At 33.4% G+C, this 72089-nt stretch overlaps 2 protein-coding genes and 1 long non-coding RNA gene across 3 annotated transcripts; 2 read left to right on the forward strand and 1 right to left on the reverse strand.

Annotated features, from left to right (window-relative positions):
* Positions 1-6272: 6272 nt before the first annotated feature.
* LOC139495099 (collagen alpha-1(XXV) chain-like) lies at positions 6273-28138 on the forward strand. Its single transcript, XM_071283251.1, has 16 exons — positions 6273-6490; positions 8647-8715; positions 16003-16054; positions 16574-16645; positions 16896-17111; positions 17280-17421; positions 18312-18699; positions 19634-19787; positions 20212-20291; positions 21207-21363; positions 22203-22469; positions 23414-23668; positions 25030-25102; positions 25593-25656; positions 26891-26976; positions 28001-28138. The coding sequence occupies exons 1-16, from the start codon at positions 6296-6298 to the stop codon at positions 28041-28043; spliced, it is 2313 nt and encodes a 770-aa protein (XP_071139352.1). The 5' UTR covers positions 6273-6295; the 3' UTR covers positions 28044-28138.
* Positions 28139-41010: 12872 nt separating this feature from the next.
* On the reverse strand, positions 41011-42413 carry LOC139495310 (myb/SANT-like DNA-binding domain-containing protein 4). Its single transcript, XM_071283617.1, has 3 exons — positions 42294-42413; positions 41960-42173; positions 41011-41372 (listed from the first exon to the last, which is right to left on the reverse strand). Exons 1-3 carry the CDS (start codon positions 42411-42413, stop codon positions 41011-41013), a joined length of 696 nt encoding a protein of 231 aa, XP_071139718.1.
* Positions 42414-55610: 13197 nt separating this feature from the next.
* Positions 55611-65727, forward strand: LOC139495117 (uncharacterized). The gene is made up of 3 exons (XR_011657258.1): positions 55611-55632; positions 58542-58629; positions 61879-65727. It is a non-coding gene; the product is annotated as an uncharacterized lncRNA (long non-coding RNA).
* The last annotated feature ends 6362 nt before the right edge of the window (positions 65728-72089 follow it).

Genomic DNA, 72089 nt, shown 5'->3' on the forward strand with positions numbered 1-72089 from the left:
AGCTCAGTATTAACAATCATACCACATCTCCTGGTGGTCTCAATGTTTCCATATGCTTTGTAATTCTTTTGTCTGTTTCGAATTCCCTCTAGTAAGTGTTTCATACTCCTTCCCAATGGCCATGATGACATTAACTTAAGTGTTATAGTTTCGCAAAGGAACACAGTGCAAATATTAAAATTAAAGCGTATTTGAATTATCATTGATATGGTCATATTTATGAATTTACTGTTTACAAAACTTTTGAAGTTTAAATACTAAGGGTTTTTTTTTACCTCAGAAATAGACAAGCTGAACTGAATCTGGCAAAACTATTCGAAACTTCGGTCCTCAATGCTGTTAAACATCATAATTTATTCGGTCTTTTTAACTTAGATTCGAGCGTCACTGATGATAGTTATCAAAGGTACCAGGATTACTAACTTAGTCCGCCAGACGCGCGTTTCGTCTACATTAGACTCATCGGTGGCGCTCATATCAAAATAATAATAAAGCCAAACAAGTAAAAAGTTGAAGAGCATTGAGGATCCAAAACTCCAAAAAGTTGTGCCAAATACGACTAAGGTAATCTATGCCTGGGATAAGAAAATCCGTAGTTTTTCGACAAAAATCTAAATTTTGTTAACAGGAAATTTGTAAATGACCACATTATTGATATTCATGTCAACACCGAAATGTTGACTACTGGGCTGCTGATACCCTCGGGGACGAAACGTCCACCAGCAGTGGCATCGACCCAGTGGTGTAAATAGTTAACAAAGGTATCAGGATTATAATTTAGTCCGCCAGACGCGCGTTTCGTCTACATAAGACTCATCAGTGACGCTCATATCAAAATATTTATAAAGCCAAACAAGTAAAAAGTTGAAGAGCATTGAGGATCCAAAACTCCAAAAAGTTGTGCCAAATACAGCTAAGGTAATCTATACCTGGATGAGTCTTTTGTAGACGAAGTGTTCGTATGGCATAAATACAAAATCTAATCCTGGTATCTATGTTGATAGAGTATGAGTGCCAATGAGACAACTCTCCATCCAAGTAATAGTTTATAAAAGTAAACTATCACAGGTCAAGGCATGGCCTTCAACGCGGACCCAAGACTCGAACCGAACAGCAACCTATGAAGGACCCCAAAAAATACTAGTGTTAAATCATTCAAACAGGAAAACCAACGGTCAAATCTATATAAAATCTATTATTTTATTTAGTCCCCTTTGAATACATTTTTTTTATACAGATGGATTGTGGATATTTTTTTGTAAAATACCCTTGTATACATCCTGATCACACAGATTTTCCCTTTGTTTACAAAGTTTTTATCTGTATGTCTGAAGAATTTTAATCAATGGCACTTTCAGTTTGTAATTTGACCAGTTCTGAGTGAAGAAAAACACAAATGTATAGAACGCTGATAAGACTTGCTTCAAATGTGTATTCTGGAACAAACACCACTAATGCATAGCATTCTGTGTTAAGATGGTATTGGAGAATGAATAAACATGATAAAGAATGTTCATAATTTGCCCAAAGCTGACATTGTAGTATACATTGTATTTCATGTTCAAAAATATAGTAACAATAATAGGTCACCGAGCATTTTTCAAGTTACAGTTTGTGACAAAGTGACACATTTCATGATTTGGTATGGATTAAACAGGAAAAACAACATTATGTGATCAAAACTTAAATGATAAAATTGTAAAATAGAATACGAATACATAGCTTTCAGCTGGAAACGTGTTGATAAAATAAAAAGAAATGATAGTCTCATCGTATTTTTTTTCCGGTTAATATCAAAAATAGCAAAAGATCATGCAGATTCCTTTAGAAACATTTACTTTTTCAGAGTTACCCCCCTCCTTGAAATGATAATTTAAAAACATTAAAAACACAGGCAAATACAAACTAACTTGCCTGGTAAAATATTAATATTGATATGTTAAAGTCTTATAAATTCGTTCTTTTAAATAAGAATGCACATTAGTTATCTGCTTTCCTCGTCAAATTTTGCTAACTTGATTGAAAATCTGCAAGATGGCAAAAGACACTCTTATCACCTTAAATTATGAAATGTTGACATGTAAAGCTATGTTTTCTACAGTTATAAAAAATATAGCTGTTTAGTAATGATGGCATATTTGTTAGAACAGTTATTACATTCAAACAAGATCAAGATTGGCATTATTTATTTTGTATACATATACCGACTTGACAGAGCTGAAAAATTTAACAAATCTTAATTTGCATTTTATAACAGAGCATTAGGTCCTGAAAGTTTGGCCGTACTATAATAACCAGGTACTTGTGTCCTGAATAGCAGGGCAAATATATATGACCCTTATCGAAGTTGTATATATTTATCTTTTATACAAGAGAATCTCGGTCTATTTCTGAAATTTATTCTTACATACTTTTGATTTTTTAACCCTATATGCTAACATTGCCTATGTAAATTTTAAAATTGTTTATATGCACATTGAATGACAAATCTATTGGAGGTATACAATTTTCTGACACACAAATCAAAGAATGGTTTTTGTGTTCTGTTAAATTGTTCCTTTTAAAATTGTTATACTATGATGAAAGAGGGACGAAAGATACCAAAGGGACAGTCAAACTCATAAATCTAAAACAAACTGACAACGCCATGGCTAAAAATGAAAAGGACAAACAAACAACAGCACACACGACACAACATAAAAAACTAAAGAATAAACAACACGAACCCCACCAAAAAACTAGGGGTGATCTCAGGTGTTCCGGAAGGGTAAGCAGATCCTGCTCCACATGTGGCACCCATCGTGTTGCTTATGTGATAACAAATCCGGTAAATAGTCTAATTCGGTAGGTCACATTCATGAAAAGGAAGGGGTTTGTAGTTACGACGTAAGGAACATATCCGATATCATTTGTGAAACGGTTATTCCATAACGGTCAACCAACTCGTGATGGCGTCCGTAAAATTTACGAAGGGATAATTTCAACTTCACCATTTGGAACTCTTGGTTTAATAGCTTCCTTGTGAGCAGTAACCCTCTATCAAGAAAATCATGATAGGAAATACAAGCACGGGAATATCGTATCAATTGGGAGATATATACCCCGTATGTAGGTGCTGCTGGAATGTTGCTACTTAGAAATGGAAAGTTCACAATTGGAAAGCTGAAATCATCTTTTTTGTCGTAAAGTTTTGTTTTCAACCGACCCTCATTGTCAATTTCTAGATGTAAGTCAAGATATGAGGCCGATGACTGATGTGCCCATATTTTGTCTACTTTATTTATTGTGTCTGTTTAGTTAACGCATCAATATAAATATAACGGAATTTGATGAGACTGTCATTAAAGTGAGAGGGTTAGCGCTATAAAACCAGGTTTTATCCACCATTTTCTACATTCGAAAATGCCTGTACCAAGTCAGGAATATGACAGTTCGTGTCCATTCTTTTTTGATGCGTTTTGTTATTTGATTTTGCCATGTTATTATGGACTTTCCGAATTGATTTTCCTCTAAGTTCAGTATTTTTGTGATTTTACTTTTTCATCAATGATCTTTCATTCAACACAAAAATATCCTTTTTTTTCTTTACTTTTTGACAAAGTTAGTGGTATGCGTAGGACTCATTTTGTTTAACATGTGTAGCACTTTCTTTGTAATGTTCTATGTGACAGGGCCGAAATTTTGCTTCAAGCAAAAAATAAAAAGAATTGACATAAACTCTATTTTGGGTAATAAGCGGAGACGTAAATTCACCCTTTACGTGAGTGTCTTATTAATTTTCTGGAGTAAACCTTACATACGCGAAATTTAAAGAAAAGACTAAAGGGAAAACAATCTCAATTCTTACGTAGGTATGTATTGTATCATTCAACGAAATTATAATCTTTTTGAAATGATATAGGAACTCTAAAAAAAAGCCGATTTCAATATGCTTTAACAATAATATTAGTAGTAGAAAACATCATTAAAATTCACCTCCTTGCACGTAAAACGTGATGTATATTTAGACTGAAAAAAAAACAACAAAAAACTTCCTGTCGTTCTGTTTGTGTTGCTTGTTGCTATTAACAAATAACGTGCATCTTCTTTTTTCATATTTTATGTTCATGTATCAAAAAGTTGTAATTTATTTACTAAAACATTGAATCTCTTGAAATAACATTCTGGCAACTCTTTACAAGAGACAGGGATAGATTCAGCCATTTTAAAAAGGGGTGTTCCTAACCCAGGATAAAAGGGGGGCTCCAACTAAACGTCTCCATTCAAACGCATTGATAGTCAAAAAAGGGGGCGTTCTAGGGGTTACCCCCCTCCCATGACCCGCCACTGAGATACCAATTGACTCGAAAATTGATAACAAAGCTTGCGCCTGTCGTTTCATAGAAAAATGCGAAGAAAATATCAAACATGTAAAGCAACATCCGCTCACTAGTATGTTTCACATTTTATTTCTAATTACCGGCTGCTTAGAGGAAAAGTAGCAATACAAATGGAAGTTTTTAACGACCTTGACTGGCTATACAGCCCTTGCACGGTCGGTAAAGTAGCAATATATATGTGTGGTGGTGTTTAACGACCTTGACTGGCTATACAGCCCTCGCACGGTCGGCTCGGTGCCCGAAGGCGATTGGTGAGCGTTTGAATAATTTCTGCCGTGGGTCAGGAACAAGTAGTAAGGACGCCGAATGGAGGCCGCCATCTTGGTTTTGGTGAGTTGATTTTGGTTTGTTTACTATTTTGGATTTTACTTCTTCACAACGGCTGCTTTCAGGGCCAGTTTGGTCAGCTTGGCAGCCCGCTAGCCTCGATGATGGAGTACTGTTAGATGATCTCGGACGTAGTTCTAAAGATGACAGGAAGCGTTATCAGGACCAAAGCCGTGAGGCAGTGAAATGAAGGTCGTATCACCCAACAGCCTAGGATACAGCCTTCGGACGTTAATCGGCATAACACTCCCCATAATACAATGGTTTTGGAGTGCATGTTAACGCAGGTACGCCAACTACTACGTCTATCTGTACGGCATGGATTGGTTTCTGTCATCTTAAGTAGTAAGTCGTTGATATCTAACTGTAAACCCTCATCGAAGATAGCGGGTAAAGGAGAGCTGGCCCAGCACGTCCGTTCAGCTGTAATGACTAAGACGTGACTGAAATGAATGGATTGAAAAAAATAAGTAGCAATAGATTAATTAGATTCATGGTATACCGCCATCTTGGATTGTACAAAATCGGTCTAGTTATTTGCCCAAATCAGCAAATTTGGAAACAGATTTGCAATTTAATGGTTAGACTGTTTATTTATATAAAGAAAACTTGCTAATGTATTGTATTATTAAAAATATTTTAACAAATATCAACCTTTTTGGTTTTTAAAATCATTTTTTTCAAATGAGCCATTTAAGGGGAGATAACTCTTTTAACACAAAATTTATACTGGGCTAATAGGGAAATTTTTTATTTTTACTTATGGCAAGAAAACAAGTTCGGTGACACCATGTTTTCTTTTTTTTTCTTAAAACATTTTATGAAACCTATCTTCTCACAATTTATTTCAAAATTCTATCTCATAGAATTTTTTTTATGCATTATTATGTGTTTTTTCATGAACAAACTAACCAAATTTAGGCAATTTTCAACGACTCATAGCTTGAAAAATAGCACGGTGACCCATACTTTTTATTATATTTTTGAAAAAAAACATAGGAAAATCTTCATTTTGTCAAATTATAAGAAAATTCTGTCTCAAAAAACATTTACTTATGATCTACCTTGATGTCAGCAACTAGTTTTTAGTCTTTACCTCTTGTATGAGGTCTGATGGGGTTTACTGAATATGAATAGATAATATTGGCAAAATAATATAATGAATATAGAAAAATGGCAAAAGTAAATGAATAAGATAATAATGGGATGGAGATTCAAAAGGAATAACTGTGGGCAATAAAAGAATTAAGCAACACAATACTGATCACACAAATGAACGATATACAGAATACAGAAATTATTTAATTGCAGAAAAATAATAATAAAACCATTTTCATGAAAATTTTACAGAGTATGCGTTATTTTATAAGATAAAGAAAAATGTCCTTAAAATATAAAGACAACAAAAATTAAGGACCCTCTTACAGACCCTCTTTTATGGAGTCGATGCCCTATATTGTAGTTACTAATCCGATTCCATCAATTGTCACACGTTTAATTACGAAACGAAATTAAAGATAAGAATATGAAACCTCTTATCTATGTCACTTGTATTCTTGACCAATATTCTCCTATAGTCCAACCGAAAAATGAAAGATGAAAGATCACTGGACGCGAGCTCGAAAAGCTCCGGTCCAAAATTGCCGATATTTGGTTTATGTTTTATGATTTTGTGCATAGGCGGACTATCAATGTACGAGCTATACGAGATTATAGAATTGAAAGGAGAAGTGCAAATGCTTAAATTGGAGTCTAGTCTCAACCTTGTTATCGAAGAACCAAAGGTATTTATAAAACAACACTTTCATTATCATGCAATTTATGTTGTGTTTTGTGTACTACTATTTGTCTGTTTGTCATTTTTTTTATCCCCCCTTTTTTTTAGCCATGGCGTTGTCAGTTTATTTTCGATTAATGAGTTTGACTTTGGTATTCTTTACCCCTCTCTAATGGTTGATCAATGATTTGATATCAACATGACTTTGCATTATTTTGCATGTTTGTGGGTAGGAGGGCATTGCCGTGCATGGTTGCTTAGCACAATACTGTTTTGTCAGGGAGGAATTGAATGGGCAAACCTATAAAAAGTCAGGAATCTCGAAAGTATTTGTCTTTGTTTTTGTTGTTGTTCTTGTTGTCTAGGCAATTATTGTGTTATAATGGATAATCCAGAAGAAAACACAAAGGATAGTGTCTGCTTATTTCAATTAAACCTTTTTAGGTTTGCAACGATTTAGAGCTTGGCATTCTTATCTATTTATAGAAATGGTTCTATAATTAATTGAAAAGCTCTCCGGATGCTTCAAGTTTATAAAGTGTAATTTTTATATTAAAAAGCTAGTATTGGTAGTTAGTTGTTCTTTATTCGTTGGGCTGCTGTATACCATTGACGAACACCCCGCATCTCCTTATATTTATAGGACATTTATGTTAAGTTATGTAGCTATCAATTTGTCTTATTTTAAAGTACAAGTGTGGACACATATCAGTGTGGATTGTAATAGTTTGGTTTATTTCACGTAAGCTTTCGATTTTCGCACTGACGTTTGCACAATATAATACATAAGACAAATAGTATACAATGAAAAAAGTCCTTTTTTTTTTAAATATAATAGACATATAATAGAAGATGTGGCATAATCGCCAATTAGACAACTCTCTATCTAAATGACAATTTATAAAAGTAAGCCATGAAAAAAAAATACCTTTCAATAAAATCCCAATGTTCTGAATGACATGTGACCTTACTAATAGTGTTTCACGTTATCAGAACAGTTCAATGTGTGTGAATATAATTATACTTTTATAGTGATTATCAATACTGACGCCGTCTATAAATAGTTGACCAGATTAGGAATGATAGGTCAAGTTTGAAGAACTGAGAACTTTTGTTCTAAACCATTAAGAGAGATTTGTTCAGCAATGTGATGGGGCTATTTATTGACATTCAACGGTTTATTTTTAGTATTCTCATTTAGTATGAGATGTTTCTGAATCATTAATTTAAAAATAAATTCATCTTGTGTGTAAATCTGTTGGCCTGGAAATTTCTTTTTCAGATCAATTGGTTTTTTTTGTTTCGACCCTACGTTATGCTTTTATTGTTAAAATGGTACTTTAAAAAAAATTGTGCAAAATTTATATTTTTTTTCAAATAAAGAAATACTTGGCAGGAGAAAAGTTTTTTCCTGTCCAGTACTATTAACATTTCATTGCATATAAGAAAATTACCATCACTGGAAGTTCACCGATCAAATTTCCACCTTTTTTTAACCGTGTATAAGCTTCAGTAACCATGTAACCTCAAGTTTCCGAAATATTTTATACAAACCCCCCAAAATGGTGCTTTGAGATACCCCAAAAATATGTGTGTGATCCAGTCTAGAAATGTTTTACTGCAATGAAATGTAGGATTAATTATCTACAACTGTCAAATTCAGGGGAATATTTTTTTTCGATCTATTTGCAACCGGATGTGACGTGCTATGATTTGTGGGTATTACACCTACATATAGTATTCATTTATCTACCATTCTATAAAGTTTTAGCATACAAAGATCACAATTCGAGAAAGGCTATGTTATCTGAGCAATACTATAGTATATCGTATGCATTCATACGAAATATTGCATAGTTCAAATAGTAGATATTTTACACTTGGTGATATGAGAAAGTCTCGATCATGACCTTAACAAGAAAAAAAACGTATTAAATATAAAAAAGAAGATGTGGTATGATTGCCAATGAGCCAACTATCCACAAAAGACAAAAATGACAAAGACATTAACAACTATAGGTCACCATACGGCCTTCAGCAATGAGCAAAGCCCATACCGCATAGTTAGCTATAAAAGGCCCCGATAAGATAATGTAAAACAATTCAAACGAGAAAACTAACGGCCTCATTTATGTGAAAAAAAGTTGTGTTTTTACATTTCAGGATAGAAGTAAACGACAAGCTGGGCCAACATTAAGTCCTACAGAGATTGGTCAAATATCTGTCATTGCGGTAAGCTTTTTAACATTTCTAGGAAAATCATTGGTTAAACGCGAACGCATGGAGACCGTGTATATGTAATATTTGGTCAGTGGGCGTGTTTTGTTTTGATAGACGCTTAGCTGTAGTGACAAGTACCTTTATAAAGACAACAATACATCGAAGAAAGGTCTGAACGTTTCACTGACTACAGTAAAATTAATGAAGCAATGGATGATTTATAATTGATAGTAAATGCAGAAAACACACTACGGCCAACATTTGGAAGTAGGTTCATAATATTGATGACATGATCACTTTGATATCCAATTAGTCTAAAAGCCATATGTGAAGAAAGTCGGTATGACAAATTCGTTACAGTGAGCTCTGACTTACCGAATATAGAATTTTCTGACTCAATATATATCGTATTATATAACTAGCATTGTTATTTATTATACTTCACATTAAATATGCCATACTTTGATTGGCTAATACGAGGGTGTTAATTTACTCTATCACATGGCTGAGCGGTGACAATTTTTTGAATGTTACCTTCTCTCAGCTATGTGTTATTTATATAATGTTTTACCTTTGCTGGGCTACATTTTATATGTTAAACCTTCACCAAACTACATTTTATATGTTAAACCTTCACCAAACTACATTTTATATGTTAAACCTTCGCCAAACTACATTGTATATGTTAAACCTTCGCCGAACTACATTTTATATGTTAAACCTTCGCCGGACTACATTGTATATGTTAAACCTTCACCGGACTACATTTTATATGTTAAACCTTCACCAAACTACATTTTATATGTTAAACCTTCGCCAAACTACATTGTATATGTTAAACCTTCGCCGGACTACATTGTATATGTTAAACCTTCGCCGGACTACATTTTATATGTTAAACCTTCACCGAACTACATTTTATATGTTAAACCTTCACCGGACTACATTTTATATGTTAAACCTTCACCAAACTACATTGTATATGTTAAACCTTCGCCGGACTACATTGTATATGTTACACCTTCGCCGGACTACATTTTATATGTTAAACCTTCACCAAACTACATTTTATATGTTAAACCTTCGCCGGACTACATTTTATATGTTAAACATTCGCCGGACTACATTTTATATGTTAAACCTTCACCAAACTACATTTTATATGTTAAACCTTCGCCGGACTACATTTTATATGTTAAACCTTCGCCGGACTACATTTTATATGTTAAACCTTCGCCGGACTACATTTTATATGTTAAACCTTCGCCGGACTACATTTTATATGTTAAACCTTCACCAAACTACATTTTATATGTTAAACCTTCGCCGGACTACATTGTATATGTTAAACCTTCGCCGGACTACATTTTATATGTTAAACCTTCACCGAACTACATTTTATATGTTAAACCTTCACCGAACTACATTTTATATGTTAAACCTTCGCCGGACTACATTGTATATGTTAAACCTTCGCCGGACTACATTTTATATGTTAAACCTTCACCGGACTACATTGTATATGTTAAACCTTCGCCGGACTACATTTTATATGTTAAACCTTCACCGGACTACATTTTATATGCTAAACCTTCGCCGGACTACATTGTATATGTTAAACCTTCGCCGGACTACATTTTATATGTTAAACCTTCGCCGGACTACATTGTATATGTTAAACCTTCGCCGGACTACATTTTATATGTTAAACCTTCACCGAACTACATTTTATATGTTAAACCTTCACCGAACTACATTTTATATGTTATACCTTCGCCGGACTACATTTTATATGTTAAACCTTCGCCGGACTACATTTTATATGTTAAACCTTCGCCGGACTACATTTTATATGTTAAACCTTCGCCGGACTACATTTTATATGTTAAACCTTCACCAAACTACATTTTATATGTTAAACCTTCACCAAACTACATTTTATATGTCAAACCTTCACCGGACTACATTTTATATGTTAAACCTTCGCCGGACTACATTTTATATGTTAAACCTTCACCAAACTACATTTTATATGTTAAACCTTCACCAAACTACATTTTATATGTTAAACCTTCACCGGACTACATTGTATATGTTAAACCTTCACCAAACTACATTTTATATGTTAAACCTTCACCGGACTACATTTTATATGTTAAACCTTCGCCAGACTACATTTTATATGTTAAACCTTCGCCGGACTACATTTTATATGTTAAACCTTCGCCGGACTACATTTTATATGTTAAACCTTCGCCGGACTACATTTTATATGTTAAACCTTCCCGAACTACATTTTATATGTTAAACCTTCGCCGGACTACATTTTATATGTTAAACCTTCACCGAACTACATTTTATATGTTAAACCTTCGCCGGACTACATTTTATATGTTAAACCTTCGCCGGACTACATTTTATATGTTAAACCTTCGCCGGACTACATTGTATATGTTAAACCTTCGCCGGACTACATTGTATATGTTAAACCTTCACCGAACTACATTTTATATGTTAAACCTTCACCGAACTACATTTTATATGTTAAACCTTCGCCGGACTACATTGTATATGTTAAACCTTCGCCGGACTACATTTTATATGTTAAACCTTCACCGGACTACATTGTATATGTTAAACCTTCGCCGGACTACATTTTATATGTTAAACCTTCACCGGACTACATTTTATATGTTAAACCTTCGCCGGACTACATTGTATATGTTAAACCTTCGCCGGACTACATTTTATATGTTAAACCTTCGCCGGACTACATTGTATATGTTAAACCTTCGCCGGACTACATTGTATATGTTAAACCTTCGCCGGACTACATTTTATATGTTAAACCTTCGCCGGACTACATTTTATATGTTAAACCTTCACCAAACTACATTTTATATGTTAAACCTTCACCAAACTACATTTTATATGTCAAACCTTCACCGGACTACATTTTATATGTTAAACCTTCGCCGGACTACATTTTATATGTTAAACCTTCACCAAACTACATTTTATATGTTAAACCTTCACCAAACTACATTTTATATGTTAAACCTTCACCAAACTACATTTTATATGTTAAACCTTCACCAAACTACATTTTATATGTTAAACCTTCACCAAACTACATTTTATATGTTAAACCTTCACCAAACTACATTTTATATGTTAAACCTTCGCCGGACTACATTTTATATGTTAAACCTTCGCCGGACTACATTGTATATGTTAAACCTTCGCCGGACTACATTGTATATGTTAAACCTTCGCCGGACTACATTGTATATGTTAAACCTTCGCCGGACTACATTTTATATGTTAAACCTTCGCCGGACTACATTGTATATGTTAAACCTTCACCAAACTACATTTTATATGTTAAACCTTCGCCGGACTACATTTTATATGTTAAACCTTCACCAAACCACATTTGATATGTTAAACCTTCACCGAACTACATTTTATATGTTAAACCTTCGCCGGACTACATTGTATATGTTAAACCTTCACCGAACTACATTTTATATGTTAAACCTTCACCAAACTACATTTTATATGTTAAACCTTCGCCGGACTACATTTTATATGTTAAACCTTCACCAAACTACATTTTATATGTTAAACCTTCGCCGGACTACATTGTATATGTTAAACCTTCGCCGGACTACATTTTATATGTTAAACCTTCGCCGGACTACATTTTATATGTTAAACCTTCGCCGGACTACATTTTATATGTTAAACCTTCACCAAACTACATTTTATATGTTAAACCTTCGCCGGACTACATTGTATATGTTAAACCTTCGCCGGACTACATTTTATATGTTAAACCTTCACCGAACTACATTTTATATGTTAAACCTTCACCGAACTACATTTTATATGTTAAACCTTCGCCGGACTACATTTTATATGTTAAACCTTCGCGGACTACATTTTATATGTTAAACCTTCGCCGGACTACATTTTATATGTTAAACCTTCGCCGGACTACATTTTATATGTTAAACCTTCACCGAACTACATTTTATATGTTAAACCTTCACCAAACTACATTGTATATGTTAAACCTTCGCCGGACTACATTTTATATGTTAAACCTTCACCAAACTACATTTTATATGTTAAACCTTCGCCGGACTACATTGTATATGTTAAACCTTCGCCGGACTACATTGTATATGTTAAACCTTCGCCGGACTACATTTTATATGTTAAACCTTCGCCGGACTACATTTTATATGTTAAACCTTCACCAAACTACATTTTATATGTTAAACCTTCGCCGGACTACATTGTATATGTTAAACCTTCGCCGGACTACATTGTATATGTTAAACCTTCACCAAACCACATTTGATATGTTAAACCTTCACCGAACTACATTTTATATGTTAAACCTTCGCCGGACTACATTGTATATGTTAAACCTTCGCCGGACTACATTTTATATGTTAAACCTTCACCAAACTACATTATATATGTTAAACCTTCGCCGGACTACATTTTATATGTTAAACCTTCGCCGGACTACATTGTATATGTTAAACCTTCGCCGGACTACATTTTATATGTTAAACCTTCACCAAACTACATTTTATATGTTAAACCTTCGCCGGACTACATTGTATATGTTAAACCTTCGCCGGACTACATTGTATATGTTAAACCTTCGCCGGACTACATTGTATATGTTAAACCTTCGCCGGACTACATTGTATATGTTAAACCTTCGCCGGACTACATTTTATATGTTAAACCTTCGCCGGACTACATTTTATATGTTAAACCTTCACCAAACTACATTTTATATGTTAAACCTTCGCCGGACTACATTGTATATGTTAAACCTTCGCCGGACTACATTGTATATGTTAAACCTTCGCCGGACTACATTGTATATGTTAAACCTTCGCCGGACTACATTTTATATGTTAAACCTTCGCCGGACTACATTGTATATGTTAAACCTTCGCCGGACTACATTTTATGTGTTAAACCTTCGCCGGACTACATTTTATATGTTAAACCTTCGCCGGACTACATTTTATATGTTAAACCTTCGCCGGACTACATTTTATATGTTAAACCTTCGCCGGACTACATTGTATATGTTAAACCTTCGCCGGACTACATTGTATATGTTAAACCTTCGCCGGACTACATTTTATATGTTAAACCTTCACCAAACTACATTTTATATGTTAAACCTTCGCCGGACTACATTGTATATGTTAAACCTTCGCCGGACTACATTGTATATGTTAAACCTTCACCAAACCACATTTGATATGTTAAACCTTCACCGAACTACATTTTATATGTTAAACCTTCGCCGGACTACATTTTATATGTTAAACCTTCGCCGGACTACATTGTATATGTTAAACCTTCGCCGGACTACATTGTATATGTTAAACCTTCGCCGGACTACATTTTATATGTTAAACCTTCACCAAACTACATTTTATATGTTAAACCTTCACCAAACTACATTGTATATGTTAAACCTTCGCCGGACTACATTTTATATGTTAAACCTTCGCCGGACTACATTGTATATGTTAAACCTTCGCCAAACTACATTTTATATGTTAAACCTTCGCCGGACTACATTTTATATGTTAAACCTTCGCCGGACTACATTTTATATGTTAAACCTTCACCGAACTACATTTTATATGTTAAACCTTCGCCGGACTACATTGTATATGTTAAACCTTCGCCGGACTACATTGTATATGTTAAACCTTCGCCGGACTACATTGTATATGTTAAACCTTCGCCGGACTACATTGTATATGTTAAACCTTCGCCGGACTACATTGTATATGTTAAACCTTCACCAAACTACATTTTATATGTTAAACCTTCGCCGGACTACATTTTATATGTTAAACCTTCACCAAACTACATTTTATATGTTAAACCTTCACCGAACTACATTTTATATGTTAAACCTACGCCGGACTACATTGTATATGTTAAACCTTCGCCGGACTACATTTTATATGTTAAACCTTCACCAAACTACATTCTATATGTTAAACCTTCACCGAACTACATTTTATATGTTAAACCTTCACCAAACTACATTGTATATGTTAAACCTTCGCCGGACTACATTTTATATGTTAAACCTTCGCCGGACTACATTTTATATGTTAAACCTTCACCAAACTACATTTTATATGTTAAACCTTCACCAAACTACATTTTATATGTTAAACCTTCACCAAACTACATTGTATATGTTAAACCTTCGCCGGACTACATTTTATATGTTAAACCTTCGCCGGACTACATTTTATATGTTAAACCTTCGCCGGACTACATTTTATATGTTAAACCTTCGCCGGACTACATTTTATATGTTAAACCTTCACCGAACTACATTGTATATGTTAAACCTTCGCCGGACTACATTTTATATGTTAAACCTTCACCAAACTACATTTTATATGTTAAACCTTCGCCGGACTACATTTTATATGTTAAACCTTCACCGGACTACATTTTATATGTTAAACCTTCACCGAACTACATTGTATATGTTAAACCTTCGCCGGACTACATTTTATATGTTAAACCTTCACCGAACTACATTTTATATGTTAAACCTTCACCGGACTACATTTTATATGTTAAACCTTCACCAAACTACATTGTATACCAAACTACATTTTATATGTTAAACCTTCGCCGGACTACATTTTATATGTTAAACCTTCGCCGGACTACATTTTATATGTTAAACCTTCGCCGGACTACATTTTATATGTTAAACCTTCGCCGGACTACATTTTATATGTTAAACCTTCACCAAACTACATTTTATATGTTAAACCTTCGCCGGACTACATTTTATATGTTAAACCTTCACCAAACTACATTTTATATGTTAAACCTTCACCGAACTACATTTTATATGTTAAACCTTCACCGAACTACATTTTATATGTTAAACCTTCGCCGGACTACATTTTATATGTTAAACCTTCGCCGGGCTACATTGTATATGTTAAACCTTCGCCGGACTACATTGTATATGTTAAACCTTCGCCGGACTACATTGTATATGTTAAACCTTCGCCGGACTACATTTTTTTCGCTATATCTCTGCTTTACTACATTTTATATGATATACTTTCGCTGGGCTACATTGTAAATTCTTCGAGGTGCCACATGTTATACTTTAGAGTGGCTACATTTATTTGTGATTCTTTCGCGCGAGGCTACATTTTATATGCTGCTACATTCAAAACATTACGATGTATATTGTTTTTCCAGAGTCAACTTATATCTCAGCGGTGTACATCAAATACTACTGTATGCCAGACAGGTATTTATTCTAATCTTATTGAATGACGTTAAACAGAATGGGATAAATGAGTCATTATAATTAATGGCAAGTAACCCACTGTCAACACTAGGGACTATATTTGTACGACAATGGTGGTCTCGGACCAAATTAATAATCCATGACTGCTTTTGTATGGCAATACTCATCACTGTGCTAAATTGTCTTTTTTCTGGTTTAATTGCTAAAATCTGAATTTTTGTTGATAAAATGATAAAACTTCTATGTAAGTTTTCCGATATGTTTAGAAAAATTTCCTTTGATCCTACTGACTACAATGTCCTTACCCAGCACAATAGAGTGATATGAAAACAAATTACTAAGGGCGCACGTGCCCGTTGTCCATGAAAATAACATTGTCGTAATAGGTAAAATAGCGATAATCTATTATAATGATAATATAATATATTATCTCAATTGTATTGCGATAATCCTAATTTGGTTCTATTTATTAAATCATGGTCTTTTGTTATCATTGCATATTTTTCTTGTTTTTACTAGGACCAAAAGGAGATAAGGGTGACCTCGGACAAAAAGGAGATCTCGGAAGTTCTGGTACACCTGGATTGAAGGGTAAATATATTGTAGACCAATCTCTCACAATCGTCTATTTAGTCTCCTTTTTATTTCTAAATCTTTATGCTCAGTTTACCTGATAGAAAATTCTGGTTTTTGGTATGGTATTTTGTTTTCTCTGATGTGTTTGTAAACTGTAACAGTCTAAAATCATTACTTTTATATTATTTGCTCGTTTTCTTTTTGATCTTCGTATGACTATGACTAAACTTTTTATCTCATCGTAAATACTTCAAATTTATTACAGGTGAATTAGGCTCTAAAGGGGACACTGGTCGTCCGGGACTAAAGGGAGAATTCGGACCGTTAGGTTATACAGGACAAAAGGGCGAACCCGGACAGAATGGACTTCAAGGTCTGAAAGGGGACCAAGGTACACAGGGCATACAAGGGCTTCAAGGATTGACAGGGTTCAAAGGTGAAGCAGGGACCAATGGTTCAGTTGGACCTTCCGGGCCTAAAGGTATCTGTTATCATCTTACCTGCTGTACAGTTCTAAAAATGTCACGTGGTTGTTAAAAGAGAATGCGTTGAGTCTCTGTATCTTTAATAATTGTTTAGTGAGCGTGTTTTATTTTGAAACAACTAAATGGTCCTAACAATAAGTTATGTTTACACATTTTTTTTATAGGAGAAGTTGGAGCAACTGGAAGTCAAGGATTACCTGGACTAAAAGGAGATCAGGGACCTCAAGGAAATATTGGCAGCAAAGGGGAATCTGGTCCGTTCGGACCTTTTGGACCACAGGGAGAAAAGGGTGTACAAGGCCCAATGTAAGTACCGGCAAACAATAACAAGCACCTTGACAATCGTAAGTAGCGAGAATTGTCGAGTAGTTACGATTGGAACATCATCAGACAGACCATTGAAACATTCAAAAACAATTTCTTTAAATTGCTTTTATTAAGGGAAGCATGTGTTTTCGAAAACTTGTGACTTTTGTTAACAACTGAAATTGTTCTTTTGAAATAAAGGTACAGTGAAACCTGATAAAACCGAACCCTGAATAAACCGAAAACCTGTCTAATCCAAACTTGTTCTGAAGACCAATCATATCACATTTTATGCATTGTGAACCTGATCAAACCGAATACCTGCCAAAACCGAACAAAATCTCAAGTCCCGAAAGGGTTCGGTTTAGTCAGGTTTCACTGTACTAACACTGAAAGGAAACATACGGAAATATGTCCTCCACCAAAGATGGATATGTTCGTGTTTATGTTGATTACATCAATCAAATCTGATTCAATGATGTGCTTGAAAAAAAATAAAGTATCCTTGCAAGTACCTAGTAAACAATTCAATTCTTATGAATCAATAAAATCCAATTATTGCAAAAAAACTAAATTCAATACTTACACTCATTAACTGAGTCAAATATATAGAAGTTGATTTAGACAGTAAATTGGTAGGGTGGTTTATATTTAGTTCAGATCTATAAAGTCTTTACATTAGTAAAACGTTTGTAAAGGCACTTTTAACCAAATCTTTAAAAAAATATCCTGTGAAATAGACTGAATAGGATTCTGTGTTACTAAGAAGCTAGGAGTATATATTTATTAAAATGGTTCACAAAAGCGAACCAGTATTTTGGGGAGTTTATTTCCCTTCATCAGCTGGGTCTACTGTCCTTATGAGTTTAAACTGATAATTGGTTTTACAGAGGTCTGACAGGTAGTAAAGGCGACCAAGGAATTCAGGGATTATCAGGAAATCAAGGACAAAAAGGGGAATCTGGAGACAAAGGATTACCGGGTCTGACGGGAGGCAATGGACGGGATGGACTTCCGGGTAAAAAAGGTGAAACCGGACAAACAGGAAGTGCTGGAACTGCCGGAAGCAATGGTAGAGACGGACCTCAGGGACTAAAGGGTGAATTGGGAGAAAAGGGAACACCAGGTTTGACAGGAAGTAACGGTTTGACTGGACTTCCGGGTCAACGAGGTCAATCTGGAGAAAAGGGATCTTCTGGCACAACAGGAAGTACCGGAAGAGATGGACTTCCGGGACAAAAGGGTGAAAGGGGCGAACGAGGAATTCAAGGAATAAAGGTACTTCTATTTTTTTAAAGAAATCTCATAAAAAGGAGGCGTAAAACGTATAGCCAAAACTTGCACAACAATAACATACCGATAATCGGTTTCACTGACTGAACAAACGTGCCACAATTCTAGCTATTGTATGATTATTTTAAACCAGCAACTGCAACATGCTTGATTGTTGGAGAGTTGAAAAAATTGAGACATTTATCTCCTGTTTCAGCTCAAGAAGGATAACTCCACACGTAACCGCGGGAAATTACATAAGTTCCGGGGTCGAAAAAGTACGAGATTTTCGAAAATGTATACATTCGAAATTCTCGTATGTTTACTTTCCCTGCATATACCCCGGAACTCATCTAATTTCCCGCGGTTACATGTGGAGTTATCCTTCTTGGGCTGAAGACCACACAGATGTCGTTGTATTGTAACTTCCGTTGATCGAAGTTGAATGGAGAAAAAAATGCAACATCACTTGCGGAAAAAATGAAATAAAAGTGTTAAAACGGTATCATATTACATCGGGATATCGAAATTCAATAAGGAAAATCATTTGAAAAGAGCATGGACTCGTTGATTTAACCGGTAAGTGAAATTTAATTACATTTTAAAACAATTTTTCCTGACCGTTGCCCCAATTTCACGAAACGAAGTTGGCAACCTTTCGCTTCGCTCTATAGTCGAGATTCACGTTGATAGTAAACATGCACATTTAGAATAAAAATATGGTATATTAGTATATATATGGTACAAATAAGTGATATATATTTAAAAATCTGAGATTTATGATAATAAGGGGGAGGGACTATGGGGGGCTCATAACAGGATCCTGTCCTCAAGCACCTATGGTTTCAAAGTTTGGTAAATATAAAATTAATGTAATGTGGTATAATTTGAATTTTCATTGGAGTTCGTTTTCAATTTTCTATTTTACTTTTTCAAACAGGGAAGCGATGGAGAACCTGGTCCATTTGGTCCTCAAGGCCCTAAAGGGGGTCAAGGCCCATTTGGTCAACAGGGGCTTCAGGGACTACAGGGAGCTAAAGGTGACGTTGGACAACAAGGTGGTACTGGACTACCAGGTCTCAATGGAATGCAAGGTAGATATATTTGAAAAGTTAACAATTTACCCTCTTACCACTTCGATGATCTTGTTGTAGCCTCAATGGCAAAATAAAATAAAAAAATACTTAGTATCGACTTTGCGGAGGAATAAATCTGACTCATAACCACCCGTTTGAATTTAAAACTGTACAAAGTTTTTGTTTATTGCCGAAGCCGACGTAATTTAAACATGATAGCAAATTAAATAAAGAATGATTGAATCTTCTGCAAAGTTTATAAATAAGGTAGAGGAGGGTCATATAAGATTGCAAAATAGCAGAATCGATATTTTTTTCTTTTAATCTTGATATTTGTTCTCTTAGCGATACTCTATGGATATTTCAAAAACAGGTCAAAGTCGATAAACATGATAGTTGGATAATGAGAAGTAGGTTAAGATATATTTTAATCTTTTTCTAGGTCCGAAGGGTGAAACTGGTATTCAGGGTCCACAGGGACCAAGTGGAGGTCAAGGTCGATCTGGAGGACCAGGACCAAAGGTAATAGATTTTAAACCAGTCCATGTATTGGAGAGACGCTTTAGTTGTTCTGGCGTCAGAATAGTAGTTATTATTAGTTACATAGTGTGCTAGTGAAAAAGTCTTCAATACAGTTTACATTCATAAAGAAACTATACTGCCGTTGATCTTTCATAAACAAGTGCAAACAATAACAACTTGTTAGCTTTGAATGTGTTTTGTGATTTTTTTTATCAATCTTTATTCATCTGTTGAAACCTTTAAGATTTGTTTCTCAGTAAAGTTTTGTTTTTAAAAAGGGACGTACGTGACACCAATTCTGACCGTGTATTGAAATAAGCCTACATTCTAACCTGATATGGAATCTACACGGTCTCCACGCGGTTGCTTTTAACCAATCATATTCCTAGAAATGTATAGGAGGTAAGATAAATAATAAGTATTGGTCTACCATGTCTATGAGTGTAATCAACATAAAGTGATTGCTAATGAAACTACTCTCCACCAGAGTTTAGCGTCTAATACATTCGTGATCATTCGTCACAACTCGGCCGATTCCGTACCTTTATCTGGCTGATTCATCCGAAGATTGCATAAGATTGCCGATTGCGACCAGTAGTCTCCTTAATTTGGTTTTAATAACTCTGTTACATTCTTAGGGACGACATCAAAAGTTCAATGTATGATGAAAAAGACTTCATTCATATAGTTTTTTCACTGACCCCCCTCCTTAACTTAATTTGGGGGAAAATTGATTGACCTATAAGGATATATATAAAATCGATGTCAATAAACAAAACTTGTAGCAATTTCGACCCCACCTCCAAATTATTTGAATTAAGTTTTCCTTCCTTGATTTTGATTGATGTCGTCCCTTACCTTTGAATGTAACATATATGTTTACCAAAATGTCAAATGTGTCACGGTATATTTTAGGGAGAGATTGGAACAATTGGACTACAGGGTACAGCTGGACCTCAAGGTTTACAAGGCCTACAAGGACCAAAAGGTGTAGTCGGGCCGTCAGGTCAACCGGGATTAAAGGGCGAAAGAGGAAATGATGGTAGCTCTATGAGTTGTTGTAATAACTTAGGTACGTAATTTTATATATGAGGGTCTGGATTAGGATCCTTCATTTTTGTATTTTTATTTGAAATAATATTAATCTTATAACATAACACATTCGGGCCATCATTTAACTTCAGGTGGAGGGTATGGTAAATTCTGACTCAGAAAAAATTGTTCGCGCTTCATGCTAATATATTTTTATTTTGTTTTATACCGCATTTATTCAAATTATTTTCTATATTTAAAATGAGGGCTTCAGAATACTTGTTTTCATCAAATTGGGAATCAGAATTTTTTCCAGAAAAAAACCCTAAAAAAACCCGCCCCCTTTTGAAGTTAAATTATTAAATTATCGTACTTTTATTCTGTAAAATTCTTATACAATTTGTTTTAGTTTTATGTGTTTCTGTAATTATATGATTTCTTTATTATATTCATCGTTCATTTCTGTTTTATATTTATCTACTTCATTCTTTTATTTTCAACATCTATTCTACCCAATTATTCAGTATCTTTAAAGTCTTTTGGGAGGATCAGTCTGATTTCGGTTTGTTATGATTTTTCTGTTGAGGTTCGTGTTGCTCGGGTTTTAGCTTTCTATGCAGTGCATTACAGACTGTTGATAGTGTGTTTTTTTTTGTGTGTCCAGGTTTTGATATTTTTTTTCGATATATGATTAGGCTTTCAGTGTCTGTCGCCTTTTTTATCCCTTGCAAGTGTTCCCTTTATCAACGGTGTGAAAAAACCTATAATTATTCTATTTTTTTTTAAATCCATTTTCAAAATGAATTAAAAATTTAAGAATACATGATATCAATCAGTCTTATAATTATATAATAATATTAAATACTATTCTTTTTCTAGTGAAACCATATATAGACGGTGACGAAACATTTTACGTAAAAGCTAAATTAGGTTCGACCATTTTCTTACCATGCCATGGTCACGGTTCCCCAACCCCAGAAAAGAAATGGACGAAGAATAAAGCGACCACAGAAGTTTCCAGAGGAGCACAAACAATAGACGGCCTCATCATACCTAACGCACAGATAAGCGACAACGGGGTCTATCATTGTAAGATCGAGAGTGGTCTAGGGATGGCAGAAAAATTGGTAACAGTTGATATTTATGGTACGTGGAAAACTACAGAAGATGGAAATAGTGCTAGAGGTCTCTCAAAAAATTATAAACCCCGCCGCATTGTAGCGCCTGTCCTAAGTTAGCAGCATCTGGCCTATGCATGCTTTTAAATTTAATTCATTTATATTTTTGGAGGTTAGAATGACGTAGTGAACTAGTACACAATTTTAATTTGGGGCCAGCTGAGGATCATCTCCGGTTACGGGACTTTCTTGCTGCGTTGAAGATCCATTGATGGCCTTAATTCGGCTGTTGTCTGCTCTTTGGTCCCGTTGTTGTCTCTTTGACATTTTCCCCATTTCCATTCTCAATTTTATAATGATAATTCTAATGTTTTGATGGTATAGAGTAGCCTTTGTTATCAACGTAATATTATAGATTTTATATAGTACGTCAATCAAAGTTTACATAACCTCCCCATTCAACTTTCCACAATCTACTGCATTCTTGAATCTTTTTTCAAAGGCGTACACCAACACGTTGAGATTGAATACCAATGGTATAAAGGCTAATTACTTCTTATGTGTGGGTATTAAGGAGATTCAAGATTTATTTTGACCTGTTTACAAAAATATGAAAATTTCTAGAAATTTGAACTGCTCGATTTACAAGAATAATTTGGTTAGTTATATAACACTTTGACAAACACTAATTTGATCGTAGAAAAACTTGATATCTCCAAACTAGCAGTATATGATTAAAACACTCTGCTAATTTTTCATAGTTAACTCCCTTAGTCGTTCTGTACCCCTTAATTAGATTTTTTTTTATCAACGTAATACTATTTGAATAGTACGTCAATCTGTATGCGAATTTTACCGAACGTCCCCCAATTTAGTGATCACAAGGTTTATTTGGCCTCAACTAATAGAAAAACTCAACGAGAAATCTGACTAAAAACCTTAACCCGTTTCTGTTTTGCCTTTTGATTGCAGATAACCGTTTACATATTGAACCAATGCAGAAGTATTACGAGGTTGCACGTGGTAATACAGTCAGTGCTATTTGTAATGTTACAAGCGCCGACAGGTATACTGTCCAGTACAATAAGGTCGTTGGAGGCATGCCTTCTAATTCACAAGTTCTACAAAATGGCGCCCTAGTTTTCCGACTTTCATCGTCTGCTGGTTCAGGAGAATACACATGTGCAGCCACCTCAAGTACCGGAACACATTCAGCCTCGTTTTTTGGTAAGATTTTTAAAATTATCAACAGTATTTTTAACTGTAAAATGCATCTTCATCTATACATCTAAAAATATCGTTATAAATTTTTACGGGCTTTGATTTTTCTTTTGTATTCTCAGCTTTAATAAGTTGTTTATATTTATCAAACATTTGTTGATTTGTAAATTTTGATTTATTAAGCAATAAAAAAGACTTTCGAAAGGTTCATGCCACATTTCTTAATTGCATATATTACACAACATGAGTGACGGAAGGATACAACATGAGTGACGGAAGGATACAACATGAGTGACGGAAGGATACAACATGAGTGACGGAAGGATACAACAGGTATAGTCAGTCTCAAACGTAAAACTGACAATGGCAAGTCAAAAAAGAAAGACTAAAAGAAAAACAATAGTATACAAATACAGCCGATTCCAATGAGTACATGTATGTAGCTAAAGGTAATATCTTAGGATAGCTTGCTTGCTAGCTGAACCGTGAAGTCATTGGTAGGTAAGGTAAACTACCCTCCTTTCGAAGTAGCCTAGTCCTACAAACAGATAGATTGGTTACCTGTCGGACTAGTCTACTCTTAAAGGAGGATAGTTTACCTGAATGTAGGACAGAAAGTCACAGGACAAAAAGTCACAGACAAAAAGTCACGGACAAAAAGTCACAGGACAAAAAGTCACAATTCATTTTTTCTGATTATTTTCTTTGAATAAAAAATGCTTATTTTTACAAAAATATTTTTGTGTTTTTCTTGATGTATTGTATATTAACCAACTTTGTAAGCAAAATTTATCAAAAAAATATCAAAGATGATCAAATAATTGTTAAGAAAACAAAATGTCAAAGTAGATTGGCACTCAAATGGCTTCATGGTGCTAAGAAATATGTCCTTTGCATGATTAGAATAAAATAAATCTTCATTTTTCAAGTAGAATGATAAATTCCATTAACTTTAATATGAACATATGTATTAAAAAGTAAATATTTTCAAGATATTTCTCTTATATATTCCAACAATTGTCAAAAAATTATTTGTGACTTTTTGTGCTGTGACTTTTTGTCCTATCAAATTTGTGACTTTATGTCCTGTGACTTTTTGTCCTGTGACTTTCTGTCCGTTTACCTAAACAATGACTTCACGGTTCAGCTAGCAAGCAAGCTAACCTAAGATATTACCTTAAGCTATCTTTTCAATGAAATCGACTGTAACAACATTGAAAACTAAAGATTAAGCAACACGAACACCACCAAAAACCTGTAGGTATCTAGGGTGCTCCGGACGGGTATGCAGATTTTGTTGCACATGTGACACAAACTTCAGAACTTTTAAAACTTTGTTTAATGATGACGTCACATATTGATTTTAGTTGTAGAGACAATAACTTTGACATGTTCCACTAAATTCTCCGACTGTGGCGTAGAGGACAAAGCAATGTGCAGGTAACCTATTATATATAGTTTAAAAAGCCGTATTTAAAAATCCTATAAAATCTCTGTTATTTTTTCATAATTTTTGAAAGAAAAAGGATGCCAATGTTTAAAGAGAGATTTTTTTCCAGCCAAATTTTCTATGGCTTATTTCTCAGAAACAAGCAAATGGACACTTAGTATTCTTTCTGCTTTTTCAGTTCCTTCATTTATATACTACTCATCTATAACAGTCTTCTAAAAAGCTTTCATTTTGTGACTTTAAGGTAAAGATAGAAAGCTTTACGTTAACATTTTCATAAGTCATACATAACACACACTTTTTTCCGACTAGTTCTCGACTGACAACTCCACTCTGTTTGAATGTGCCGAAGCAGAGTGCAGCGTAAATAAAAGCGGAACCCAGTTTAGCAAATACAGGAAGCACTGTTTGGTACTGGGGAATGTAACAGCTGTAACAACTGTAGCTAGTATTATATATTGATTCCGTCTTTTTTTCCAGCGGTGACTGTCCTGCAGGTTGTACAGATCTGAATCCTAACTATCATGCACATAGATTTTCATTGGTATGTTATTTTCAAATGAGACAAAATCGTCTGGTACTGCTAACTTACATTTTGCTATTGGATTTTACATATTTTGGCCTCGAGCATCACTGAAGAGACATGTATTGTCGAAATGCGCATCTGGTGCAGAAAAATTGGTACCGTTAATGTAAATACATTTTGCTATTCAATGACCCTTTCGTTTTTCCTAACAGTCCTTTACTATTATCCGTTTACTATCGTGGGAAAATGGAAGATTACTTATCAATGGTGTTATTTCTACAAGAAATTCTTAGCAAAACAAAGGTTAAGCTCTCGCCTTGTTGTCAATATAATAGAATTTATGCGACTGTCATACAAGTGAGAGGTTGAGGTAGCTATTAAACTAGGTTTAATTAAGAAATAATTGATGCAAGCTATACTTTATTGTAGTATTAACCTTGGAAGACATTATATTCGTGATTAGTTTTGCCCGAGCGATAGTGAGGGCTAAGATAACACGAATATGATGCCTATCCATGTTAAAACTACATTAAAGTATAGCTTGCATCAATTATTTCGATTCTGATTTGGACAATAAAGGTGATTTCTATGTCCGATGTGTCTAAGTGTAGAATGTGTGTGTAGGCTCTTCCATGAACCCTTTTTTTTTGTAAACAAATAAACGACTGGCAATGTGATTTTTAAATTGGAGGAGTGTTTGAACAGCTAGCTTGAACGGTTGTCGTATCTAGGTCAAATATGTCAATTTCGGAATGCAACACACTACAGTCATTAGAATGAATTAGTAACAACATGTGCACCATTAAAGAGTTTGAAACTGTTTTAAGTTAATGAAATGTATTAAATGCATCCAATTTGATAAAATTCATTATTCTGCAGTAGTCAATATACGCATGTGCAAAAAAAATATTGAATTTAGAGCATGGGTTTATTCATAAAGCGAAAGAAGCACGTCATATTTGAATCCACCATTTTCTACAGCTAAACTGAATAATAGAATTGTAAAATAAAATACAAGAAGATAGCTTTTCGAAAAGGCTTTCAGAATATTAAAAGATAGCTAGGGTCACCGTCAGTTGTTTTTTTTTCTGGCTAAAATACAAAGCAACAAAATTGTATGTAAATTCCTTCAGAAAATGCAGAATATATAGAATATTTGTACTTAAAATTCAAAATTATACACATATTGACCATATATACAACATTACTACGGTACTGTGTAAGTCTTTATGACATTTCTTATTACTTTTAGAATTTACCAGTATGTAGATCAGCAATAAATAGCGGCGATATAACAACAAATGGCGGCCATATTGTTTGGAAAAATGAACACGTGGGGTATGTATTTCTACAGAGAAAAATATCCAAGATAACAAACAAAAGGAAATTGGGCAATGTCGTTTTAAATTAAATACGCATACACGGTAAGATAAAATTCACTCATAAAAGCCAATGTCATACATGTTAAGCATGATATGCAGATACATTTAGGATGAAATTTCAACTTGTTTTAAAACCACTGACATTACCCAGAAGATGATTGAAACACTATTTAGGCGGATGTCTTCGACTTCTACAATTCGGTCACTGCTTAAGTTTTAAACTCTCTAGACTAGATAATTAGGTCAATATTTTGGCCCTCAGTGGTGGACATAGCAATGAACATGTCCAGAAGTATCAAATTAACTGCGAAGAACACCTTTTCTGCAATTTTAAGACGAGAAAGTATATAAAAAAATCTTTAATCAGCTTATGTAAATATAAAAAAGAAGATGTGATATGATTGTCAATGAGAAAACTCTCAACAAGAGACCAAATGATACAGAAATGAACAACAATAGGTCACCGCACGGCCTTCAACAATGAGTAAGGCCCATACCGCATAGTCAACTATAAAAGGCCCCGAAATGACAGTTGTAAAACAATTCAAACGAGAAAACTAACGTCCTAATCTATGTACAAAAATTGAACGAAAAGCAATTATGTAAACTCATTCAAATGTATAACAAATTGTCACTGAACACTCGCTTCTCAATACTGTGGATTCATTTCTTTCGTGGGAACCAATTTTCGTGGTTTGAGGAAAAAATCGTATTTTCGTGGTTTTCCAAAAGACTGCATAAAATCCCTTAAAAGTTTTGTACTTCGTTGAACATTTAAATTCGTGGTTCACATGTTACAACGAAATCCACGAAAATTGGTATCCCACGAATATTTATGAGTCCACAGTAGCTTTCATATTCTTCGATAAATTGAAAATTCGATACTTCTTACTCTGTCTAGTGAAGAAAACACGATAAGCTAAATTATATTAAGATTGTAAAAGTTTGCGGAGTTGTAAGATTAATTTTATTTTTTTCAGCGGTGGTGGTGAAGCAGCACAGTTTACTACGCTGAAAATATAACTACGTTCAAAAGATAATAAACTATTCATGTTGTCTAGTCGTCGTGCTTGCATACAACGAATTGTAATAGACAAAATATTAAAATATAATTCTTATATGATTTGCATATCTATAAATACTTGAAGTGGATTGGTCAATTAGGATTTTTCTTTTAGTTTCCACTTCGGTAAACCATGTTTCCGAAACTACTTTCGAAATCTATTCATGCGAGATACACATTTTGCTGGGATACTGGGATTTTCGGCAAATTGAGATTTTAAAAAATAAATGCATAACAGTTGTTTCCATTCTAATGCATATATAACAAAGCATATGCACTAAAGCTTCAAAAATGTATAAAAATAAAAATGAAAATAAAATTCCGCGAAACTTCATGAAGGATTTGGCGAATTTACGTCATGGCAAAAAACGACGTCATATATGAATGAAAGCTTTCAAGGGAATGCTTATTTCGTTACGTGTACGTTTCAAATTCGTATAATATGTCATTAAAATGACGTTAAGGAGGTAGGTGCTATTTTATTTTAGATTTCGTTGCATTTATCGAACATTTATGGATTTTAGAAAGTCAATATGGCGGGAAACTCCTTAGTTACGACCTGTCAGTTGTGAGGCATGTGATGGTGATTACAGTAGCCTTTTACACAACAAATGTTAATAAATATCGAGAATATTTGTCTTCAGAATTATAAGGATTAACAGTTGGAAAGCAGGTCACGGTTTGACCCCAAGTTTATCAGCAACAATAGAGTCACGTGACCGTGAAAATTCAGTAAAAAACGGATGAGACAAACCTCATTTTAACTCACTGAATACTATTGTCGTAATAAAAACTTATTGACCTAACTAATCTTGAGTATCCATAGTTTATTCTTGTCAAAGCTCACACATCAAATCAAAGTCCTTTATTCTTTATTTTATCTGCAAACTTGGAGTTTGGGTGAAAATTGTCAAGTCTCCTGAACAAAAAATCTAAATATTTACGAGGAAACTAAAAATGATGGGCTGAATTTAAATTTAATAAAGCATCTCATTAAGACAAACACTCGATATGAATATCTCGGCAATAGAATGTTGGATACGCAAACGTCAAATTGATTTCAAACCGAAGCGGTGGTTTTTATGCCGATTTGTGCAAGTGGTTATCTCCCCTCAATATCACCAGTCAAAAATAAAAACCCAGCAAAATGCATAAAAATTAAAAAAGGAGCCTAACTTTACAAAAATTAGAAAGAAAATAAACGAAACTCGATTAATAACTATGTTATGATAATATAAAGAAGAGATACTTTCCCCTATTTTTCAGAGAAGGACTAATTAAATGTAAAATTTATATTAAAAGACAAAATATTACTGCAGAAAAAAAATAACAATATTATTCAGAAAGGTGGATAATGACACCTACATGTAAAATTAAAAACCTAGCTATATTGAAAGAAATTATTGAGATCTGGCGGATGAAAATATATACTACATGCAGAATTTTTTTAAACACTTCTTATTATATTTAATGCAATAAAACATAGTTTATACAATTTCAATAATCTTTGTGAAAATTGATATAATTATTAAATAAATAGTACTGATCATATATATTTTATATTCTATAAAGTGTGACCAAGAGTCTCAACAAATTTCTTCAAATTAAGAGAGCCTTTAAACTCAAGCCTATGTTTCTTAGTTGAACAGTAAAATACAAAAAAGGGATTTATAAGTTTTATACCAAAAATATTGAAATAAATTCTGTAAAAAAAATATATGCTTTAAATTATAAGTGAAAGTGACACAATTTTGAATTTCAGAATCATTATTATTGTAAAATTAAACTATTAGATTAGCTTGCACAGTAGCCCTTTGTCTTATTTTTCAGGGTATTTTATAGATTATGAAAGTAAACTTTTTGGAAAAAATGGGGCTTCTTCTCTTGAACAAGCTTCTAAAAATAATTACATATTTATAAACAAAGTATTGTATATATACTTTACCTGAATACTAGTAATAGGAAATGAAATGAAACTGGGGGGACAAATTTTGTGCATGATCAAAGATGCTTAAATTTGACAAGAATTTGCCATTTGAATAAATTCAATTTTGTAAGAACACATCTCTATGAATAAACTTCTTGTTTGGCTGACTTGGCTTGATCAGCTAGTTTTTGCTCTTATTACTATAAAATTGAGAATGGAAATATAGCTTACTAAGTAAAGAAATAATAATATAAGCAAGATTTTATTAACTGACCTTCATTTTCTTTTTTCATATGTTTTTTTCCTACAGAATTTTCTTTGCAATGCATTTTCTATTGCTATTTTTGTGCTTTTGTCCATCCATACAGTAGGCTATCAATAGTTTGTCAGATCTGTCAGAATTTTCCAAGACGTTTAGCTTTAAACGCAATAAAGAAGATCTTTGTTTGTTGTTTCACTTTTCCAATGTGTAAATTTTTACTATGCACATGACCCTGACACATATTTTGTTATAAACGTTACATGACGTATGTTGAAAAAAGAAAACAATGTCACCGTCAATTTGTGTAGGGGATCAAAAGGGGATCAAAACGGGTTTAAGTTACTTTAAAATACAAGTATCGTATGGAATTGTGAAAATCCACAACTTTTAATCAAAATTTCATTCATGTCTTTAATAAAATCAATATTTTAGAGCACTTTAAAACAGGTACAATGAAAAGAAGCTAAACTTTACTGTTTTGAAGTAGAAACGTAGCTAAAACCAGATAAAAATTGACATGGCTGGTGGTCACTAAAATTGATGTATAAAAGTAAAAAATGATGGCTTCAAAACAGTGTATAGATTTGAAATAGGTTTCCCGGTTTCATTTAAGATTATAACCGTTCTTTTCTGTATTTGGATACGCAAACGTCAAATTAGGAAAAAATCGATTTTTTTTGGCGAACAAAAAAGATGGCTATTTTTTTTTAGAACTGACAGGATAAAGGAATAGCAATAACAAGCTATTTTTTGTAATGTTTGTATGTCGTAAAGAAATTATATTGGTCACAAAACCTACAAATTTTAAAATTTAATTGTAATAAAAGCATGACAAGTTGCAAAAAATACTTTAAACGTCAATCTTTTAGCCGATTGATTTGGCGGACTTTTTGACGTTACGGACGACTGTAGCGCCACCTAATTAATTCCCCCTGCTATTGTTGCTGATAAAGCTTGACGACAACGGACGTTTCCAAGGACTTGCTTTCCAACTGTAAACACATTTTTTCTAGAGGTTATTGATGTGTAAACAGGGTCTCTTACTCACAAACTTTACATAAAAGTCTATCTAGAAAAAATGTGTTTAATCCTATAGTATTGCCAAATGCTATGAAAATATATTGCCAAATACTAAGGTTTCATGTTGAAGGCCATACTCTATCCAATACGTGTTTACTTTTTACATATTGCGACTTGGGTGTTGAGTTTCCTTATTGGCACTGATACCACATCTTCTTCGAGGGCGGATCCAGCCATTTTAAAAAGTGGGGTTCCCAACCCTAGATAAGGGGGGGGGGGGGTGTGCTCCAACCATGATAGGTCCCAATTCAAATGCATTGATCGTTCAAAAACTTAAATGTAAATGCATTGAACCCCCCTGGGTCCGCCATTTTTCTTCTTTCTAAATACTAGTACGTTTAATCTTTTCATGAACTATATATCTCGCCAAAGCGACATTCATTGGTTAACAAAAACTTGACTAACATGAAAATCTTCTAAAATTAGACATTGGAATAAACATCTTCGTATACCAAACAATGACAACTTTCGAGTTCGTTGCATTAATGTCAAAAACATTGGTTTTAACCTCCTTTCTGCCATAGGGCCGATTTGGCCGATGCAGAAACAGTACCCTTGACTGCCAAGGATCGGCCCAAACATTATTCATGCGTTTAGGCGCGTCGTCACTTCCGTTTCTATTATGTTGTGCGATTGGTTGAAAACATTATAATGCAATATTGCAAAAATTATTCGGCAACTCTAATTCTTTTCATTGATATTCAGAACTTCTTTTATTTGGGAATTGTTATTAAGTACTTACGGAACAAATATTATTTCTGGTTTATCCTGCATAATTGCAATCATAGAGACACTTGAACAACTTTGATAGAGCAGGGATACAGGTAATCCCCTCTATCTTTTTAATGACGTCACAAAGGCGCACACAATTGACATTTTTTTCCGGTGAAAGACATAACCCAAAACGTGGTCTTTTATTTGAAATGCAAAATAAGGCTATCAGTATTTATCAAGAGTTAGAAAAAATGTCTCCTAAATATAAACGCTGGTTACCATTGTTACGACACGATGTTTAGAGAGTTATAAGCTGTTTTATGCAATGTCACGTTAGAAATTCTAAATCAATCAAATATTTATTTAAAAATCAATAGAGGAATGAAATACTTTATTGTCATTCAATAGAAATTATGAAACTAGAGACAAAGTATTATAACGTAATATTTGATGTCTCTAGTGACACTAACATGGATGTGAAATATGTATTATAAATATATCGATGAAAGCATAATGGTTAGATAGGAGCAAACATTTGAAAGTCATTACTTATGACACTTCTTGTAAAGGATCTCTATTCGAGTGATCATCAACAACTGCATCAGGAGAACACTTTTTAATTAATAAAATTACCTGGTTGGGATACAAAATATAAGTTTGCACTGATCATTTGCACATTATGTCTGCGCATGCTTTGAATCAATCGTTTCATTTAAGCTGTTTAAGTATGCCACTTCAAGGTTTATGCAGATATATCAATTGAAAAGGGGCATATATTTTTTATTGAGGTAGAAATATATAAAGTACGACAAAACCTGTGCATGTTTACAAGCAGCTGTTCTGTTTCAATGAATGTTTACTCTTGTTTTTAACATTTTCACCTCCATTAAGAAAACGATACTTCGAGTTGGGCATCCGTGAACTATGGACACATTCTTGTTTTCATATAATTTGTTGGTTATTATGACGTTTGAATAATTCACCAATATTTGCTTAACAGGCTGAGTTTCGTCGAGCCAAACAGTTAGCAACACATTCATACCTTTACTTAACTAAACCAAAAACAACAATTAAACCTTTCAGGGACTTTCTTGGTTTTTAAGCATTTTTACCTCCATTACGAAAATCTGTACCCTATTCAATATGTCTGCAGTAAAAGGGCTTATCAGGGATGGATTCATCAATTTTAAATGGTATTCCCAACCAAGAATAAAGAGATGTGGTTCAAACCATATGTCCTAATTCAAATTCATTGATCGTAAAAAAGGCGGTCCAAAGCCCTGAATCCCCTATTGGATCCGACAATGCTTATTGATATCATCTATGAGTAACCAAAAGTTTTAATCAGTATCAAGAGTACAGAAACAAAATCTTCGTTCGACTTGCAGCAAGAACTCGTATTATTACTAGTAGCAGAATGTTGACATGCATATCAATAATGTGGTCATTTTTATAAATTTCCTGTTTCCCAAACATTAAATTTTTGAAAAAACTAAGGATTTTCTTATTCCAGGCATAGATTACCTTAGCCGTATTTGGCACAACTTTTTGGAATTTTGGATCCTCAATTCTCTTTAACTTTGTACTTGTTTGGCTTTATAAATATTTTGATATGAGCGTCACTGATGAGTCTTGTGTAGACGAAACGCGCGTCTGGCGTACAAAATTATAATCCTGGTACCTTTGATAACTAATTAGCTCTCTGCTTTTTTGGTCCAAATATGGACGATAACTCATGGTGTTAGGTTGGAGTAGTTTTATCTCATACTCAACGATGATTTAAATCTACAGTATGACAACCGGCACAACATAACTCGATGCGTAATAATAATCAATGCAGTGAAATCTGTCTAAACACAATTTTGATTTAAAAAAAACTGATTTTACGAAAATACATAATGGTATTGTTTTTTTTTATTGGATTCATTAAAAGAAAATTCAAATGTATGGTATGTGTCAATAAGACAGTAAAAAAACAACCGGAAACATGTGGAAATTAATAATCGGTTACAATACGATACTTATAATTAAAAGACATCGGAAAATTATTTTAGATCCTGCTGTTTCTATAGAAAAGTAAAACAATACCTAAAAAATACTAAAACGAGGAATGACAGATCATGTCTGTGGCGAATAAAACCATACATTTCATCAAAGCGGATCGCCAGGCAACTAGAAAAAAATATAAACAGCTCATTGTTTTATGCCAGTAATTGTTCTTATCGTGTGATTATGAACATATATATCATGTTAAGGAGGGGTATTTGCGAAAAATACAAGTCGAGAGAATGTTGAATTTCGCGAGCCGTAAGAAAATAGTGAGTGTGTAAAGTAACAATTCCGTGTAGAGTGAAACTAGTCTCAACTGAATCTCTTTGAGACTTCATATTTTGTTCCGTTTTGGTGGATGCTCGTTTTAATCAGGTTCACGTTTGATTTGATTGGACTTGCATGTACGAACAACATGTTTTGTTCAGACAGATTTTCGGTTTAGAAACATAAATTTATTGCTATCTAGCATTTGAAATATCTGTTTTTATGCCCCAGCTATGGTTATTATGTTTTTCTATCTGCACGGCTGTTCGTCCGTCCGTTCATTAGTCTGTAACGCTTTAGGCTAAAGTTTGTGTTCAAGGTACTTTGATGAAATTGAATTCCAATTAACTCGACAAATATACAAATGTTCCAATTTTGTGCTAAATTAGAGCTTTTACTCAAATTTGGCAGAAATAATACTTCGAGTGGGGCATCCGTGTACTATGGACACAGTCTTGTTGCCATATAAGTTGTGGTTATTATGACGTTTGCATAATTCATCAATATTTGTTTAACAGGCTGAGTCTTGTCGAGCCAAACAGTTTGCAACAAATTAATACCTTCACTTAAGACAAGATCGAATACGAGTCTCGCAAAACACAGTTTATATGAAAACACATGATCACTTTATCAGAATAATCTAGTCCCTTCTCGTACAAGTTTACCGAAGACGAGTCTCGTAAATTACGGTTGATATCATCACATAATTCGAATAATTCAGTCCCTTCTTGTATTTGCGAGGTTAATTGTCCAAGGACACAGTTATCGACCCTTATATACATTCATATACACATTCCGGATCGTAATTTCAATGTATTGATAAACTTACATTAATTTTGATAAACATACGATATTTGCTAAACTAAAACCAAAACAAACAAATAAATCTTTCAGGAAATTTTTTGATTAGTTAAATCGACCTGACCCGCCGGACATCAGTAAACGGATCTTAATTAACATTCTAAATTTTATGGCACTTCCGAGTTTGTATTGTTAATACGAAAATAATTACACTATATTTATGTTTCCTTAGAATCCGTAATTTTGATTGGCTTACAACAATTGTAATAATTCAATAGCATATCTTGCTTAAGAATTGAATGCTACTTTATATAATTTTATTGGAGTTTAAAAAGATGAAAACAACGTGTAATAAATTTCAAGTTCCTCGTTAAGATAGTGGAGAGGTCAGGCATTTGCCGCAATTAAAAATTTTCTCTATTCTTTATATTGTTTGCCATTTATTCTGCACATGTAATCCATTAAAATCTATTCTTTAAATCCAAGTCACTCAATTAACCTTTTTTTTAAACAATGTGTATAATTGAAAAAGTATCTATCTGAAGGAACTCTGTTTCATGACGCATCACATTTTAAACTTGTTGACACCTCCCCCCCCCCAAAAAAAAAGCTCAAACAAACAAAACAAACAAAACAAATAAAAAAAGAAAAAGAAAAAAAAAAAAGAAAGTAAATTTTAATTAAAATCTATTTTGTGAAAAAAAATAACTGACATTACTTGCAGCGTAGAATAACAGACAATAGAATTTAAAACTGAATCCATAATTCGAGAATATAAATTAGATAATATTTACTGAAACAAACATTATGCTTTTACAAATAAATATATATTAGAGTTGGTGATTGGTTTCCAATAATAAAAGTACGTGATCAATATAAAACCATCATACAGATATTGGACTGCAATCTCTGTACTTTAATTGAAGTTAAAAGCGTATTTTTACAGTTTTGCTCTCTTTACTGATACACACACACTTGAAACAAAAATCAGCTGGCCCCTAAATAAATATATATATATACTAGTTCAGTGACAATGAACGCCATACTAAACTCCAAATTGTACACAAGAGACTAAAGTTAAAAATAATACAAGACTAACAAAGGCCAAATGCTCCTGACTTGGGACAGGCGCAAAATTGCGGCGGGGTGAAACATGTTTATGAGATCTCAACCCTCCCCCTATACATCTAGCCAATGCAGAAAAGTAAACGCATAACAATACGCGCATTAAAATGCAGTTCAAGAGAAGTCCGAGTCTGATGTCAGAAGATGTAACCAAAGTTACTAAGGTACATGTTTACAAGCAGCTGTTCTGTTTCAATGATGTTTACTCTTGTTTTTAATATTTTCACCTCCATTAAGAAAACGATACTTCGAGTGGGGCATCCGTGAACTATGGACACATTCTTGTCTCATATAATTTGTTGGTTATTATGACGTTTGCATAATTCACCAATATTTGCTTAACAGGCTGAGTTTCGTCGAGCCAAACAGTTAGCAACACATTCATACCTTTAATTAACTAAACCAAAAACAACAATTAAACCTTTCAGGGACTTTCTTAATTTAATAAATTGACTTGACCTGCCGGACATCGGTTAAAAGAGCTTAATAAAACTTTTAAATTGTATGACACTGCCGATTTTCTAATATTAATACGTTAATAATTACACTATATGTATGTTTCATTTGAATCCATAATTTTGATTAGCTGACCACAATTGTGAAGCACTCCATTATCATATTTTCATTAAGAATTGAATGCTACTTTAGATAATTTTATTGGAGTGTAAAAAGATGAAAACAACGTGTAATAAATTTCAAATTCCTCGTTAAGCCCCGGATAGTGGAGAGGTCAGGTATTTTCCGCCATTACAATTCTGCACATTTTATCCTTTAGAATCTATTCTGTAAACCCAAGTCACTCCAATAACCTTCAATTTAACAATGAGTATAATTGAAAAAAGTATCTATCGGAAGGAACTCTGTTTCATGACGCATCACATTTTAAACTTGTTGACACCTCACCCCCCTTCCCCCCCCCAAAAAAAAACCCCAACCAAACAAACAAACAAACAAACAAACAAACAAACAAACAAACAAACAAACAAACAAACAAACAAAACAAAACAAACAACAAATAAAACAAACAACAAATAAAGCAAACAACCCCCCCCCAAAAGAACATTAGAAAACAACAGAAAAAGAAAAAAAGGGGGAGTTAATTTTTAATTTAAATTTATTTTGTGAAAAAAAACCAGACAATTCTTGCAGCGAAGAATAGCAGACAATAGAATTTCAAACTGAATCCATAATTAAAGATTTTAAATTAGATATATATTGTTTACTGAAACAATAACTATGCAATTACAAATAAATATAATATAAGAGTTGGTGATTGGTTTCCAGTAATACGAGTACGTGATCAATATAAAACCATCATACAGATATTGATCTGCAATCTCTATACTTTAATTGAAGTTAAAAGCGTATTTTTACAGTTTTGCTCCTCTTATTAATTGTATTAGTGCAAATACGGAAATCTTCAAATTCTAGTGAAAACATTTCTTATTGTTTACTAATTGCATGGTTTTGAAGGAATTTAAAACTAGAGTAATATTAGGATCATCCAAATAAACATAATATATAGCGGTAAGTAAATTTTTTCCTTTAAATTGACCGAGCGGATTTCAGAATTTACTTTCATTAATCCACATTTATACTTAGTTTTCATACCTTCCAAAAATATAATTTGAAATAATGAAATTAAATCGTTTCCTAAATACGCTTCGAACCTGTACCGAATCATGCAGCTGAGTGGTCCACAGTCCCCCCCCCACGTTTCAATGTCTTGGTATAATGATTCATACATAAAAAAGAAGATGTGGCATGTTTGTCGTCAATATTTTGTTTCTTAGATATCGAATTAGTGAATTATTTCAGTTTGTATATGTATTTTACCAGACAAACAATATGAAAATTTTTTAGATTCATTTTTGTTTTTTATTTAAACATTTTATATATTCTATGATGTAGTCTGCTTTTTAGGAAACGATTCAGTTATGTATTACGAGATTCTAATATTTGTATTTTCTTTCAGTTTGTATCGCAGTTAATCTTGTGATCTAACAAACGCTACTTTTTTTTTTAAATTAAGCACTATTTTTAGGCATTTTGATCAACACACAGCTCTATTTGCGGTATAGTAGAATAGTTTAAATCATATTTATTAATAGTGGAATGGGAAACGATTTATTGCAACTTGTATTAATTCCTTTCCACTTTGCGGGTGCGAGTACTGCCTTGTACTAGATGTAGGGACGTTAGCATACTCTTTTACGAAATCTACAAAGGTGTCTTTTACGTGCAAAATATATGGCTCTCTCTTAACACGGATTATGCCATGCCCTTCCAACGGACTATCAACTTGTACATGTATCTATAAAATAAAAAAATTTCAGTTATCGACATAATATAATTTTCTAATCTGAGTGTTAATTCCGCAATATTTGGCAAAATTTTATCGCATATATATATATGTGACAGGCATTTTCTTAATTTAGGCATCTTGTAAAATGACTGAAATTTTTAGGCATTTTATAAAATGCCTGCATGATTTAGGCATTTTACAAATTGACTATTGGACTCAAACTGAATGCACTGTACTCAAAATTTAACGACTTGAAATATTAAATAGATAATTTTATTCTATCATTAATTATAGCATGCAATTTAAACAGTTACAGTTTTATAATTGTAATTAAATCATTTACATTAACACTGAGGATGACAATTATTTGTTGCTACATTGTACATGTAATGTTTGGATGACAGCGACTGTAACACATTGTCCTTACATTTTGCAAAGACAACGTTTAGTGTTACATCTAGTCTTACCACTAGCACTACAAGTTTTAATTGAACCAACTACTTCTAAATATTTTTAGAGAAGTAGTTTAAAAAAGAAAGTTAAGGTAAAGAGAAATAAATTTCACTGTTAATACAATTTTTGCTCTTTTTGCATTATATATTCTACCTTCGAATTTCAAATATTTTCTATTTTCTATATAGAGATACATGTAAGACAAGTTTCCCTGACCTCAAGATTTGCGTATGAAAACGAACAGTTATTTTCTAAAGAGTCTCATTGAAAAGTATTTTTCATTTACTGATATTTCATGCAGTTGTTAAATGGAATATATAGTTACCAAAGGTACCAGGGGCCTGTTTATCGAAGCTCTCTTAGGATTAGGACGTGTCCTAAGACCAACTTAGGAGACATCTTAGTCCAAAGTGGGTTTATCAAACATGTCGCAACTTAGGAAAATTCTAGGAATTGTCCTAACTTTAGGATACCAATTTAAGTGTCTTAAGATGGACTTAGGATGGTCCTAACTTTAAGATAGATTTAGGACGGTCAATTTATAAACAAACATGGCTGCCGCATATATACGTCTAAGAAGAAGAGCATATAATATTCGTCGGAATAGACTTATTAGGGACTATGATAATCCGCTGGACTATCTTGATGACTATGACATTGTCCGCAAGTATAGATTGTCCCGTCCATTGATAATAGACCTTTGTAGAATGTTTGACAATGATTTGAAACGGCCTACAATGAGATCATGAGCATTCCCAGTATCATTGCAGATAATGCTGGCGTTGCGATTTTATGCAACTGGAAGTTTTCAACTCGTGAATGCAGATGTCAACAATATATCTAAGTCAAGCGTCTCAAACATTACCCGGGATGTAACCCAATGCGTAGTAAGAGTATGTCAACAGTATGTTGTAATGCCTACAGACCCAGTAGAGTTGCAAAGTGTAATGCAAGGATTCTATAATGTTGCAAATTTCCCTAATGTTGTAGAGGCAATAGACGGCACACATATTAGAATTAGAGCCCCGTCGGTAGATGAACATATCTATGTGAACAGAAAGAATTACCATTCCGTTAATGTTCAAGGTGTGTGTGATTCGGATATGAAGTTCATGAATATAGTTGCCAAGTGGCCAGGTGCAACCCATGATGCGTTTATCTGGGCTAACTCTAACATTAGTGAAATGTTCGAAAACCGAACAATAGGACACGGGGGGCTGTTAGGTGACAGTGGATATCCATTGAGGCCTTGGCTTCTCACACCTGTTCTTAATCCAGGGACAACAACAAAGATACAACGAAGCACACATGCAGACAAGAAGCATTGTTGAGAGAAGCTTTGGTTTGCTGAAATCGCGTTTCCGGTGCATAGACACAAGTGGTGGCACACTACTGTATACCCCAAAGAGATGTTGTGACATTGTTATCGCTGTTGTTGTATTGTACAACATGTGTATAATACATAGAATTCCATTACCAGCAGAAATTTTGAAGACCTTTGACGTCTGGGCAGACAACACTACAATGGTAATTTGAACGACGGAGCTGCTGTGCGGCAGATTTTGACGCAAAATAAAAAAAAATATAAAACTGTTTTCAATTCTCATTGTAAAAAAGGGGGAGGTTATTAGCATTCCCATATTTATGTGCATGTTCCAAGTCAGAAAACTTGTAATTAAGTGCATATACATTTGGTCTTTCCAATTCAGTATATTGTAGAGATATTTTCTGCAAACACATTTAATGTACAACAGAACGTGAATATAACATTTATTCATATATCTGTTTTTGTGTTTATTTGATTACTAAATACAGATGTAAAATTAAAACTTTGATTTACAACAGGAATTTACCAGAAGCTTAAATAAATCAAATAACTAAATACATAAGTATGACATTAACATGATGTATTTATATGCAAAACATTTTTACAACACAAGAGTTTTAGCTTGACGGATTGTCTTTTTCTACACTGGTTGATGGTGTATCTGCTACACCCATTTGTGTCATGCTAATATTGAGCTTTGCCATATAAAGCTGATGCTTTTGTTGTTCAGTTACTAGCCTTTGTTTGTCGATTTCTAGTCTAAGCTGTTCAATGTGTAGTCGTTGTTTTTCAACATGGAGACGTTCCTTTTCTACTTTCAGTCGTTCACCTTCTATTTCTACCAACTTACAATCCTCTGGTGATGGTTCGCTATATTTCCCCTTCGAGGATTTGGAAGATGAAGCACCAGAAGAAAACGAATTGCCACACAAATTTTGTCTGGTACACCTTGCTTCATTAAATGAAGAGTAGGACATGTCTGAAATGATTAACAAAACGTCAAAATAATGAATAATAAATGCATAGTTTCTGTATTTGTAAGGTCGAAATGCAGATGGTAACTGCTCAAAAAGGGGGGGTGGCAAGATCAATCGGTGTGTTTTATTAAACGAAATACTGAAAAAACCCATACATTTGTCATATACAACAAAATCAAAATTAAATTATAAGAGAACAAGGTATAATATATGAACTTGCAGTCTCTATAAGACATGCAATCAGAACTACCAAAACAAAGACCTACATAGGAGTGACAGATTGATGAATGTTTCAGTAATACCTCTTAAAGGCCAAATCGAATCAACACAAATAACGCACGGTGGTTTAATTATAGATTGACTGCTGTTTGTTTTACATCCAGTGGCAAACATTTCATGAACGATCAGGACAACTGATAAGAAGACTTGTGAAATGTTTGCTGTTGAATTGTTATAAAGAAGCGGGTATGCAATTTGTATCTTAAATGTGTTTTCCTGCAATTAACAGACAGAATATGTAATATATACTACACAAAAGTATGTATGTATATTTTTTACTTTCAAATAAAATAAAATAAAAAAAGCTTACCATTTTCATTTGAAGAGTCCGAATCTCTTGTCTGTGTAAGTTCTTCAGCGGGCACTCCATCAAATTCCTTTCCAGGACAGGTGTCAATACCTCCGTCTATTCCATCTATGGGGGTGTTGCCTATTATTGCTACAACTTTATCCTGTAATGGAGTTAGCTCTTCAGGAGGTGGTCCACCACCAGTTTTCCTGGATTCTCTGCGTATTCGAGAGGCCTGCTTTTTAGCAATACTCGTGTACGTGCTCCATTTCTTTCTAATTTCATCTACCGTTCTTTTGTGGTCGGTGTTGGTTGCATATACTTTACTGCAGATGGAATCCCAAGCCCTTTTCTAAGCACTATTAGTTGCAACATTTGAACGCTTACTAAATAGCAAAGTCTTGTCCTTTTCAATTTCGTCTAGGAGAGTCTGTAGTTCAGCATCTGTAAAATTCGAATTTCGTCTCTTGCTCATTTTCACACGTTTTTTTTTACAGTAATGAAAAAGTTCAAGTACTCCGTATTTATATGAAAGATACACGATATTTCACTTTGAACTTTTAAAAGTATGAACCCGTGACACTTAGAATTCAACTCAGTGATATAGATACAATGGATAAGCGTTGATTCTTGAAAAAGAAACCATGAGCCCGGAGGGCGAATGATTTGTTTTTCATGAATCAACGCTTATCCATTGTATCTATAACTTAAATTATTGTGTTAATGCCTTTTAAAAATTAACGCCTATTCTTAATTAGAAGGTATTGTAAGTGAGTTTAAATAACCATGTAATCGTGTCAAAGGATTCTTTCAAATAAATTAAACATCACAATCAAATGGTTAAAAAATACAAATATATTAAAACACATCACGTCTACATAAAGATCTTCATACTATAAGGCGTCTGAATGTTATATGTTTTTATAAAATAAAATATATAATTTCTGTTAAAATTGAATGGAAATGGAGAAATTGTCAAAGGGAAAACAACCCGACAAAGAACATATATATAGTGCAAATAATAAGCATGTTTCCGAAATTTCTAACAAAAAGCCTAATTTTGGGAACATCACGATTATCTAGCATAGTAATTTGCGAATTAACAGTTGTAAAATTATGTAGCAAAACAGATGAAATCATATTATATTAATTTATAAAACAAAAATTGACAAATAGAATCTAGTCATTTTTGTGTCAAACATGTGGAATAGCCAACAATAATTCGATAATAAACGACCAAATTCGCTTTTAATACACAACGTATCCACAATAACATACAAAACAAGAACAAAAACTGGAAAACGAGAGAAAAGGGACAGCAAAGAGAATTCAGGGATTCGAACCTAAAAATACAATTCCGTACCTTAAACTCAACCATCACAACCATGAAACCTCGTGGCTACCAATTCATACTATACGGTTGCCTATTATGTATATATAAAGGTACAAGCCCTGTGTGTCTGTTGTACCGATGTATATCCAAGGGGTACAATCAAAATCACGTGATGGGTATACACACACCGGAAGTTACAGTCGAACTCGTCGCTGAAAGGTTAGTAGTTGCATTTTCTTGTTTATATCAATTAAATTTTGATTAATAAGTTGGCACACCGAATGTCGGATAGTATGTAGTTTTAAAATACACAATTGTTTTTGCTAGAAAGCGTGCAGTTATTGCAAACACTTCGACGGTGAAATTTTGGAACTGTGTCGAAGTGTTCGCATTAACTGCACGCTTTCCAGCAAGGATAATTGTGTATTTCAAAACTAGATAGTATCCTACATTCGGTGCACTACCTTATTTATTAAATTTTATTGATATAAACAAGTAAATACGACTACTTACCTTTCAAGCGGTCTGCTCGACTGTTACTTCCGGTGTGTGTATATCCATCACGTGATTTTGATTGTACCCCTTGATATCATATACTCATTTATATGTTTAAATTAGACATTCAAATCGTAACCGATTGGTAGCCCAGAGGTTTCGTCGATATGTTGATCTGATTAACACGTTACAGAATCCATGGACTGGTTCGATTCCCAGAGAAGGCATATAATGAATTACAAAAAATAAAGGTAAGTTTTTAAAACGATTCCATTAGTGAACACAAATCAGTAAATTATTCAATTCAAACTTAATGAAATTAGACACAAAAAGGAAACAAAAGAATATGAAATGGTGAGTTCATTTCAGCGACAGATTTAGGAAGCGTTGATTCTAGAAAAAGAATCCACGGTAAATGAATAGGCTGACGTCACCACAATGGTTTAACTTAAAAGCATATAATGATTTTTACCGATTATATCTAGTAAATACAATTAGTTTGCTAAATTTTTATATAAAACTAAGTTATTATTTTTGTCTTTAATATATTTTGTTTCATACATTTTAAATGTACAATTATTATATAAAAAAAATATTTATTACCTTTTATTTACAACTAATAATGAGTTGCTGATTAACCATATTTTAAAAATTGTAATTATTAGTTGAATTTGATATCAAATTTTATTTTTAAATGAAATTTTTTTTTCATTTTCTTTTACGCCAATACTTAGGACATCAGTTAGGACATCTCTAGCTAAGATAATCCTAAGATAGCTTCGATGTGCATTCTGAGACGTGTCGTAAGTCGGTCCTAACTTTATCCTAACTTCTGTCCTAAGAAATTCTTAGGACCGATCTTAGGACAGTTTCGATAAACAGGCCCCAGGATTATAGTTTAATACGCCAGACGCGCATTTTGGAGAAGTCTGGCCATTGTAGCGAATGATGGATATCTGATATCTGATCGTGTTATGTTTCGCACAGATTTTCAACCCTGCATTTATACACAGATCGTATCAAGCACAGATCAAGCCCTTTGGAATAAAATGAAAGGGGCGTATTATAACCCTCGAAACAAGAATGATGCCCCACTCGCACTATCATTTTCCATGTCAATAAACCGTAAAATTGGGTAAAAAATCTAATTTTTCATTAAAATTAGAAAGATCATACCATAGGGAACATGTTTCAAGTTGATTGGACTTCAACTTCATCAAAAACTACCTTGACCAAACACTTTAACGGATGAACGAACGAACGGACGTACCAGAAAACATAATGCCCCTCTTCTATCGTAGGTGGGGCATAAAAAGAGGGTTCATCCTCTAGATCCGCCAGTGCTTATATCAGTTATATATCCTTAATATTTATTATTTAATACTTAATATATTTAATCCTTACATTGAGTTCGATTACTTTAGCAGTATTTTTTGGCATAACCTTTTGGAATTACGGGTCCTCATTGCTCTTTAACTTTAAGATATTTGTTTGGCTTTCTAACTGTTTTCATCTGCGCGTCACTGATAAGTCTTATAAAGACGAAACGCGATTGTGACGTATCAAATTATACATTAAGTCTGGAACCTTTGGTACATGTATAAAAAAAAAGATGTGATATGATTGCCATTCATGATCATTCATGCAATGAGACAACTCTCCACAATGTACATATTTACAATGAGTTCTGAAATTAAAAAAAGATAAATTTATTAAAAATTAAGTTAATTTAAAAATAAAAATATTAACTAATTGCTGTTGGTATGATAACACCACGTAAAATTGATATGATAGAACAAATTGCGTTTTTGATTGACGAAAATTTTAACTTCTACAATGGAAACTGAACAGTTGTGTTGAAACTAATTTGTAACTCAATACGGAATATCGATTTTCGAATTTAAAAATGATCTACTCAAACAAGCTAAAATGATAAAGTATTGACTACTCTAGTCTTTTCGATTTAAAATTTCATTCAGTTTAATTACGAGAAAACACATTAACCTTGATCAAAGTTATCACCGGAAGTTCAAAAAGTCATTTCCGGTTTGTTCACCTTGAAAGAATGGTAAAGTTCAAGTTTTAAAGTACCTTTTTTTAAATGTATTTGTTATTTATTTGACAGAGTCGATAGCTCTTTTGTGGGATTTACATATTTTCATATAGAACAATTTAGTTATAATAGATAAACAATATAAATTGCTCAATGAGATATCGGAAAGACACTTCCTTAGTCAAAATTTGGTAAAAACGATACATGATTGCTCCATTTAATGGTCAGCAGTATTCATTATTCATTTCATCCAAGTCATATTGAATCGAGTTTCGTTAAAGTTTAATGCTTATATCGAAATTATTAAAGTAATACAAATATATATAGGCCTTTTATAGCTTGCTGTTCGGTTTGAGCTAATGATCTGTGTTGAAGACCGTACTTGGACCTATAATCATGATAATGGTTTACTTTTACAAATTGTGACTTGGATGGAGAGTTGTCTCATTGACACTCATACCATATCTTCTTATATCTATGTATACTATACTAGGTTTTGCATGCTCGTTTTTTTATATGTATTATAAAAAAAGAGGATGTGGTATGATTACCATGTTGAGACAACTCTCCACACGAGACCAAAATGACACAGAAATTAACAACTATAGGTCACCGTACGACCTTCAATAACGAGAAAAGCCCATACCGCATACTCAACTTTAAAAGGCCCCGAACTGACAATGTAAAACAATTCAAACCAGAAAACTAGCGGCCTTATTTATGTACAAAAAATGAACGAAAAACAAATATGTAACACATCAACAAACGACAACCACTGAATTACAGGCCCCTTACTTAAATGATCATAACATACTAAATGTATAATGTTCATATTGAAATTGATAGAAAACCAAAAATTGGGAATTTTGGAAATAAAGGAGGAAGGATAAAAAAACATTTTCCTGTCCCCAATAACCTATGACTTAAGATACTTTTGTTGAAATTTTCCAGTCATTCAATATTTTACAAAATTCTTTCAACAACACTTTACATACTTTAAACTACGCTCTGAATGCCCGCGATTTCGCGGGTGTGTTCTAGTAAATATAAAAAAAGAGCTTGCAAACCACTTGTATTTTTGTCCGTCTTATGAGTTAAGCCTTTCCAGGTGTTTTTATTGTTCGTTCTTATGATGTACTGTTTTACCACTGTACCAGGTAAGGGGAGGGTAGGGATCCGGCCGCTGACATGTTTAACCCAGCCACATTCTGTATGTATGATTGTGCCTTTCCCAAGTCAGGAGCCTGTAATTCAGTGGTTGTCGTTTGTTTGTTATGTGTTACATAATTGTTTTTCGTTTTTTTTTCGGGTACATAAATGAGGCCGTTAGATTTCTCATTTGAATTGTTTTACATTGTCATTTCGGGGCCCTTTATAGCTGACTATGTGGTATGGGCTTTGCTCGTTGTTGAAGGCTACGCGTCGCCAGTAAAACTGCATTTGCGACCGTCAAATGTACATTCTAATGCAACAACGTTTGTAACGTTCATTTTAATTGGACAACGTCACTTTCTTACATGGCATCAATTGACAATTGATGCTATGGGACGTACGCGCAAGCGCTAACGCGTCGCCAGTAAACTTAATTTGCGACCATAAAATCCCCAATTGATGCCGTTGGAGATTAAAATACAATACAGTTATCTCCTAAATTGACGGTGGCAACTCTTCAACTACAGTACTGTTATTCCTTAAATACAATTGCCATTTCACGATGAACGAACAATTAAAAATGCCCTGCACGTTGATATTTTTAATGATTTCACGAAACATGGTGAATAGCGAAACTTTTTCACGGCTGCTCATGAAATAAGAAATTGCAAAACACGTTGCACCAAAATAACCCTTCACCACCCTCTGCAAAGATTTGATTGGCTTGCCTTCACAGTTACACATAATTGATGCATTAATGTTCTCTGAGGGGCCTTCTCTGTATAACAAAGTAGGACTATTACATTTTATTAATAATAGTTTTGTTAACTCTCTAAGCAAAATGTACGACATGCATGAATTTATGCAAACAATTAACATTTTAAAAGCAATGAAAATGAAAATACATAAAATAAAAAAATATAGATTCTAAGAAGATTAAAATGTTTCTTGTTTTTAAATGAATAAGTGAATTTTACTTCTCATCAAGTACAAACTACATAAAAGAAAAGAAAATATTTTCATTAGTAATAAAAATACACAATTATACGTAAGGGACAACAACACAATGAAAACAATCTTTCTAAAAGCACTTAAATTACCATTAACCAAATCAACTTTTAATTTATAAGTATTTTATTTAGAAAATTTTAACTCAAACATGGAAGATATCGATAATTAGTTACAGTGTACATGTACAACAAATGGAAGTTTTTAACGACCTTGACTGGCTATACAGTTTATTAGTAACCGTTTTCAATAAATACGGGACAGGCATGGATCAATCCATTTTGAAACAGGGGAGGAGGGAGTTCAACACGGAACATCATGACACGTGCACATAAGTATCTATACGATTAAACGAGAAGACCTCATTTTGTGTGTCGCTTCTCTTCCTTCCACGATAAATTAATTATCATGTCACTGTGTTCTATAGGTAACATGCATAGTCGCATTTGTCATCCATTCATATGATTATTCAGATTGAGATATATTTGGAGGAAAACGATATTCGATATTGATTCCGACATCAGACTGACTTTTAGTCATATTCAGATTTCCGGTTTGAAACATGCACAAGTACAACCAATCGTATGATAGATAACAAAAATGAAAAATAGAAAAAAGCCAATCAGAGCGTTCTCGATTATATCATGGTGTTTAGATCGCAAGAACCACAACTATTATACCTCCTTAGAGAGGACAATTAAGCAAGACCCCTCCGACCACCCCTCAAATTAGCTTTAGTCGGTGTAAATCATTTATACAAGATTCATATCCTACCATTGGCATGTTAATAAGGCTCTCAAAAGAAGATGGATTGTCATAGAAGCATATTTTATTACACTAACAATGGTCTATATATAAGTAGTTACATTTATTTCATGTTTGAAGCGGTGCAAATTTTAAATTTAATTTGACTTTTACCAAAAGATGCATTGTAGCAAAGGAGAAGAATAATTGTGGTCTGAGGCCAGAAACACGAAAATAATTGAATTTAACAGAAAGGAAACAAATATCGGACTTTGGAAAAAGGGAGAGGGCTTTTGATACCTTTTATGAAATTCTCCATACATAATATTTTTACAAAAAATCATCCTACAACAGTTCACAAGCTGTATATGCTCGCGATTTCGCGGATGTGTTCTAGGAAGGTTATAATTTCTATATGCTTTTATACCTATAAATACTTAAATTGGATTGGTCAATTTGATTTGATTTTTTGGTTTACACTTCGATAAACCACGTTTCTGAAAATACGCACGGATTCCGAGATTTTCATCAAATTGAGATTGAAAACAATTAAATAACAGTTGGTTTCTATTCTATTGCATACGACTTTTATTCAGTATTTGTATATTATAATGGTTGTGTGGTGTTCTAAACTAGATTTTATGAATTGTAAATGGTTTTTCGTTTAATCCAAAACAGCTGGTATGTAAAATAGTTATCCCATTCGGACTTTGTGTGTCAGTGTTAGATCATCCTGTGGCCATCGGGGTGATCTTCCACTGACACACAAAGTCCGAATGGGATAACTATTACTTACACATCATTCTAACATGACGTCCTTCAAACGCTTTGAGTACACACCCGTGGTAAAATATGAATATATTGCCAGTGCTGTTCCGATTGTACTCCCACGTCATATGCTTTTTATGAATGAGATACCCGACGTCATAGAACAATGACGTTAGAATGTAAGCATTTTACGGGAAAATACACGCTTGTGAATCCGAAAATCATCACAAGGAAACATACACAAATGATGCTAAAATGTGGCAAAAGCCCTTTATTGTACATCATATAAATAAATTATCATTCAAATTCATCCAAAACTGTCTAAATACATTATTTTAAATAGTTTAAGCATGTCACTAATGCAGTTTGCTCCGTTCTTTTACGCTAGTTTATTAGTGCGTTTATTTATGGGAACGGCAAATATTTGCCTACACCTAGAGCGCTTCGATCCAAAAGAATTGCCGTATGTGTCCTATCAGAATCGAAATAATTCATGGGGGCTTGAATATATCTAGATTTTACCACGGGTTGTCCCTTTATGCCGATATTTTACCCCTCGTTATCGCTCAGGGGTAAAATATTTGTCATAAAGGGCCAACCCGTGGTAAAATCTAGATATATTCAAGCCCCCATGAATTATTTCTTAAATAATCTCTAGAAAAAAGTGTTTAATCCTAGTATAACAAAAAAACATCGTAAAACAAAATCCAAAGAAATGAAGTTTCCACACCCCGTACCATTTCATTTTCGGGATATTCCAATGCAGGGTCTGCAAATTCCATTTAGAGCATAATTCTCGATTTGTCAATTAAGCTTTGGACTGCAAGTTGATTAAGAAATTAAAATATACTACATCTTTGATAATATGCATGGTTTAACTTAAAAACTTGTATATAGCGTAAATTCAAAATTATTGCGTGCATTTATTATTGCAATTATTTCAGAAAGGACAAAAGTGCGAGTTCTATTGTTACGATTTCGAAAAAAAGGCATACAGTTCTATATTTCAGTTATCAGAATGCGAGTTCTTATTATTGCGATACAAATCCAGTCGCATTATATATAACTTGAAAACCTCGCAATATTAAATTTCTAAATTTACAGTAAGTTTAATGACTCAAGCAATTATATATTCTTAAAAGCTTTCAGAATATATTTTTTTTTAATTTTTATTCAAATCGCAACATTGTGATCAATGATACCATATTACGTAAAATAGAGGGGGAAATATGAAAACAAAATATGAAAATTTACACTTCTGTGTAAAATCATTATAGTTTTCCAACCACTTGCTCAACATTGGAACGGAAGTGACGACGCCACTAAACGCACGAATGATGTTCACTAAAATCAAAGTTTTTGACGGACATGCATCGAACTCGAAAGTTGTCTATTATTGTAAATTAGTTTTAGATAAAATGTTTTTTTTTTGTAATATCTAACTTTAATAACAATATTTTATTTATTAAAGAACAGGAGATTTACAAATCCCTAAAGTTGTTTTAGTCTAATTATGAAATGTTGGAGAAACGTGAACGCATCTGTAAAAGGTTCGATTCTGTAAATATACCTTTAAACATTTTCGAAATGAAAAAGCATTTACATAACGGTAACTTAAACCATATCATATAACTCGTTATTCAACATTTTAATTATTTTTAATTGACAGATTTTATTAACTGTTAAATCGAAGATAGGAATCCGATTTCTATTTTAAATATTGAACAAGCGTTAGCCTTTCAAAAAGGGCTATTCGACTCTTAACTGATGAAAATGGAAAGTGCTCTCGCTTTGTAGATTAATTCATTTACTAGAATAGCCACGTGCATCAATGAACAAATTTTACCACACACGTGAGAGCCTGTCTCCACTTGTGAAAATTTCTGGATCTGCCACTCACTTTCCGATTATGACAATAAACATTAACAAGTAAAACTAACTAATAATCCTGACAATATATATTACATGAAATGTTTGCCATTATAAATGAAAGTATAAATATTCAATGTCACAAAAGCTTGATAATAACACGTGCAACCAAATATAAAGCACTATAAAAGGCTAATACTAATATGAAGCTCTTATTTTCAGGTCTCGGGGCAGATTCAGCCATTTTAAAAAGGGGAGGTTCCAACCCAGGACAAAAGGGGGAGGGCTTCCAACTATATGCCCCATTTCAAATTCAATGATCGGCCGAAAAAAGGGGAACTTCCAACCCGGACCCTCTCCCCTGAATCCGCCACTGGAACTTCAAAAAATAATTGTCAAGATTACAAATCACAAAGTGATATATTAAAACATATATGAAGGCAGGTTACAACATGTTGAAGAAAATTATTTGCAATTAACATTTCATTCCAAATCCAATTGCCATAAAAACATCTTTTTCAAGTATTATTACATCTAAAAATTAGTAATAACAACACTTAACTTTTACAGTCAAAACTAATTGCATTTTCTAAGACAAAAGTCAGATAAGATATCAATCACTTCTATACATGAAGATATAAGATGTAACATTCTCAAATTTGAAAGACCTTCTGTAGAAGTCCATTTTGTCAAGTTGTAATCCTCAAAAGTACATGTATTTTATAATGCTTTTTTTTATCAAGTTGATTATAGACACAGTATGCATTTTATTATAATATCATTCCCAATTTCCATTCTCAATTATTATTAAGTCTCCTTCCATTATAACTCTGGTCCACCAATAATACAACTAAAATCACAAATTAGTAGAAAAAAGCGCTATGCATTCATATTGCTTGGAGTGCAATATTCCAAAAAAAAAAAAAAAAAAACCTATAATACTTCTAAACCCTCAATATAATCAGCTAAAATACGGCAAGCTATTTAGAAAAGCTATTACTTGTTGTTTACTCCGGAAGATTCGACTATTTATAGATAAAGGTTACCTGTGTAAAATCTAATTGCTAAAATAGAGAGGACAAATCCGATACTCTACGGGATTGAAGGACATTTACTTGGTTTGGATTGTCCTAACCAATCAATAAATTTTGATTATTCACGTCTTGTAATATCTTCCAATCAGGTAGCAAGAAAAATTCACGCCCTAACTGTCCATCGTTCAAATAATCAAGGGTCCTGAATGGGGTCCTCCATATCAGTTTCATCACAGTCTTCAGGCATTTTGGCTCCATTCTTATCTCTAATTCTTCGTCAATTTCAGCGTTTTGCATTTGCGCCGATCCGCATTTCATTTGCGCCGATTTTTTCTTTCATTTGCGCCCATTTTCTTTTTCATTTGCGCCGATTTTTTTACAGGTAAATTAGAGGTAAATTACAGGCGAATAGATATAAGAAGAGGTGGTATTAGTGCCAACTCTTATTTTTCATATATCATTAAAGACCTCTCCCGTTAGACAGTTGTACAAATGTGAGAAATCCAATTCCATGTGATGAATGGACAGGCACTTGTCTCAGATTCCCCCCCCCCTATATACCTTTATAAACACTTTAAGGTATATATAGGAAATTTTTTTCTGAGACAAGTGCCTGTGGATGAATGATGAATTTTTATAATGATAGCATTGCTCTGAGTTAACCTCTGTTGATGTAATTTATCACACAAATTCCCAGAAATTGATTCAATCGCATTTAAGAAATTACTGCCGTTTGAAAGTGTAGAACCCACGTCTAGTTTTCTGCAGTAAACAATCGGCTTAATGTTTCGATATTTTGAAAATTTTAATGAGGAATAAAAAGTCCTTCGGACCCCTTCCAGAGATGGACATCTAGTTTGAAAATGTTGAAGGTTTTCTTCCTCAAGTTTGCATAGCAGACCAATTGGGTCTGTACTTCCTATATTAAATTTATCTTTAGTTGCTTGTAAAAGGTAGGTCTAAAATAGTATTCTAGCTTTTTTTTTTTTTTTTTTATATAAATTGGCTTTCTTTGTATTCCCTGGAATTTACATTCAAAAGTATTAACCTAACTGTAACTTACCTGTAAATTCAATTAGGAGAAAATATAAATCTGCGCAAATGAAAAAAAGAAATCGGCGCAAATGAAAGAATGAAGATTTTCAAAATCTGCGCAAATGTCATACGCCCGTCAATTTATCCCTTTCTGTACCCATTGTGTGTGGTTCGTTTCATCTCAGTTCTTCATTGGTTAAATTTCGATTATGACGTCGAATATTCTTGTTTTCCTCGGAATTTCCTATTGTGACGGCAGGAAAAATGGCGACCATGCCTGAAGACGTCACATAGAAAGAACACAAAAAAGTAATCATTTTGCAGATCAGTCGCAAAGAAGCAATAAGTTTGCCTGCGTATTGTTTGAAAATCATTAGAGAAACAGATTCCACCACAAAATCTCGTGTAATGCGATATATTATACACTCGAGAAAGTTACATTTTAAATATTTAAAACGCTTGGCGAGCCTCGCGTTTTAAATTTGAAAATTTAACTGTCTCGAGTGGATAAATATCGTATCACACTCGATGCAGTGGTAGAATCTATATCTAGCCCATTATTCTGTATTCTTTACTTCTTTGGTCCATTTTGAATATATTTGTCCCTATTATTCTCTGTTCTGTAAAACTCATCCACACCCTGATAACTCGTAAATAATTAAGTTTGTTTGAAACTTGTTTTATTGATTTCTGAATTAGTCACCATCATAATAAAGAAATGTATTTTTTTTTTATCTAGGCTAATGATTTTAATTATAACCATTAACTTTTCCAGAATGAAAAAAATCTGTAGATGCTACCTGGGAAATTTATATCAATCAGTTTGGAGGCGTATTTTATTTTTTATTAGTATAATAACGGATTCCAATGTTCAGAAATTAAAAGTGCTATTATATAATATATGTGTCTATTGTCGTGTTCTTTATTCAAAAGCGGATCCAGGGGATTCGTGGTGGTTGAATATATAGGGAATCACTGAAGCGTGACTGGAGAGTCAAACCCCTCCCCCCCCTCCCTTGTCAACAATTGTACTTTGTCTATAATTTCTCTCACGACTGAATGAAAACATGAAACATTTACCAATCTATTAGATAGTTGGAAACATTTGATAGAATATTGATTGTGTACTCGTTGCATTCGTTGTGCATGCTTAATCTATAATAGGTAAAGGAGATGCGAAATATTTCAAACGAATATTAAAACTCATAAGCCGAAAACAAATTACAATGACATGGCAAACAAAGACGAAGACAATACATAGACAAATAGACTGGGCAACACATAGCACACCGAAAAACGGGGGTGATCTGAGGTGCCCCGGTAGGATACAAATATCATGTTTCAAACATCGGAACTGGATATGGTGATAGCCACTGATTCATAAGTTTATCAGTTTTGGCATCAAGTATTTTTTTAAGATGCAAGTTTTAAATTTGAAAGTTATGTTTGTCTAGGTGTTCTAGTCAATCTGATTAAATATAAATCACGAGTCCAAGCTACGCTTTAAAGTTTAAAGTATCTGAGATGTGCGGTTTACGTCATCTCCTGAAGAAAAGTTTTGAAGGTGTTAGTGAATCCGATAAAACCAGAGAACCCCGAAAGATATTCAAAACAGAAGATAGAACAGTGTGTTTACAGATCTGCGTAACTTGGTCACATGATTTGCATTGTGATCCGACTGGGTTCTGGTTGGCAAACCTAAAGAAATTGGGCTAATATTACTTTATTTTTCATAATTTCAACCAACTCACTTTATTTGTGTAATTTCAGAATTGCAGTAAAATACCAAGAAATTTCACCACAAAGAAAATCCTGTGCAATAGTTGTTTGAGAAAGCTGACAAGATTCCATCCTATTTGTATAGTACCATACATACTCATACATCACCTTATAGACTTGTACATTACCATAAAGACTTGTTCACTACAAGAAACATTGGTACATTACCTCATAGACTTGAACATTACCATTGAGACTTGTACATTACCATTGAGACTTGTACATTACCATTGAGACTTGAACATTACCATATTGACTTGTAAATTATCATATAACCATGTTACAATTTAAATATTGCTACCAGATGTCGGTCTTAATATTCTTATCGAAGTCAATTTTCGGACAGGTTTGTCAATCTGGAGTTTCGCGTGTAATTCCTGATAAATCTGGAGAGAGACTGAATATCATCTCGCCTGATAGACAGGTAAGAAGTATTGCTCGGCGGATCCAGGGGGCCCTAGGGAGGAAAATGGGTTCCCTTTTGTGGGAAACAATTGTTTTATAAAAGAAAAGAATCACTGAAGCATGACTGGAGCAGTCCCCTTCATAGAGTAGTCATTGGGCCCCTTTTTATGGAAAACAAATGTTTGATAGAATACTTTAATTTGTCTGAAACAGATAAATTACAATTAATTCTATCTTCATTTGATATTATGCAGCTTACTGTTCCGTTCATTAAAAAGTCATTTGCACTGAGGGGAGTGGACACAACGCCTGCATAAATATTACTGTTTTACCAATTTATATATGATGTTTGATATGTTAATTTTTATATTGTGTATATTGTATTGTATTGTTTGTATATGCCTTCAACCCCCAGGGGTATAAATGTGCATTTCATTAATAAATAAATTACAGAAAGAGAATCACGTAAGAGTAACTGGAGCAGGACCCCTCTTAGGGCAGTCAGTGCCCCCTCTTTATAAACATAAATAGGAATTATCATTGAATTAAAAAGCTGGAGTCAAGTCTTAACTGACAAACTTTCACTATATGGTAGTTTTGACTTCAATGCAAAATATGCTTTTTTAGCTTTATCTGAGAGGCTTGACACTGCCTGCATAAATTTTCCAGAGCTATGAAAATCGACTCCTAAGTATTTATAACAATCAACAATTTCAATTGCATTAGAACTGTAATAAAAGTAAAAGTTTTCTTTATTTGCTTTATTTTTAGGGAAAATTATAATTTTTGTTTTCTTTAATATAGCGGGCTACCACGGGTCTCGACCGCGGTCGACCTTTAGCGGGCTACCACGAGTCTCGACCGCGGGAAGGTACGTGGTCGGCCTAAGGTTCACGTCCAGTTTCCATTCAGTACTATATTTTTGTAAAGAATCAAGAGAGTTCTGGAGACCATCTGCAGATTCCGATATCAATAATAAATCATCAGCATACAATAAATGGTTCACTTTTTGACCGTTTAAATTAACTGCACTAGTTGAGTTTGTATCTAAGTTTTTTCTTATGTCATCAACAAATATATTAAATAAAGTTGGACTTAAACTGTCTCCTTGTTTGACTCCCTGATTAGCAAGAAAATGCTGAGTAAACATATTTTGATATTTACATGAATATAAGGTATTTGAGTACATGTCATGCAGTATATTATAAAATTTGCCTTGTATTCCTTTATTTTGTAATTTGAAGAATAGAGCTGATCTCCAGACACTGTCAAAAGCCTTTTTGAAATCTACAAAACACACACATATATATATATATAGTTTCTTTTTACATTTAAACAAATATTTGTTTATTATTGTTTTTAAAATAAAGACATGATCTACAGTTCTGTAATTTTTTCTAAAACCACCTTGATTTGAAGATAATAAATTATGTGTTTCAAGAAAATCTCTAAGTCGTTTTTGTAAAATTGAGGTAAAGACTTTACCAAGACAGCTTGTTATGCTTATACCTCTATAGTTCCCACAATCAGATGGGTCACCAGATTCATAAATTGATGTCAATAGAGAAATGTTCCAAATTTTGTGGAAATTTTCTGAGTTAAGTATCTTATTCAAAAGTTTTGTCAGAAGTGAAACTAGAGTGTTTGACCCCACCTTTAGAAATTCATTAATTATCAGATCAGGACCTCCAGATTTTCCCTTTTTAGAAACTTGATAACGACTCTGTTTTTTCATATCTCTTTGTAATTTACAGTAAATATAATTGAAAAAAAAAACATGTTTGTAATTTTAGCTTTCTACATTTGTCACTTTAGAAGTTATATACCACAATTTATTATTGCAACTTCATCTTAGTAACAGAGGTATATCTTTGGAGTACAACCTTAGATGATATTTTCGACTGTATGTTAATCAAATTTTTGAAAGAAAAGTATAGGGGTTAATGAGCAAATTTTGTTAATGGCAAAACATGGATTACACCAGAGGGTTCCGAATATCTTACAAAACTTAAAAAAACAAGAGGAACGGACATCCTTAGAGCCAGAGATCAGTTTCACCAAACATCTTATGATTAAAGTAGCTCGTAAGTAAACTGGATTGTTCACGACTTACGATAAACTTAGGCAGCAACCATTTGATTTTCTGGGGGGGATATGTTTTTTTTTGTCACGAAAAAAATAGATTGTTTTTTCGCCGCAGACGAAAAAAAAAAGTTTGTACAGAAAAAAAAACATAGCCCCCCCCCCCCCCCCCCCCCCCAGAAAATCAAATGGTTGCTGCCTTAACTCATGAGCTATTTTGTGAAACTGATGGAGATTATTGAATGTAAATAATGCTAATGAGAAAACCAGCAAATATATTTTCCTAATGAGATTGAAAAAAGTTGAATCTTTCAAAAAGAATCACTTCAATAGTTAAAAAAACTGACATAATAAAATAAGAAGATGTAGAAGGATTGTCAATGAAACAGCTCTCCACTGGAAACCAAATGACATTTAAGGAATGACTGTAATATTTTTTCTGTCTATGAAGAAATAACATAAAAAAGTTGGTGCACACTGAATAACGCGCGTAGCAGAAACAGTCATTTTTTATAATTTAATTCTAAATTCGATTTTAACCGTAGAAAATCATGAAAAAATGTTGATGACGTCACGGTCACATGACTAAATTATGTCTATGGGCTGATAACAAAATAACGTCTGTCAATCAGAAGACGCGTTACATCCAAAATTAAATTATACAACTATTAGCCAACGTCTTGTCTTCAAAGACATGTCTGTATTGTACATTTAAAAAGTTCCCAAACTTATTTTTTTACAGAACTTGGAAGACACATTTTTCTGTCCTTTGCATTTCATCATAATTATGCTGATATTCTAAGCGACTCCAATTCGTGAGAAATATCTTTTTTGTTCTATTTTTAGACATCACGTGATCCCTGTACCTCAGATTGTGCAGAAGGAGAAATATGTATCACTTTGTATAATGGAATGTGTACATGCTTGGTTGATGGTAGGTTCACTATTTATTGATCTTTATTAGAGAGGATAGATGTGTAATATTACGTCAATTATATGTGTGGTATACGTCACTTATATGTGTGGTATACGTCAATGAGAGGTGTAGTATACGTCAATGAGATGTATGGTATACATCAATGAGATGTATGGTATACATCAATGAGATGTGTGGTATATGTCAATGAGATGAGGTATACATCACTGAGGTGTGTATTATACGTCAACGAAATGTGCGGTAAACGTCGAAGATATGTGTGGTATACGTCGTAGAGATGTGTGTAAACGCCGATGAGATGTGCATTAAACATCGATGATATGTGTGGTATACCTCAATGAGATATGTGCTATACGTCAATGAGATATGTGTTATTACGTCAATGAAATATATGGTATACGTCAATGAAATAAACGGTATACGTCAATGAGATATATGGTATTCGACAATAGTATGTGTGGTATACCTCAATGAGATGTGCGGTATACGCCGAAGAGAATTGTTGAATACGTAAATTGAATGTGTGGTATTCGTCAACGAGATATATGGTTTAATGTCAATGAGATGTGCGGTATACGTCAATGAGATGTGCAGTTAACGTCAATGAAATTTGCAGTTTGCGTCAATGAGATGTGCAGTTTACGTCAATAAAATGTGCGGTTTACTTCAACAAGATGTGTGTTATACGCCGGAGAAATGTGTGGTATAGTTAAATTAAATGTGTGGTATACGGCAACGAGAAATGTTGTATACGTCAACAAGATGTGTGGTAAACGTCAATGAAATGTGTGGTAAACGTCAATGAGATGTGTGGTATACGTCAATGAGATGTGTGGTAAACGTCAATGAGATGTATGGTATACGTCAATGAGATGTGCAGTAAACGTGAATGAGTTGTGTGGTATCTGTACGTCAATGATATATGTGGTAAACGTCAACGAGATTTGTGTGGTATACGTCAACGAGATATGTGGTATACGTCAATGAGATGTGTGGAATACGTCAATAAGATATGTGGTAAACGTCAATGAGGTGTGTGGTATCTGTACGTCAATGATATGTTTGGTGAACGTCAACGAGATTTGTGGTATACGTCAACAAGATATGTGGTATACGTCAATGAGATGTGTGGTATACGTCAATAAGATGTGTGGTGTACGTCAATAAGTTGTGTGTTATATGTCAACAAGATGTGTGTTATACGCCGGAGAAATGTGTGGTATAGTAAAATTAAATGTGTGGTATACGGCAACGAGAAATGTTGTATACGTCAACAAGATGTGTGGTATACGTCAATGAAATGTGTAGTAAACGTCAATGAGATGTGTGGTATACGTCAATGAGATGTGTGGTAAACGTCAATGAGATGTATGGTATACGTCAATGAGATGTGCAGTAAACTTGAATGAGTTGTGTGGTATCTGTACGTCAATGATATATGTGGTAAACGTCAACGAGATTTGTGTGGTATACGTCAACGAGATATGTGGTATACGTCAATGAGATGTGTGGAATACGTCAATAAGATATGTGGTAAACGTCAATGAGATGTGTTGTATCTGTACGTCAATGATATGTTTGGTGAACGTCAACGAGATTTGTGGTATACGTCAACGAGATATGTGGTATACGTCAATGAGATTTGTGGTATGCGTCAATGAGATGTGTGGTGTACGTCAATGAGTTGTGTGCTATATGTCAATGAAATGTGTGGTATACGTCAATAAGATGTGTGGTATATTGTCAATGAGATGTGTGGTATACGTGAATGAGATGTGTGTTATATGTCAATGAGATGTGTGGTATACGTCAATAAAATGTGTTTGTAAACGTCAAATAATGTGTGGTATGCGTCAATGAATTGTGTGGTATACGTCAATGAGATGTGTTGTATATGTCAATGATATTTGTGGTATACGTCAATGAGATGTGTGGTAAACGTCAATGAGTTGTGTGTTGTATGTCAATGAGATGTGTGGTATACGTGAATGATATGTGTGGTATATTGTCAATGAGATGTGTGGTATATTGTCAATGAGATGTGTGGTATACGTCAATGAATGAGATGTGTGGTAAAAGTCAATGAGTTGTGTGTTATATGTCAATGAGATGTGTGGTATTCGTCAATGAAATGTGTTTGTAAACGTCAATGAATGTGTGGTATGCGTCAATGAATTGTGTGGTATACGTCAATGAGATGGAGTATATGTTAATGAGATATGTAGTATACGTCAATGAGATGTGTTGTATACGTCAATGAGTTGTGTGTAATATGTGAATGAGATGTGTGGTATATTCAATTTAATGTGTAGTATACGTCAATGAGATGTGTGGTAAACGTCAATGAGATATGTGTTATATGTCAATGATATGTGTGGTATACGTCAATGAGTTGTGTGTTACATGTCAATGAGATGTGTTGTATACGTCAATGAAATGAGTTTTTAAACGTCAATTAATGTGTGATATGCGTCAATGAAATGTGTGGTATACGTCAATGAGATGGAGTATATTTTAATGAAATCTTTTTTTTAGAGGTTTTTAGATCTTTTCAAATTTGATTTCGTGGATGTTGAAAAATACTAAAATCAAAAATTGATACACGTAAAAACTTAATGGTTTTTCCAATTTCTTTTATTATTATTCTTAGTTGTTTATCTTTCGTGTTAACCACTTTGGTGTACTACATGTTTGATTTAGAATTTAAATATTATTTTTATCTTTATACCTATTGTAGTATCTAGAAATTGAAGAATGACAAAATCATCAATGATAGCATCTTCCCGCCACTATCTTTAATCCGTAGTTTAGCTTCACCATAACTTTCGTTGTTCACAAATACTCAAGAAGATATGTTTTCTCACTAAGGAAAAGTACCTTTTTTAAAAATACATTTGAATAAAAAGGACGTGAAAATTAATTAAATGAAAGTGGCTGACACGGATATATCAGGGACACACCACATTCGAAACCCACTGTCGATGGCTTGCACTTTAAATTATCAATTACAAGCTAAAACTCCTGTACATTTAATTTGGCATTAATTATATTACAAGACAATATCGGTACAAAATAACAACAGTCAATGTTAGCTTGTTTCTATTTGCAATATAAATTAACTCTTCAACTGTTAATCTTGTTTAGGATTTCTATTACTTTCAATTTGCAATATTAATTCGAAAAATATGACTTCTCATTATAGAATGTCACATATAATTATTAAGAGTGTTCACCTATTTATTTAAGATTACGACACGATAAGGTATGAGGCGACAACTCAAATAACCACTGAGAGCGAAACTACCACTGTACGTACAACTCAATCAGGGACGACAACTGAGGAAAAAACAACCCAATCAGGGGTGACAACTGAGGAAAAGACAACTCAATCAGGGGTGCTATAAACAGTTCGTATGAAAAACTAGGGGTTATTCCCCAACTGAAAATAACCATGGAGGGAAACCCCTGTTTATTTACTCAATTGGTGAAAAAGTATCATGTTTTTTGTATTTGATTGTAAAAATTAGTTAATTAGCTTTCAATTAAAACAAGTTGAATGATTGAAATAATTTTAAAAATTATATTAACTTTACATGAGGGGAGACAACACTGTAAACATCCTGATTTTATGGCAGTGAAAATGGAAAACTTTGAATTTGCAGTCACTGTAGCTCTTTCAGGAGCAGGAAACCGTACCATGAAACAAGATTTTTTTGAAAGGTCAGGTAAAAACCTACAAATTTCACTCAGTCAGGTCTGATTACTGAGTCCACTACAAATTCGTCATCAGAAAAAGTATCAGTTTCTACTGCACTCCATGGCACCACTGAGTACCAAGCAACAACTACTGATTACGTAACTACTGAGGTCATAGATACAACTGAGAAGCCAGTTACTACTAAACATCAATCCAGTACAGATGTTACGTCAACAGAACAGACAACTTACAACAATATGACAGAAAAATCAACAGATACTTTGTCGACAACGACCTTGGAATCAACGACAGCTTGAAGGTCATGCATTCATTTTTGGAATCAAGCTTCAATAGCTCTGCGAAGCTGTAAACGATAGTATAGTATTGTATTTAAATAATAGTGTAGCAAAAAATAACATTGGAATCAACGACAGCCTTGTTAACAATTATGGCAGAAAATCAATAGAGTTATGCAAACGATGTTCATTATGTTTTGCAAATGGTAGATTGCATCAGGATAAATTTATTGGAAAAAACACTTGTAAAGACGCAAGTCTTGTTGATTACCTTATTTTGTCACCTGATATGTTTGACCTAGTTATGGAATTTGAAATATTTGACTTTGACCCTACACTATCTGATGTTCATAATCAGATGCATTTTTCTTTATGCATTACACACAAAAATTACACTGATCAACAAAATATAAAAACAACACTTACGTTCGATGGAACAAAAACAAGGCACACAAGTTTACACAGGTGCTCAGCGATGACACGGATGCATTGAATTTAATCAAACACACCCTCGAAAATTTTCAAACGGAATCCGTTACACCACTACAGGTCAATGACCTAATTAGTGAACTCGGAAATGTACTCTTAGATACGGCTTCAACTGCATTTGGACCAGCGGGCAAACAGCGTCAAAGATCAACTCAAAACAAACCATGGTTTAAAAAAGAATGCAAGATTGTGCGTGATGAGTTTCACAGAGCAAGAAGGAAATACAAAAAAAAATAAGACTGCTGATAACAAAACACTGATGAATATGAAGGCTAAAGAATACCGACAACTCCTTAATAAGAGTTATAAAAAATACCAAGAAAATTGCGCAAACGAGCTTCGATCACTATCAAAAACAAACACAAAAGCATTTTGGAATACACTTCACAAATTTTCAAGTAAAAGAAAAGATAACCCACAGGTAGAGATTGACATTTTTTTTGAATATTTTAAAAATTTAAATGCAAGTAAAGATGATGAGGGAGATTTTAGTTTGAATATTGATAGTATTTGTGAAAATCCTGTATATGATGAGTTATTAAATGAAAAAATACCAGAATTAGAAATATCTGATGCAATAAAGGAGCTGAAAAATAACAAAGCTCCAGGTACAGATAACATTTTAAATGAATATTTGAAATTTTCAACTCCATTGTTAATTTCTATATATTGTGAGCTTTTTAATGTAGTGTTAGATACTGGTATTATTCCAGAAAGCTTGACCAGTGGACTTATAAAACCTTTTTTTTAAAAACAAGGATAACCCGTCTGACCCTGATAATTTCAGGGCAATCACACTTATCAGTTGCCTAGGGAAATTATTTACGTCTGTTATAAATTCTAGATTAAATATTTTTGCTAACGAGCTGAGTCTCATTTCCGAAAACCAAGCTGGTTTCAGGAAAGGATATTCAACAGTTGACAACATTTTTGTATTGCATACTCTAATTGAGTTATATTTTTCGTTTGGCAAGAAGCTTTATTGTACTTTCGTCGACTTTCGGAAGGCGTTCGACACTGTCTGGCGATCGGGGCTATGGACAAAATTACAAAATTGTGAGATTAAAGGTAAATGTTTTAAGGTTATTTTTAACATGTACCATGATATTAAATCTTGCGTTCAGTATAATGGTGAACAGTCTGGATTTTTCCCTTGTCTTACTGGTGTAAGGCAGGGGGAGAATTTATCACCGTTTCTTTTTTTCTATATTTCTTAATGATCTAGAAAGTTATTTCAGCCAGTTAGACGGTGACCCTCTTAATATTATTAAAGAGAAGCTCGAAAGTGAGTTGCAAATTTTTTATAAATTATTTGTTATTCTATATGCAGATGACACTGTCATTCTGTCTGAAAGTATGGAAGATATGCAAAGAGCTCTAGACATTTTTCAATCATATTGTGATGTATGGAAACTACAGGTGTATGTTAATAAAACTAAAGTTATGATTTTTTGTAAAAGAAAAACGAGACAGAATTTTATTTTTACTTTGCAAGATTGTAACCTTGAAATTGTTGATACATATTCATACCTAGGGGTTATTTTCAAATATAATGGAACGTTTATTAACACAAGGAAAACACTTGTTGAGCAAGCACAAAAAGCGTTATATTGCATTTATAAACTATTTCGTAATGAATCAATACCTATAGATATACAATTGAAAATGTTTGATTCTATGATTGAACCAATTTTATTGTACGGTTCAGAAGTGTGGGGTTTTGAAAACCTTAAAATTATTGGACAAATCCACTTGAAATTCTGTAAGAGAATTTTGAAAGTTCGAAATTCAACTGCATCATTTATGGTTTATGGAGAACTTGGGAGGTATCCACTCGAAATTCGGGTTGAAATTGAGGATGATTTCTTTTTGGAGTAAATTAGTATTAAATGAAAATAAACTTAGCGGTACTTTATACAAGTTAAAGCTATGTTTAAAAAGCAATCATGGTGTGAATTTCAAGTGGATAAACCACATAGAATCTATATTTAATGAGCTAGGCATGAGCTTTATTTTTATAAACCAGTTTGCTGTATACGAAAAGGCTTTATTAAAACAAATTTTGTGTGACCAGTTCATACAAAAATGGTATAGTGATTTACACACCACATCACGTGGACAATTTTATTCACTGTTCAAAAATAGATTTGAAATAGAAAGATACCTTATCAATTTACCAGAGTCATCTAGAATTTGGATTTCAAAATTCAGAACTGCAAACTTACGATTGCCTATAGAAACTGGTAGATGGTACAATATACCAAAATCAGAAAGAAAATGTAATTAATGCAAAGAGGATATTGGTGATGAGTATCATGTATTATTTATTTGTAAAAATGCAGAGATAGTAGATTTGAGAAACAAATATTTACCACAGTATTATAGAAATAATCCAAACATTATAAAAATGGAAGGTCTTTTGTCACTTTGCAATATTAAATTATATAAGAAATTGTCAATGTTTATCAGAAAACTGTCTTCTCTTCTGTAAATTTTGTTTGTATTAATTTGTTAATCACTTGTTCATTTCTGTCATATTTAATGTATATATGTTATCAATAATGACCTCTTGTAACACATTGTAAATGTGTCTGAGTGTTTTCCTAATAAATCTTGAAAAAATCTTGAAATCTTGAAGGTCATGCATTCATTTTTGGAACCAAGCTTCAATAACTCTGCGAAGCTGTAAACGATAGTATAGTTTTGTATTTAAATAATAGTGTAGCAAAAAATAACATTACATGCGTTCAAAATATTCTTTACCGACCATGCGAATCAACGACAACTTATAGATCATGCATTATTTTTTTTAACTGGCTGTAAAGTATCTACTAGTAGTGTATTAACTAAAATTGTAGCAGAAAAAGAGGATGAAAATACACGTTTTAGCATATTCTTGCCAACCGTGGAAATGCTTTAAAGCAAGTCAGGGTAGTTCAACACTCTCGTAGTACATTAGTAGAATCTGATATTCTTGAAAATTCGCCTAGGAATATAAGAACGATGTTCCAAAATAATAAGATTTCGTAGAAAATTAACTATGATATCTTCATTCAAATATGTTACGTCAATACATTACAAAATTTAAAGATGTCATGCTGAGTTCACACGTAATTCGAATTCGATTCGCATTAACTAATTCGAATTAGTTTTATTCGTATTCGAAACGTTTTACGTCCTAACGTCAATTCTAATTCGAATTACAATGCGCGTTAAATTCGCTTTACTGTCCAATTAAGGATAGCTGTGGAACCGTAGCTCTTAGGTCCTTATGTTATTTTTTTACTATTTGCGGATGAACCGTAGCTCTTAGGTCCTTATGTTATTTTTTTACTATTTGCGGATGAACCGTAGCTCTTAGGTCCTTATGTTATTTTTATACTACTGTAAACCGGGAAATTTTCGCGCCGTCTTTATTTCGCGATTTACTAACACAATCCAAATTCGCGCCGTTTTTAATTCGCTATTTCCCAGTGGCCTATATGAATATTTTCATAAATAATTTGGAAAGTGAACAGCTTCGCATATATCTTAAATCAAATGATAAAATCAATCAAAAATCTTTTGTTTTCGGTTCATTAATGTTTAAGTAGATTAAAAGTTTGCCATGTTTCAATGCTCGTAAAAACACATACACAATAACCGAAAAGTAAACCTAATTAGGAATGATTTAAATAAAAAGATGTCAGGATTAATGCTAATTAATCGATCTCTTTTGATCTGATTAATCTTTGTAGTAGATTGAACGAGGGGATACTTTTATTACTGATTGACAGGTGTCATTAACATAAGTGTAATGAGTGTTGTTTACATAACAATATCCGTAATGTTCGCTTCAGTGAAATTACTGATTTTGAGTTAAAGACATGACTTCTTACATTGTTTTTCATTAAAAGATACAGTTAACCTTTAGTATTGACCTCACGGTTCAGCTGGCAAGCAAGCTAACCAAATATGTTACCTACACACTCAATGCAACCAGCTGTATTTGAAATCCAGGGTTAGGCTATCAGTATTTACATTTATAGAGTAGGAAAAAATGTCTCCTAAATATGTTCAGCGTGCATTACGACACGAGGTTTAGAGAGTTGTACGCTGTTTTATGTACAATGTAACGTTGGAAAGTTTAAATCAATCAAATACTTATTTACCAATCAATAGATGAATTGTAGCAGTAAATTTGGTCCGGTAGTGAAATTTGTCCGCCAGACTTTTTTTCTAGTTAATCAAGTCCATGTCCATGATTTTACTAGGAATATAAGTCCTAGAACAAATGTTCCTCGGAAAATAAGTCCATAGCTAGTAATATATGTCTGGTACTTGTTTTCCTAGGAAAAACTGTCCCAAGATTTGTTTTTTCTAATAGTTTTTTTACATCATAAAATATATTCAAAATAGAAGAAGAAGAAATGTTAGATAAGATTGGAAAATTTCCTTACTTTTTTCCAATTAAAATGAAAGACATTTCCTTTATAACCTAATTAAAACATGAGTATTGAGTTTCCATTGCTCATAACATTTTCGTTTTATAATAACAGACATGGACATTTTTACATAGGAATACTAGTGACATGGACATGATTTCCTAGGAAAATTAGTCTGGGGACATAAAATTTATTTAAAAAATTGATACACAACTCTTTAACAATATTAAAACATATTATATTTATAGTTACCTTTTAAAACTAAGGGCTTGGACATGTTAACCTAGAAATATTAATGACATGGACATGATTTCCTAGGAAAATTAGTCTGGAGACAAATTTTCTTAAACAGATTGATAACTCTTTCGTTTTGTCTTTAACAATATTTAAACATATTATATTAATATTCACCTTTTAAAATGAAGGGCATGGACATTTTAACCTAACTATCAATGACATGGACATGATTCCATAGGAAAATTAGTCTAGGGACATAAATTTTATCAAAAATATAACTATGCAACTCTTAAACATTACTTAAACTTAACATTTAAATTTCCACGATTTAAATGTAATTGAATTTATTTTAGGATTTTATAGGACATGATTACCTAGGAAAATTAGTCTGGGGACATATATTACTAACATCGGACTTAATATACTAGTAAATTCTGTAACCATGGACTTTTTATACATTAATATTTGTCTGCCCAGACATATTTTACCAGGACAAATTAATCACTTACATATAATATAATACTTTATCATGTTTATTGTCATTCAATAGAATTTATGAAACCAGAGACAAAGCATTATAACGTAATATTTAATGTCTCTGGTAACACTGACAATAATATGTATATATAAAATATGTATTAAACGCATGATGGTTGGATACGAGCAAACATTTGAAAGTCATCACTACTTATGACACTTTTTGTAACGGATCTTTATTCGAGTGATAATCAACAACTGCATCAGAAGAACAATATACATGTATAATTAATAAAATAACCCAGTCGGAATAAAGTATATTGTTTTGCACTGATCATGTGAACAAGCAGACAAGTCTCGCAAAGCACAGTTGATATGAAAAACCCATCAACAAATAACCCGAATAATTTAGTCCCTTCCCGTACTTGCGAGATAAATGGTGCAAGGACACAGTTATCGACCCTCATATACATTCAGGCATAGATTACCTTAGCCGTATTTGGCACAACTTTTTGGAATATTGGATCCTCAATGCTCTTCAACTTTGTACATGTTTGGCTTTATCAATATTTCGATTTGAGCGTCACTGATGAGTCTTATGTAGACGAAACGCGCGTCTGGCGTACTAAATTATAATCCTGGTACTTTTGATAACTAACTAATCATATATATTCCATCGTAATTACAATGTATAATTGATGAACTTACATTAATTTTAATAAACAAACGATCCCATCTTTGCTAAACTAAAACCAAAAACAAACAAATCAATCATTCAGAATTTGTTTTTATTTGTTAAATCGACTTGACCTGCCAGACATCACTTCCGAGTTTCTATATTGTTAATACGTAAATTAATACACTACAGGTATGTTTCATTAGAACCCGTAACGTTGATGTGTGAGGCACTGAAATATTCTACTTGCTTAAGAATTAAATCATTGATTCTTTATATAATTTTATTGACTAAAAAGATGATAATAACGTGTAATAAATTTCAACTTCTTCGTTAAGATAGTGGACAGGTCCGGCATATACCGCAATTACAATTTGTTTGAATCCTGTTTTTGTATCTTAATAATGTACACTTTTCTTGGTGTTCAGAGGGTTATAACCCCCCTCATTGTATTCCACATGGCTTGATCTGCGCTTGATACGATTTGTGTAGTATAAATTTTTTACCCATTTTTTTAACTAAACTTTATATTTTTGGTCATTTATTCTGCACATTTTGTCCATTCAAATCTATTCTGTAATTCCAAGTCACTCCAATAACCTTTTATTAAACAATGAGTATAATTCAAAAAGTATCTATCGGAAGGAGTTCTGTTTCATGACTCATTATATTTTTAATCTGTTGACACCTCCCCCTTTGCCCCCCTTCCCCCAAAAAAAATACTCAAAAACAAAACAAAACAAACAAAAGAACTTCATAAAAGAAAAACAGGTAAAGTACTTTTGATTAAAAAACATGTTAAAAAAAAACCAGACAACAATTGCAGCGTAGAATAACAGACAATAGAATTTCAAAATGAATCCATAATTAGAGATTTTAAATAAGATATTGTTTACTGAAACAAACATCTTAACTGGCCACCCGCTGATTGATACTTCGACACATGTAGATAAGATTAAAACAACAGCAGGGGTCCAGTTTAACAAACATCATGCATTTACAAATAAATATAATATAAGGGTTGGTAATTGGTTTCCAATAATACGAGCACGTGATAACATAAAACCATCATACAAATATTGAACTGCAATCTCTATAATTTAATTGAAGTTAAAAGCGTATTTTGACAGTTTGTTCTCTTTATTGGTTGGTTGTATTAGTGCAAATACGGAAATCTTCAAATTCTAATGAAAACGTTTTGTATCGTTTACTAATTGCATGGTTTTGAAGGAATTTAAAACTAGAGTAATATTAGGATCATCTAAATAAACATTATATATAGCGGTAAGTAAATTTTTTCCTTTAAATTGACCGAGCGGATTTCAGAACTTACTTTCATTTATCCATATTTATACTGGTATTGCGGCGCGGGACGTTTGCGCTTTTTCATAGGACATTTGCGCTTTTTTTTTTGGACACTTGCGCTTCAAATCATAGGACATTTGCGTTTTTAAAAAAAATGACATTTGCGCTTTTTACATAGGACATTTGCGCTTTTGCAATATTTGGTTTTTATGACTATCCTTCTCTTTTATCCGGGCTTGGGACCGGCAGGTTTGACCTGGTAGACTTAATTTTTTTGAAAAATCATTGCATAGCACATTGCATAGCACATTGCATAGCACATTGCATAGCACATTGCATAGCACATTGATACATGGCATAAGAGTCTATATACAGTTAAAACTAGTAAATTAAATATTCTAAAGACATAAAATAAACAAGTACAGTCATCACAGGTCAGTTTTCGCTTGATATCTGAAGCCTGGGGACTGAATAAATTAAGCTCTTGTTATCTGTTCTGACTGGTATTCTGCCCATATTTCAAATAAATTATCAAGTTCTCTTTCTCAATTTTGGGGTGCATGTTCATCAATATAACGAATCTTAATGTTTAAATTCACCGACTGATATTAAATGATACTCTTCAAAAAGATAAAAATAAAACTCGTAATATATGAATTTTAAATCTTTTTGTTGTCATAATATACTACAACAATAGAATTAAACCAAACCGAAACATAAACAATAATATACATTATTTTTAAGTTAACGTTCTAAGTGTTTCCTGTCCTCAGTTTCTTTAGTGTCTTCGAAAGGTAGCAAACTTATCTATCTGAAATGTACGATGATCTACGGTTGAGGATATGTATTGTGTTGATTTTTTTATAGTAGTTTTATCTATTATATTAAAATTTTCAGTTATTAAAATATACTAATTAAATTTTCTAATCTAAGTGTTAATTCCGCAAATATATTTGGCAAATTTTATCGCATATCACATCTTCATGCCTTATATATCATGTACTGTAGTGCGACGCTAGATTAAAACTGACGTGGAAAAGTAACACCCAGCCACCGAAAGCTTCGTTTTTATGAAGCCCAGGTGGTCGTGTGGTTTAGCGCACCGATTACAGTGCAGTTTCACGATATCTCACTGGCATGGGTTCGAATCCCGGCGAGGGAAGAACCAAAAATTTGCGAAAGCAAATTTACAAATCTAATATTGTTGGGTTGATGTTTAGACGAGTTGTATATATTTATATATACAACTCGTCTAAACATCAACCCAACAATGTTAGATCTGTAAATTTGCTTTCGCATTCGCAAATTTTTGGTTCTTCCCTCGCCGGGATTCGAACCCATGCTACTGTGATATCGTGACACCAAATCGCCTGCACTGCAGCCGTCACGCTAGACCACACGACCACCTGGGCTCTCAAAAAAAAGAGCTTTCGCTGGCCATGTGTTACCTTTCCACGTCAGTTTTAATCTAGCGGCGTACTACAGTACATGATATATGAGGCATGAAGATGTTATTGTTACAGATCAGCTAAATTATCTATAGTAAAGGATCCTACAAATTAATGTAAAGATACAGTCACAGAAAATAATTATATTCATAAGTACGTCTGAGTCAGTGACAACCCTACAACAGATGTATCCATCGGATCGCCATCAATGATGGTGATACATGGCTGTGTACATAATGTATATACAACTCGTCTAAACATCAACCCAACAATGTTAGATCTGTAAATTTGCTTTCGCAAATTTTTGGTTCTTCCCTCGCCGGGATTCGAACCCATGCTACTGTGATATCGTGACACCAAATCGCCTGCACTGCAGCCGTCCCGCTAGACCACACGACCACCTGGGCT

This window comes from Mytilus edulis, chromosome 11 (genome assembly GCF_963676685.1).
Source record: "Mytilus edulis chromosome 11, xbMytEdul2.2, whole genome shotgun sequence".
Classification (NCBI taxonomy): domain Eukaryota; kingdom Metazoa; phylum Mollusca; class Bivalvia; order Mytilida; family Mytilidae; genus Mytilus; species Mytilus edulis.

Bases quoted from the DNA above. Each gene is read 5' to 3' on its own strand.
- LOC139495099 (XM_071283251.1), top strand. From the start codon at position 6,296: ATGAAAGATGAAAGATCACTGGACGCGAGCTCGAAAAGCTCCGGTCCA. The intron at 19,788-20,211 runs GTAGATATATTT...ATCTTTTTCTAG, and splicing joins AGGTCTCAATGGAATGCAAG to GTCCGAAGGGTGAAACTGGT. The intron at 25,103-25,592 runs GTAACCTATTAT...CTTTTTTTCCAG, and splicing joins GAGGACAAAGCAATGTGCAG to CGGTGACTGTCCTGCAGGTT.
- LOC139495310 (XM_071283617.1), bottom strand. From the start codon at position 42,413: ATGAGCAAGAGACGAAATTCGAATTTTACAGATGCTGAACTACAGACT. The intron at 42,174-42,293 runs TAGAAAAGGGCT...GCTAAAAAGCAG, and splicing joins ATGTTGCAACTAATAGTGCT to GCCTCTCGAATACGCAGAGA. The intron at 41,373-41,959 runs GTAAGCTTTTTT...TAATCATTTCAG, and splicing joins GGACTCTTCAAATGAAAATG to ACATGTCCTACTCTTCATTT.